General features: G+C 49.9%; 3 protein-coding genes across 3 annotated transcripts; 2 read left to right on the forward strand and 1 right to left on the reverse strand.

The window, feature by feature from the left end:
* Positions 1–6,174: 6,174 nt before the first annotated feature.
* Positions 6,175–26,434, forward strand: KEL (Kell metallo-endopeptidase (Kell blood group)). The gene is made up of 18 exons (XM_060155935.1): positions 6,175–6,222; positions 6,445–6,589; positions 6,883–7,059; positions 8,873–8,997; positions 9,297–9,443; positions 12,324–12,383; positions 12,477–12,665; positions 12,898–13,046; positions 14,671–14,800; positions 21,975–22,085; positions 23,200–23,298; positions 23,542–23,619; positions 24,060–24,160; positions 24,322–24,432; positions 24,566–24,633; positions 24,875–25,044; positions 25,398–25,493; positions 26,217–26,434. Exons 1-18 carry the CDS (start codon positions 6,175–6,177, stop codon positions 26,376–26,378), a joined length of 2,166 nt encoding a protein of 721 aa, XP_060011918.1. The 3' UTR covers positions 26,379–26,434.
* Positions 26,435–27,052: 618 nt separating this feature from the next.
* On the reverse strand, positions 27,053–27,913 carry LLCFC1 (LLLL and CFNLAS motif containing 1). Its single transcript, XM_060157555.1, has 2 exons — positions 27,772–27,913; positions 27,053–27,231 (listed from the first exon to the last, which is right to left on the reverse strand). The coding sequence occupies exons 1-2, from the start codon at positions 27,911–27,913 to the stop codon at positions 27,053–27,055; spliced, it is 321 nt and encodes a 106-aa protein (XP_060013538.1).
* A 4,157-nt stretch (positions 27,914–32,070) lies between these two features.
* On the forward strand, positions 32,071–59,118 carry TRPV5 (transient receptor potential cation channel subfamily V member 5). The gene is made up of 15 exons (XM_060155936.1): positions 32,071–32,198; positions 34,185–34,282; positions 34,423–34,545; positions 35,018–35,155; positions 35,444–35,542; positions 35,690–35,865; positions 36,249–36,395; positions 38,291–38,503; positions 50,011–50,097; positions 50,209–50,285; positions 50,534–50,699; positions 50,903–50,969; positions 52,723–52,991; positions 57,442–57,548; positions 58,322–59,118. Exons 1-15 carry the CDS (start codon positions 32,071–32,073, stop codon positions 58,620–58,622), a joined length of 2,196 nt encoding a protein of 731 aa, XP_060011919.1. The 3' UTR covers positions 58,623–59,118.
* The last annotated feature ends 10,641 nt before the right edge of the window (positions 59,119–69,759 follow it).

Below are 69,759 nucleotides of genomic sequence, written 5' to 3' on the forward strand. Positions count from 1 at the left end.
TTTCATGATGTATTTCAGTCAAATCATTACGCCGTACACCCTAAACTTGTATAGTGTTGTATGTCAGTTATATCTCAATAAAACTGGAAGAAAAACAAAAGAAAACAAAACTGAATCCGGGCATCAGGCCAGGCAAAGGTGATTCTTTGGACACCAAAGAGAACACACACAGCTAGCTGATTGCTATCTATGCAGATTTCCCCAGGCTCTGAAGTTAGATATTCTTTTGTGTTGTCCCAGCCTATCAATAAGTAATGTTGTGGTTGGACCAGCTCTTGTGGTTCTCATTATGATGTAATAATGTTTAGCATCTTTATTGCTAAAGATGGCCTTTAGCAATAGCCATCAGGAAGCTCTGAAAAACATAACGTTTTATTACTTACAAGACCTGGAAATTGCACGCACACCCAGGGCCACACAGCAAGGTCGAGGCTAGAGAGAGAGAACGCAAGGCCCTGGGGTTCTGCTTTTATTGGGGTTGAGGGTGAGGACCTAGGGTTTTGTGGCTCGCTCTTTGTTGGTGAATTTAAAACATAAGAGCAGGAATTTAAAGCACGGGAAGAGGAAAAAAACAAGTAGCCCAAATGGTGGGTTACTGAAATCAACCAGGATCTCTAATACAAAGCAGCCTCAGTGGGGGAGGCAGCCTGGCCCTTTATCTATGGCTGGCGATATTTGGCTTTGAAGTGGACGCCTCTTTGAAATGGACACCTAGGCAATCTAAGCTTAAGTCAGGCACCTGCATTACAAAAAAAGAAAAAGAAACCAAAACCCACCTGTCAGGGCTTACCTACGGATACTCTTTTCTGGAGCCTAGTTTCCTTGCCAACCCCTGGCGGCTTCATTCTATCTCTAGTTCTTGAACTCAACACATCTTACCAATGACTTAGCCTTGATTTTGGAGTTTTTCTATTCATGGTTTCCAAAAGACTTCCACCACCTGTAATCCCCATGTATGGTCCACCTGGGGTATTATCCAGCCAGTGTTGGAGATTGAGAATAAACTCTGTGGGGTGGAGCTGGATTATAGGACCTTTCCTGATTCTGCAGGGAATTGAAGTTCCGAGGCATGAGTGTAAGCCAGAATCCTCACAGTGTGTACAAACTTAAATCTGCGTAAAGAAGCTCAGGCGTCAGCTGTGAAGGATGTGTGCTAGGCCTAAAAGAGGGGACAGAGCCGAGAGTCAGCAGGAGAACCAGGAAGAAATTAAGTGGTCAAGTTCAATATTAAATTGATAAGAGTTTTGGAAAAAAATTTTTCTGCAAAAGTAGGGTGGTGTTATGACATTTGCATGAGTGGACAGGCTGGTGTAAAGGTTCATAGATGAGGGGATGCCACATTGCCACATGTCCTGAGATGCCCTGCGGCGCCTGAGGGCAGATGAAACAAAGGCCACCATTTGTGTGACGTAAAGATCTGTGGGGTTTCCTCACATAGAAGGCTGAACCATTTGGGTTCCTGCCATTTCTTTTCTGTGTAGATTTCTGCTGGTCTCACCTAGGGTGCTAATATGTCTGCTACAACACAGGTGAACCAAACCCCTCACACTAGCTGGAGAGTACGTAAGGTTTTCAGTGAAGTAGGTGCGATGGTTTGGATTCATTATTTAGCAAATAATCACTACTCTTCCCCTCCTATGAGGAAAGTATTCTTCTCCTGGTCCATTGATGTTGGCTTCGGCCGTGTGATTAACTTTGACCAATGGAACACTGGTAAACATGGTAAAAACTGAGTCTTAATTACTTGCATGGTTTGGCTTCAGTCTTGCACTCTGGTGATTCTTTATGGGAAAACATGACTTGCTTAGCTTCTGCCCCTTCAGCCTGGGCCCTGGAAGAAACACACATGCGACAGACCCGCAGGAACCTAATGCCTAGATCCAGGCCCACCCAGATGCAGCCCAAAGCACAAACGAACACAGCTTACATCAGTGGAACAGCTGGCGACACACAGATCTTTGATCATGAGAATAAATGCTTGTTTTTGCAACCACTGAGTTTTGAGTGATACGTGACAAGGCGTTACTATGGCATTATTTGACGAAGACAGTAGACTTAGCAAGAGCGTATGCAAATTCTTTTTGAGGACACATACATTGAATTGATACCTGTGTCCATTAGCGTCTCTTGCTTCCAGAGTATTGCCCTGGACACCTGTTGGATTGGGAAGAAGAGAGTGGTGGCTTGAAAAAAAATACTAAGAAAAGTAAAGGACAAGTATCCTCCTTTGGAGACGTGTTGATGTACACATTTGAAACTTCAGTCTTTGGGGCGTTACTTTCAAGTTTTTGCCATATTCAATACCAACCGAACTATTGCTGTTAAATATATTTTTGGTTGATTTACTAATTTATTTGAACAGGGATTGTGTATTTTAGTCTTATATCTATAAAAGAAAAAGTATATATGCAAATTAAAATATTAAGAGCATTCCATCACTTGCAGCTGAAACTGTTTCAAAAGTCATAAATTATTCTTTCTCAAGCGTGATCCCCACCTGTCAATATGGCTTCTTTTGAAAGAGCAGTTAGAATGCCCCCAGACTGACCCAGGAATCTCTTTCTTCCTCATCTTGTCAATCCCCAGCATTGCCTGTGACACCAAGGCCTCCTCTGGCTCATTCCGAACCAGGTTTATTGCCCTTAGGAGGTAGCTTCTTAGTTGTTCCCACCAAAATCAAGTGATCTTAGATGTATACACCTGAGAGTACCACCATCTGTAGATAAACGGCCCGTTCTTGATTTTGATACCTTAACCAGCTGTAGATGGTAGCTGATTGTGGACAGACAACAAAGGCCACATCTTCAAAAGGGGAAATTAGATGTTTGAGTGTTTGGAGAATAACAGCCCCCAAGGCAGTCACAGAACAAGGTCAAGCCATGAAAGATAGTTTAAAGAGTTTAGACAAAGGAAGACTAACTAGGAAGAGACTTCCAGAAACTGAATTTTAATGACCAAGAGGTCCAATCGGTAAGGCTGCGGTTCCATTCCAGCTCTGATCGATACTGACTTTATAACTTTGGGTAGGTTTACTGCACTTCCATGTAGCTCAGTTTTCTCCTCTGTAAACTGGGGAAAATAGATCTTATCTCCTTCATAGAATTACTGTGAAGACTGAATGGAAAAATATAGGTAAACGAAGCGTTTATTGTAGTCCCTGCACCACAGGAAGTAGTCAGTAAAAATGTTGTTGTAAATATTGCTCTTATTATTTGGACATCATTATGGTATCAGACAGAAGGTCCTGGGATTAGAATGGACTGGACAGAACAGTGAGAGCAACCAGGAGGCAGTGTCTGCGAAGATAAGTGTGTGTCTGCTCCCTGAGCCTGGGGTTGATTGTGAGCTGAGGCTGCCTCGGGGCTGCGTGGAGGTGCTTGGTGGGACTGGGAATGGCTGCGGTGGTGGAGATGACGCTGCAGACCAGGACGGGGGAGATAAGGGGCCTCCTACTCCAGAGGCAGCAGCCGGAACAGAGGTTACTCTGCCTTTAGGTGGCAGCAGGGAAGGGAGGGGTGGCCTGGTGGCTGTACCTCCACGGTTGGCTCAGAGCCTAAGCCCAGGCCGGGGGTGGGGGGGAGCTGTTTACAGCTAATGTCCCACAGTGCACTTGTGCCTCAACCTGCTCTTATCCAATCTGAATTGGCCCTGTTATCATTTTCCTAGAGAAACTTCAGCCCAGAGGACTTAGTTGGTGGAAAAGGAGTGGGGAAGGGGAGTGGGTGTGAAGGAAGCTAGAAGCCCATGGGTAGAGGGCTGGACTTTTGGAGAAGGGAATAGAGAAGGTACGATGGATTTGTATCCAAACAGACCAGAAACCTCTAAAATCCTGAATCATCATTTTGCTCTCAGCCCTTAACCAACTGGCATCACTATTCTCCTGGACATCCAGAAATAAACTCGGAAGCTCATTTGTGGCGGATATACACTATTATACACCACCCCCCTTCAATCGGTTTCCATGGTTTTATTTTCCTCTATAAGTGTTTTCTTTCCATATATTCCCCTCCCTCTGCCCTCACCCTGGGCCAGGCAGCACTTCACCACTCCTGTACCACCGAACCAGCACCGTTTCTCTTGTCTTTTATCTAATCAATCCAGGTCCCCAGGACCACACCAGCCTTTGGCAGATATTATTTTCATTATGTCACACTCTTCCTCAAATCCTTCAGTCCCTTTTTATTCTAACGTGTGAAGTTGCGCCGTTTCTTCACCGACTCTCATGATGCTTTACTATATGCCGCCCATCAGCATAGGAACTTTATTCCTCTTCTCCAGCCGCAGAGCCGTCCTTACCCCATCCTGGCAAGTGCACCATAGCACAGTGCTGATGGGGAAATACTGTCAAGGTATCATTAGTGTGACTATCCTAGTAAGTTCCATTTTGCCTGAGATGGGGAAACAAGGGACAGAGGTGAAATACTTTCTTTCAGAAATGTGCTAAGACCCCAGGTGAGGACTCAGTATGATGTGGAAAAGAGAATTTCTGGCTTAGAATGCAATTCATTCCTACAAATGTTTATGAAACATCTTAGGTGGGTGTGAAGGAAAAAGGGACATTGTCCCTGCTACCAGAGAGTTTGCAGTCAACAGGGAGATGAAGATACAAGCCATCTGAGCAATAGAACTAGAGGGTCAGTCATGCCTCTGTCGACTGAAAAAAAATGCACAACCTACAAGTTGAGAATTATGTTTTATTTAGTGGACTTAGTGAGGACTTAAGCCCGGGTTACAGCCTCTCAGCTCTCAGGGACTGTTCCAAAGAGGTAAGTGAGGAGCCAGGCTATATAGGAGTTTTACTGCTAATTAAAGAAAAACCAGACATCTCAAGTTAATGAGTTTAGTGCCTTTCTATGTACGGAAGATGCAAGAGTCTGGACTTATAGCAATTATTCGTTTCATATGCACTTTACTATCTAGGGCCAGGATCCTGGTTTTCCCCATCCTGAGTCCTCTCAGCGTGCACCATTGGGGCGGCTACAGTAGCTAATGGCTTTATGGCTGTAACATCCTTTGTTTACTAAGATGACAGGCAACATTCTTTGTCCACACTTTATTCTTTGTAGAAGGTATGAGACCGTGTGAGATATTCAAAGGCAAATTCCATCCTCATTTTCCAAACGACAAAACTTACCTGCCTGAGAGTTTAAGTGACTTGTTCATTGTCACAGGGCTAGTCATTAGCAGATCTCCTGGTTTGTTGGGCTTTTTCATGGACTGCTCTGCCTGCAAGCAGCAGGGCTCTGACACACCAGGGAAGATATCAGTCATGCTTGGGAGCAGGGGGAATGGGCATGGAGCAGGGAGACCTCCCAGGGAAGGTGGCATTTGACCTGAGAATTGAAGAACTCAAGAGGGTTCAATCATAGAAGAAAGGAGAGAAGAAAGAATATTTCAGAAATAAAGCAGCTCTGTGAGCAGAGGCACAGAGCAGGGCCAGAAGACTGCCTGGGGAGTGAAGCCTCCCTCCCTCCGTCTCCTCTGAGAGGCTGAGATAAAGGAGGAGGAGAGGCTGGGGTGTCTCCTGACTGATAAACAGGCTCCACCCAGAGGCCAATAGCTTGTGAGTGGGCACAGGGGCGCCAGGTGGCAGAAGCGCCCTTTCTCCAGGAAAAAGGAACTGGGGTGGGGTAGGAGGGAGGCCGTTTCCTGAATCCCCGTCCTCAGACTCAGCACCTAGAGCAGGACCAGGAAGGATTCTGGGAGCCAGAGAAAAGGCCAGACAGACGGCAAGTCCCCTGGAGAAGGCCATTCCCTTTTGCAGTCAGATGCCTCGGGTGGGAGGTGCGGCTGGATGGTGTGTGAGTGCCCGGCCTGCCCCTGGAGAGGAGGGATGTGCGGCTTGGAGGACAGGACCGGTGAAGGAGAGGGAGGTGACGGGCGAGGGAGGGAGGGAGGTTAGGGATACCTTTAGGGGAGAGGTTCCTTCTGAAGCACTTCTGGGAGCACTGCCCTGGCATGCAGATACACAAGTGTGTGTGTGTGTGTGTGTGTGTGTGTGTGTGTGTGTGTGTGTGCGCGCGCGCGTGCATGTATGGGGGAGTAGGTGGGCAGGGGGAGGTGTCAAAATGGCCTGATATAACTCTCTTTAATGTCCCCCCTTCCTGAACCAGCTTCTCTGTCCTCCCTGCTCCTCATTCAGTTCAGGAGGGTGGAGACGAGTTGGGGAGAGCCATGGGGTCTGAGCCAGCGAGCGGAGCGGGGACCCGCAGGAGACGGGAGGTAAGTGACCTCTGTGACCTGTGCGGGGCAGATTTATGACAACCCTGCTAGCTCCCAGGGGTCCAAAGAGGGCTGGGTTTGGGATAATGAGGGGTGTTATCTCCATACAAAGGGGCCCTAGCACTAACTGTCCCTTCTTTCTCCTCTCCCCTCCCTTTCCCCACCCCTCTCCCAATATCCTCTCTCCATCTTGTGGTTTTCACCTCCTGGCTCTCTGCGCAGAGATCTCCAGAAGAGGGGCTGCGCGCTGTACACAGTAGACAGTGGGCGATGGCCAGGCGAGCGCTAATGACAGTCCTGCTTTTCAGTCTAATCCTCGCTGGTTCTCTGCTGCTTTGGGGCTACGTTTTCCAGGGCTGTGGTCCTGGTAAGCGAGATCCTAGGTCTCCCACGACCCACTCAGCCCTCCCTCATTCTTGGACCCCATCCGTCTATCCATCATCCTGAGGCTCTGTGTCCATTAACTGACACTCATCCCGACCCTCTGGGGCCCCGGGTTCCCGACCTCTTCCCCCTTGAATCACGCTCCTGGCCGCCAGTCAGACCATTTCCTCCTCACCAGGGCCTCTGTCCCTTTCCCTCACCAGACATTCCTTTGCTTAGCCCCTTGGGGGAGCCCTCATCGCTTTCTCTTTCCCAGCTCTGAGCTTTTCCCCACAGCCCAGTGTGAGACGCCTGTGTGTCGGGACCTCCTGAGTCTTTACCTGGCCTCTGGAAACACCAGTGTGGCCCCCTGCACTGATTTCTTTAGCTTTGCCTGTGGAAACACCAACAGGACCACTAGTTCTTTTCAGGCTCTTGCAAAGGAGAACAAGCGCCGACTTCAGAGAATACTGGGTAAGGAAATCAGGGTGGAAGATTCTCTTGCCATGGGTGCCACTGAGCCTAGAATGATCACAACTGTTCCAAGCCTGTGTGCCTGTGGAACACCTGGCTTGCACCATCCTCCATTGGCTCTCAGGGAGGTTTGCTTCTCCATCACCGTACATTTCACCGCAGGTACCACCTCTCTTCCATCTCTTCTTGTCCCTCCCTTCATCTTTTCTTTACCTAATCCCTGTCCTCTCTCCTTTCCCATTTATCCACGATTGCTCCATTCTCTCCAAGTTCTCCCTTTCACCAAGTTCCATCTTCTGTGTTATCTCCCTTAAATTTTCAATTTCTACCTTATGCCAGGTGTCTTCCCACACTGGCATCTCCTCAACGCCTGTTGCACTTTAATCTTTCTCTCCATCACTCTCATTGTCCAGCCCTCAGACCCTTCTTGTCTCCTAACACGCCCTTGTCAGTGTTATCCTCTCCCTCCCATCGCTTCCCAGACCCCCCCTCTTTTCACCATTATCTCCTGTTCTCCCTGAAACCTTGGACCATGGTGTGCAAGTTGAACTGGGAGAAGCTGAACTGGGATGATAGAGATGACTGATTGGAGATGATGGTGGGAGGAAAGAAGTGGTGTAGTGGGTGAGAAGTGATGGACGGGTCCTTACTGGGTTGTGTGTAAGGGAATGAATATAGATGGGCACAAAAGAGATGCTGGAGGGAGAGGAGGACTAAGTTAAAAAGACTGAAGGTAAGAAGATTCCTGTAGATGGTGGCTGTGTTGAAAAGAACTGAGAGGAAAACTGTGAGGGAGGAACCAAGGCCACATAGGAAGTAGGAAGTTGGTCCCAGGAAGTTGGTGGATGGTGGCGAGGATTTGGGAGTAAGCATGTAACAAAAGGAATGCATTTCCTGCATATGGGAACCCAGAGAACCTGTTGACGGTATCAATTGGAATCTGGAAGAAATAAATGCATCCCTTTGCCCTCCTTCTTTTGATGGGAAAAAAAGTGGAGGTGGATATTCCCTGCATGGTAGAGGGGCACGCTTTCACTTACGGTATGGAGATGAAAAGAAAAAATACGCTTCGGACAAATTCTGCTGCCCATAATAGAATGAAAGGATGCCGGGGGGACTGAGGGAGAGGTGTTAGATATTAGAAGGTGGAGGATTCAAGTGGGTTTGTGTTTGGGTTATTGTCCTGTGTTTGTTTGTTTGTTTCCTGGGATCAAAGAGGGGGGAGAGTCCAGACTAGGGGAGCCTGCCCCTATTTTTTCTCTTTGCTAAACATTTCCTCATGCACTTTCCTCTCTCCGATCCCTCAGAAGTCCTCTGATTTCCCCAATATTTCTAATTCGTTCATTCATCTCCCTCCTGCCTCTCATTTCTACTTTCTCCTTTTTCCATACTCTACTTATTCCATTTCTTTTTTTCCTCCCCTGTCTTTTCGTCTTTATTTCCTTTCTCATCTTTCTTCCTTTTTTTTTTTGGCCGCGCTGCTCAGCTTGTGGGAGGTGGGATCTTAGTTCCCCAACCAGGGATGGAACCCGGGCCCTCGGCAGTGAGAGTGTGGAATCCTAACCACTGGCCCGCCAGGGAATTCCCTCACCTCTCCTTTATCCTCCTCGTTGTCTTGTCCGTGCTCCCGTTCCCAGCTCTTTTTCTTCCGTCAAGTTGATCCAGCTCATCCCATCTTCCCAGTTTTCCTCATCCCTCTCTTTCTCCCCTTCCCTCCTTATCCCTGGAAGTCTTCCCTTTCCTATAACCTTTCTGTCTCCCACCTTCCCGGCTGGTGCCCCACTCCTTTAATTCTCCCACACTTCCTTTCTAGAAGCTCCAGGTTCCTGGCGCCTGGACTCTGGGGAGGAGAAAGCCTTCCAGTTCTACAGCTCCTGCATGGACACAGGTGCCATTGAGGGTGCAGGGGCTGGTCCCCTCAGACAAGTTATTGAGGAGGTGAGACCCGGGGCATCCACCTTTCTGGATGCATGACACGCAAGACCAACATATGCTCAAGGCTGCCGTTTTTTCCCCCTAGAGGATGGGTCTCTTTCCTAGGGATTTGGGAGGGAGATGGAAATGGCAATGGCCTGTGGATGTATTAGGACCTTGGGTGAGGGTAGGGAAAGAGGGATAGAGGTGGAGCCCTAAAGGGGTTAAGGGACTCAGAGTAGAGGTCAGGAAGTAGCAATGGTGGTGGTGGGGTTGGTCTCGGAGACTGTCCCTGTGCTGAGCCCTCTCTCTCTCCTTCCCAGCTTGGAGGCTGGCCAATCTCCGGTGATTGGACTCCCTTAGACTTTAACCGAACTCTGAGCCTTCTGATGAGTCAGTATGGTCACTTCCCATTCTTCAGAGCCTATTTGCGACCTCTTCCCACCCCTCCGTACACGCCGGTCATCCAGGTGAGGGAGACACTGGCAAAAAATGTAGTAAAACCTGGGCCTGACCCACATTTCCTCGGAGAGGAAAAATGTGCGATCCAGGGAAGAGACTTATCTTTAGGGAAATTATTGATGTGAGAACCAGGGACTTCAGGTGAGATGAGGGAAAGGAGCAGCAGGGCAGTTCTGGGAAGACAGAAGTAGTCTTGGTCTTCCTTGTAGCGTCTCGGAATCACCCCCAGGGTCTCTCAACTAGTTCCCCTGTCTCTAGTATTGCCCTCCTACGATTTAGCTTTCATTTTCCCCAGAGGGACCTTTCTAAACCAAGAGCTAATTATGCTGTTGTCTCTGTTTAAATGCCTTAAATGGCTCACTAGGTCATCAGGATCTGGTTCTTAATCCTTAGCCAAGCCTTGCAAGTATGACCCTTACAAACTCCTGCAGCCTTATCTCCTCCTTATACCCCAAGCCATGCTCCCTCGCTTACAGCTCCAAGGACATTCTTCGGTTCTGTGCATACATGGCTTCCTTTGCCTGCAACGCTACGCCTCAGTTCGCACACTCAGCCTGGAAAACTCATACATATCTTTCAACTTTTGGCCTTGATTACTATCCCTTCCGGGAAATCTTCACTGAAACCCCGGCTGAGATGTGGGTGAACCCCTCTGTTCTCCCATTTCCTGTCATCTCAGCATTTAGCGCTGTGTTGAAGACTGAGCCTCTCGAGAACAGGCCCACGGTTTATTCAGCTCAGGTCCTCGGGACCTAGCACAGGGCCAGGCATCTAGAGGCCCACACCAGGTGTTTGCTGAGCGGGTAAAAAAAATTAAAGCCTTGGACGCATCGGTATTGTGGTAGGCCATGTGACCCTATATATTGGCCCCTACTCTGAAAAATGCCACGAAATTATATGAGGATGAATATACAAGAACTGACAGTGCACATGAGGCATTCTCAAGTTCAGTTCTAAAGGGTGTGCTGAGGAGTTTAACTGGTGTGGCCTTTGGAAATTGGTTAAGACCTGAAACGGTTAAGGAGAAGGTCAAAGGAGGGAGAGTGTGGGCTGAGTCCTGAAGCCTGGTTGATTCGTACAGCTGACGGTGAAGCTAAAGGGCCTTATAAGGGCTGCGGGGAAGTCCTGAGCTAAGGGAGGAGGCTGGAATGGTGTGACACCTCTGTGGGGTCAGCAAGGAGGCTGGTCTGTTGAACAGAGGATTTGCGGGTAGGGGTGGGGTGCAGTGGAAGGTAAAAGTAACGCTGAAGACATGAAGTTGAGACTGATTATTCCTGGCCTACAACACTGGACTGAGGTGATAACTTTTGACGTAATAGAAAAAAATGAGCTACAGAGGCCTTTCAAATATGATGATTGTACACAGAGGCCAAGTACAGTCAGCGGTTTTCAAGGTCAACCTAGACGTGCTGAGGCAGCTAGATGAGCCACGTGGATTCTGAACTAAGATGATTGTGGCAGAATGGAAAGTGAGGCCAGGCATGAGGATGTAGGCAGCTACCTACATCCTCATCCTAGTGGTGATGGATGGTCCATGGTGATTCGACTGGTGACTGACTGAATATCAATAAGAGAAATGGAGAAACTAGACAATGACCCGACAGTGTTGGTTTGGTGTGGATGGGAGGAGGGTGGTTCCCATCACCTTGAGACTGAATGGTCTCTGAGGGGAAATACAGGTAGAGAGAGTGAACTACAGAGGGAGCACCCCGATGAGGTGGTGCTGGAGAAGAGTAAGAACGGTCAGGAGGTGGGGGTCAGACCAGCTCAGCTGAGCCACAAAGGACAGGGGAGAGACCAGTTCAGGAGGGAGGGGTTATCTTTGATTCCAGAGACTTCTGAGCTTAGAAAATAAGGAATGAAAAGACACCATTGGAAACCTTCTAGACATAGCATCAAAGTGGTCATGGAGATGGACTCCGATTTTATGGCGTTAGGAGGAAGGTAAGGAAGTTGAAGCAAAGGCATAGATGACTTTTAGTTCTTTAAAGTTTGGACAGAAAATGTGACAAAGGAGTCAAGTGAAAGCTTTATTCAAGAGAGCAGAAAAGTATATAGCTCCAAGTGGGAGTAGGATATTGAAGTCGGAGAAGTAAAACAAAAAACGTGGGAGCAAAGATCTTCGGGATAGAAACAAGGACACACCGATGTCAGAAGTAGGGTGAAGTGCGTGAGGGTAGTGGGCTACTTGCCTGGGGCGCAGAATTTAAGAGGGTACCCAAACTCACTAATCAAGATAAATAGTATTTCAATAAATATTTTTTAAAATGTCAAAATCAATGCAAAAATCCATGATGAACAAACTGTCAAATCTTTGTTCATCGTGGATTTTCTTTTTTGAAAAAACAATGGATCAAAACTCTATTGCGGACTTTTGGGGAAACATCTACAATTCAAAAAAAATGATCAAAAATACGTTGTGGATTTTTGGGAAAAATACATGATGAGCAAAGTTTTGCTATTTTATTCTGCGGGGATTTTTAGCATTCATTTGGATTTTTAAAATTTCAATTAAGATATTATCGATCTTGATTACTGAGTTTTCAGTACCTCTCAGATTTTGCACTTGAGACGGTATCTCACTCCCTTTACCCTAGACCTGGCCCTGGCGCAGACAGTGATTCCCTACAGGACATGGGTTATTATGCTTCTCTCTTGCTGAGCACCCCCAAACTGGTTGAAGTACCTTCTTTGCACATTTGCACGTCTGTACTCTTCCCCCATGTCCCTCGCCCCCCAGTCCCTGGCTTTCTTTGCTCTCTGCCTCCTCCTCTGTGCCCCCTTTAGTCCATCTCCTGGGGCCATCTTCCTGGTAAATGCCCGTCTCCCCACACCTGTCCTCTCCTTCCTCCACATTCCCCGCTTCTCTCAGTCTCTCTTGTGTCCAGATAGACCAGCCAGAGTTTGATGTTCCCCTCAAGCAAAAGCAGGAGATGAACTATGCCCAGGTAAGATGGCACTGGGGGCCAAGGTCCTGACCTCTTGTGCTAGAGAGAGGCAGGGGCCGACGGTGGCTGTGACTGAGGTTGCCTCTCCCCCAGATCCTGCGGGAATACCTGACTTACCTGAATCGCCTGGGAACCTTGCTGGGAGGAGACCCAAACAAGGTGGGAGAACACGCCTCCTTTTCCATCTCCATTAACTCACAGCTGTACCAGTTTCTGAGGCCCCCGGAGCAGCAGCAGGCACAGGGAAAGCTCTTCCAGATGGTCACGATTGACCAGCTGCAGGTACCTTGAACCAGGGACTGGAGGAAGATGGGCCTGAGGGTCTCGCTCCCAAACTTCCTTGACCTTCTTGTCGTCTTTCTCCTTATTTCCTTAATTCCATTCCATCCCTAACTTTCCTGGCTCCATCCTTTCCCTCAACCCCCCACCTCCCCACTCCCTTTCCTACCTGATGGAGGGGATGCCCCCTCTCCTCCTTTCCTGTCCCCCCAAGCCTCCGTATCCCTCCTTTAAGGAAATGGCCCCTGCCATCGATTGGTTGTCCTGCTTGCAAGCGACATTCGCACCAATGTCCCTGAGCCCCTCTCATCCCGTCGCAGTCCATGACCTGGAGTATTTGAAAAACATGTCGCAACTGGTTGAAAAGCAGCTGTCGAAGCACAGGTTTGCCCCATGTGGGAGGGTGATGGAAAGAGGGTCCGAGGACCGGAGGTCTCAGGGACAAAGAAGACTGGAGAATGCAGGCTAGTAAGGGCCTCGCAGAAAGATGGGAGGGATCTGGGGCCATGTGGGGGCAGAGAGGGGGTGGGATGGACGGCCCAGGAGGACATGGTGGAAACAGGAAGAGGGGCTCGGGGGGCATGGGGTAGGGAAACACGCACGAAATGAGGGATCCAGGTATCTGACAAGACATGGGGTTTGCTGGGAGTAGCACCCAGCCTGTGAAGTAACTCTGAGCTGTGGGAGATGCTCGAAGGCCAGTTGCTGGGGACAGCTGGGCATTTGTCTTGTCAGCAGCTGAGGGGTGTGGGTGGGAGGAGAAGGTACGTGGGATGAGTAGATGGAGGAGGTGAAGGCTGGGAAGAACCTGGGGGAGAGGCTGTTTCTCATGTGTAGTGAGAGGATTCTGGGGCCCTTGTGGGAACGATCAGGGCGTCGAGGAAGGTGGGAGGAGGGAGGGTGAGGCTCTGCGTTGGGCTCACTGCTGTCCCTGATACTGTGTGGCCACCACTTGGAGGCAGTGGCTTCCTTCCAGGGCCTTGGGCTCAAAGCCCATCTTCATAGTAACTCAGTGGCAGCAACGTCTAGAAATTCTTTCAGGGAGAAGCAAACAGCCGTTCACGCAGGTGCGATTTGTATCCTATGTGAGGATACAAATCAAACCCGGTGAGAGAGTTGCCAGCCGGGCAGAGAAAGGTCCTGCATCCCAGCTTTGTTGCTCTTAGAAGATGCATCTTAAGATGAGCTGAGGTTTCTTGGTTGTGGAAGTAGCTGAATCTGTTTGGTTGAATCTAAGTCCAGCCTTCATCTAGCCCAGATCCTCCCCCCACCCCACCCCGCCCCCACCGCTGTGACTTGAGAGGTCCGCCTCTTCATCTGGTTCTTTCTTCTATCATTCTCCACCCCAGCCCAACCCACATCAAGAAAAGCTCTTCTTAAAACAGACAAAAGTTTTGAACAGTGGTTGCCAGGGGCTGAAGGGTGGGGAAATAGGGAGAGGTTGGTGAAAGGGTACCAACCTTCAGTTGGAAGGTGAAGAAAGTCTCAGGATCTATTGTACAACATGGTGACTATAGTTGATAACATTTAATTTTGCGTCGCTGTATTCTACTTTGTAGAGATTGTGGTTTTTTTACAAGTGAAAGGTTTGGGGCAACCCCGTGTCAAGCAAGTCTGTGGGCACCATTTTTCCAATAGCATTTGCTCACTTCATGTCTCTGGGTCATATCTGGGTGATTCTCGCAACATTTCACCCTTTTTCAGTATTATTTTAATTGTTAGAGTGATCTGTGATCAGTGAACTTTGATGATACTTTAATCGTTTTGGAATTTTTTAGCAAGAAAGTATTTTTAAACTAGGGTAAAAAAAAAAAGATAGAAAGAAAAGCCCTTCTTTTTTTTTTTTTTTGAAAAGCCCTTCTTGACATGTTCACGTGTGAAGCAGTTATTCTCTATTAATACAGAGAAGGGCTTCCCCGAGAGTATCAAGGTGACCTTTCCAAGGGGAAGCTTTTCTGGTGTTTTCCCCAGAGCCCGGGGGTATATTGTGGGTCTCTTTTCTCCACAGGGACTTCCTGCAGAGCCACATGATCTTGGGTCTGGTGGGGACCCTTTCTCCAGCCCTGGACAGTAAATTCCAAATGGCACGTAGATTGCTGAGCCAGAAACTGGGGGAGCTGACAGGACGGCCACCCACGGTGAGGAGGGGAGGGGAGGAAGTCTCCCGGATGGGGGGCTAAAGGAGCATCTGTCCTTTGGGGGGATGAACGTGGGCATAGCCCCCTCAGGGAGGGGCATGAAGATAGATGCCCCAGGGTCTGGGCTCTCGTGGAGGCACTCAAGGCTGACACTGAGAGCTGAGGCACCAGGGACCAGACCCTTAGGCACACGTCTGGCTACCTCGAGGGCCTTTTGCTGATTGTTAAAGTCTAGATATAAAGCTCTAAAGTGATCAAGGCCTGCTTTTCTTTTGTCATGACCCCTAGACTATTTGCCTGGTTATCCTGAGCGCTGTGATTTGAGGGGCCGGACATACAGCCTAGGGTTCACTGGAGTAAGAGGCAGGGACCTTCCCTTTGTCTCGGCGACTCCAGTGTTCCGTGTCCAAAGGTGCTTCTCGAGGAGCTCATCTCTGACATCCCGAGGGTTCTGTCGGCCACACCGTGGGCTTCGTGGTGCAGATCCCAACATATCAGAGGAGGGAGCTGTACCAAACGTGCTCTACTAACCAAAGTCTACTCTGTCCATACTCAGTTACTGAGAACTTTGAAATCCTAGGTCGACACATCCAATCCCAAGAGGAGGCGTCTAGAACATAAGATGTCCTCCATCCTCAGGCAAGGCCTCAGGGTAGTCTTGAAAATCACTGGGTTTCTTTTCTTAGTAATTTGTGGACCATTTCTCTGCCTTGGAGAAACTCATGGCTTTGGCAACCTGAAATATCTGTGGAATTCAGAGAAGGGAATTGTAAATGCAGGGACTGGAATGTAGTTATTGCCTATTGAGACTTTCAAACGTGCTGGATAGTTTTCTAAGCCCTTTAGATACATGAGCTGATTTGATCCTCACGACAATTCCATGAGATGGGCAGACCGTTCTGGCCCTGTTTTATTGATGGGTAAATTGAGACCCAAAGGTTAAGGGGCTTGCTCGGGGTAATATACCTAGTAAGTTGTGAGAGCTGGGATTCGAACTCTGGAAGTCTGGCTCCAGAGTCTGTGTGCTTAATCATTGTTAAAAAAAAAAAGAAAGAAGGAAAACCCAAAAAACTTTCTAGAATTTTCACTCAGGTAGGCTAGTCCCCAAGAACCTGTGGCTCAGCCTTTCCCTTGACTCAGATGAGACAGAGCCCCAACCCCTCTTAGTTAGGGTTGCTACAAAATCCCTGGCACCAGACAGCCTCCTGGAAATCCCAGAACCATGGCCTGGTGGTGCTTTTTGAAAGGTGTAAGGATGCCAACGTTGAAATTCACACTTAAAAAACTTAGAAGGCTTATGAATTGCTAAAGTCACCACCCTTTATACACATATATATCCTTTATATACATATTATAAACAGCCTTATATATCTAATAGGATATATAATTGTCCTTGGGCTTAAAAGCTGAATCAAACCCTACCAACAAATAGTTCTGTGACTTGGTGAAGCCCTTTCACCTGTCTGGAACAGTACCAGGTATGACACATATTAATAATAAAAGCTGACATACATGGAGTAGTTACTCTGTGTCAGGCATTGCTTATTTTATTTACTATTCCCGGAACCACTCTGAGGTCCTCAGAAAGGACATGTAAGGTTCCCAAGACCACACAGCTCCTAAGTGGAGGAACACACTCCAAAACAGGTCTGTCTGACCCGGGAGGCCATATTTTTAACCACAAACTGTGCAGGATTGAGAAATAGTGGGTGGTAACAAAAAATGCCTTGGCAAATTCTTTCTATAAAGGTCAAGATAGTAAATATTTTTGGCTTTGTGGTCTATGTGATCTGTGTTGCAACCACTCAACTCTGTCCTTGTAACACAAAAGCAGTCATATGCTAAGTAAATGAATGGGCGTCACTGGGTTCTGAGAAAACTCTGGTTTAGATACTCTTGGAATTCCTAAGAGGGAGAGATGAGGGTGGGTTTAAATGATCAGTGGGATATCTGAACGGGAGGTAGGACGGAAGCAGTGTCTAGGGAGAAGAACGGGTTTTCCGGCGGAGGCAGGGATATCGTTTCATTGCAACAAGGCACGGGGCAGGCTGGCTAAGGCTTGGTACAGTGTGACGGATCCTCCTGGTGGCTTTGGCTGAGCAAACGTGACGGGACTTGCAGGCAAGGCTGTCCTGCTGCTGCTGGAGCCTGGCCTGGGGGGTTTGAGAATCAGCCTGGGAGCCAGCACACCTGGAACAGAGAAAGCAAATAGGATAAGAGTAGGGAGGAAATCAGAGAGGGGAGGAGGGGATTATCCGGAACCTGGTAGGTCACCGTAAGGACCTGGGTTTCTCTCTGCATGTAACAGGGGCCTATAGAGGGATTTATCTGTTTTATGTTTTAAAAGATCATATTCTGAAGGTAAGCAGCAGTGTTTCCTGACGGATGTGTGGTGTGAGAGTGAAAGTGGAGTCAAAGATACCACCAAGGTTTTGGCCTTGATTTGATCAAAATTTGTATTTCTATCCGATGGTTGTTAATTACAGATGTCTAACCATATTCTTCTGAACGAATTCTAATGCCCTTATTCAGAAGGACTGTTAGGTCTCATTATCTGACCATATTTTGTTTGTGACTTTTGAATATATCGTCAATGAACCTGGCTGTTAAGCCAGGTCTTCCTCTTATTAAACGAGAAGCTGAGTTTGGGGAATTAAAAGCAGAACCTCACATTGTTGCCCATTAAATGTGAACTGTTTACACTCAGCCCAACATCCCAATTTATTCAGGTAATTTTAGCCTTTGTTTCAATGATCTGTTATTTCTGCCTTAGGTCATTCATGGTTTTATTTATTGCATCTTCATCTAGATTACTGGTAAAATTCTGCAGAGGGAAGAGTATTGGGTCAGCTTATTGAAGACCTAGCGTAGAGTCGTCAGTTCATTTATGCACCAAATGTTAATTGAGCCCCTATTATATGCCAGACACTTCTCTAGGCCCTTGGGAATCTTCATGACCAAAATAGACAAAAATCCCTCAAACACTTATATTCTAATGGAGGCAGAATGACAGTAAGCTGAATAAAACATATTGGATGGTATTAAGTGGCATGAAAAAATAAAACAGGAAAGGGAGAGAGGCATACTAGGTGAGGACGTGCTACAATATCCAGTGGGATGGTCGGGGAAGCTCGTACTAACTTGGAGTCAGTAATCACTGATGTTCCCTTGTGGACCAGTCAGTCAGAATCCACTCAAGTCACACTGTCATTTAACGTGGATTTCTCCATCGATTTCACAAAGATGTAAGTTTTGGTTTTACCAACTGCTATCTTGAAATCAAAATCATGCCAACAGAGTGGGGTAGAACTTTAGAATTTACAGAGCACGTTCCACCTAGTGTTTCCCCTGCTCTCCCAAGTAGCTTTGTGAGGAAAGCGGAACAGGAAGGCAGAACAGGCATTAGGCTCATTTTTATAGCTGGCGTAACTGAAGTATGAGGGTTTAAGTTAATAATCCACAGTTAGTAAATACTGAATTCTCTGTACAGAGGGAGCACTGCGGTGGTCCTTGAGGCTGAATCTGGCCCATGAGTGTGTGTTGTTGGCCTTTGAAGCTTTTTATAAACTGTCAGGTGATGGCACAGCAAGACTCAGAGTTCCAGCCTTTTTTGTTGTTGTCAGTGTGAAGCTCTGGCAACACGGAGCTAGCCGTCTCCAGGGGCGACAAATGACTGGGACTGAGTGATGCAGCCAGCAGGGCTGCGTCCCTCTCTCCGGTTTGCCGTACCCCTTCTTGTCCCGGGGTTCTGACGTTGGACTGCTGCTCTCACTTAGGTTACCTCATGGCCCCTGTTTGAGTTTGTGACTCCAGATCTGCTGTTTATCCTAATTTAATGATCCTTTAAAAGTGATGACATTTCAAAAGGATTGTGATATGATTCGTCCTCAGTGGTGCTATGCTGGCCCTCAGGAGTTACACATTATTTTCCAAGTGTCCAAAAATAGTCGGTTTAATGATTCATTCTAGAATTTTGTTTAGAAATTAACATTAAGGATTCCTGACTCACCTGTAATCTCTAAAATCTACCTTCCCCTTACTGAAAATTGTGCAAAAATTTGCTTCTCTCCAGACTCTTGGAATTTTTCCTGATTTTTATCAAGTCTATCATTACTCATGGTTCTAAGCTTGTATCTGCAACTTTTTTCTTTCTTTTTTAAAAGATTTTTTTCTTCAAGTATAGTTGATTTAGAGTGTTGTGTTAACTTCTGCTGTGCAGCAAAGCGATTCAGTTATACATATATATCCATTCTTTTTCATATCCTTTTCCATTATGGTTTATCACAGGGTTTGTTTTTTTTTTTTTTTAATTAATTAATTTATTTATTTATTTTTGGCTGTGTTGGGTCTTCGTTTCTGTGCGAGGGCTTTCTCTAGTTGCGGCGAGCGGGGACCACTCTTCATCGCGGTGTGCGGGCCTCTCACTATCGCGGCCTCTCCCGTTGCGGAGCACAGCCTCCAGAAGCGCAGGCTCAGTAGTTGTGGCTCACGGGCCCAGTTGCTCCGCGGCATGTGGGATCCTCCCAGACCAGGGCTCGAACCCGTGTCCCCTGCATTGGCAGGCAGATTCTCAACCACTGCGCCACCAGGGAAGCCCCTGTCACAGGGTTTTGAATATAGTTCCCTGCGCTCTACAGTAGGACCTTGTTGTTTATCCATCCTGTATATAATAGTTTGCATCTGCTAATCCCACACTCCCACTCCATCCCTCCCACATTCCCACTCCCGCAACATTTTTCTGTTCCTTAAAATTGATCTTTTGAGCCTCATTATCCTGGGTTTGAAGTATCTCTTCTATCCTTTATATTTTAGCAATGATTTTTTTTCTTTTTCTCTGTTTTCAATCAATGTGGTATACTCCATCACTCCACGTCTTGAGAGACAGCTCAGATACTCATAACCCCCAGCAGATGAATATACAACCTGCCAACCTCCACCCCCGAGACTTACGTTCATTTATAGATTCTGGAAGTTGTTTTCCCGCACATAGAACATATGACTCAGCACAAGTGTGACCAAAAGGATCCCAGAGTGGCATAGGGTGAGCAGTGGGTGGTCCGAGGTGGTGTCCACACTCTCCAGGAACCAGGTCAGGGCCTGCCGTGGCCTGGGCTATGGGCAACAGCATGGAACAGGCAAAGGATTTGGAGAGAAGGGCAGGCACCAGCCAAAGGGATCAGGAAACAACTCAAGAACCAGGAGGTATAGAAAGGGCAGGCAGGTCCACACTACCAAGCTCAAGGCTGATGTGTTTGCTCCTGTCCTGGGTGCAGCCCTCCACCCCCGGCAGCAGTCTGATGAAAGGCAGCCTCAGAGCCGAGCTTGTCATCGGGGGCCTGCAGCACCTGTACTGGACCCAGGCATTGCTATCAGACCGAGGTTGCCTTTCTATTTGTATTTCACATTTGTGAGTTTCAGAGCTCCAAGTAACACACTCTGGAAAGTGTCTGAGTCCCTTCTCCTCAACAGGAGGAGGTTCTTAAAAGGTCTCATGGTGAGGGGACAGACAAGAACGCACAGATGTGGGCAACCGGGTCTGGAGCAACCTCCAAAATGATGAACATTCTAATAGGCCCAGGGGTGTCTTCGATGACAGAAGTGCTGGCCTTCCTTTCTCTTTCCTCATTTGTCAGAAGCCCCATAAACTCTCTCCAGCCTTAGGACCGGAATGCGTGGTGGCAGCCTAACTGCCTGACCTGCCAGGACGTCTGGGGGAATAAATAAGTTACAGGAATGAAGTCTTATGACTTCAGCCCACTCAGCCCAAATTAGCATGTTAGCCGGTTTTTCCTAAGTCGCAGCTCAGCTTTCCCTTAGGCCAGCTTCCTGAATTTGTTTCTCACCTGCCCTGCGTCATCTCTGGGCCTACGCTTGGTCGTCTCTTCAAAGCCATCCACCCCAACATCTCTCTTTTATGTTTCTTAGTCTTCCCATCCTGCTGTTAACACATTATTTGACCAGGGGATTTTTGCAGAAACTAACGCTTGTGGCAGTCATATGTCTCTGGTCAAACGTGTTAAAAAACACCCCAGTTGCCAAGGCCCTCTTTGAGTTTTTATTTTTTTATTTTTTAATAAATTTATTTATTTATTTTTGGCCACGTGGGGTCTTCGTTGCTGCACGCGGGCTTTCTCTAGTTGCGGTGAGCGGGGGCTACTCTTCGTTGTGGTGTGCGGGCTTCTCGTCGCTGGGGCTTCTCTTGTTGCGGAGCACGGGCTCTAGGTGCGCGGGCTTCAGTAGTTGCGGCACGTGGACTCGGTAGTTGTGGCTCGCGGGCTCTAGAGCACAGGCTCAGTAGTTGTGGTGCACAGGCTTAGTTGCTCCGTGGCATGTGGGATCTTCCCGGACCAGGGCTCGAACCTGTGTCCCCTGCATTGGCAGGCGGATTCTTAACCACTGCGCCACCAGGGAAGTCCCCTCTTTTGATTTTTTGTCTAACCGTTTCTCTGCCTTTGAAGTTGAAGACGTCCATCCTCTCATCCTATATCCTTTTCCCTGACTTGGCAGAAAGTGTCTTAGTGCTCTGAATTCGTATATTTAGTCTTTTCTTTTTTCCTCTTCTCCCACCAAACAATATGGTATCTAAAACCCAATTTTACTCTGATAACTTCCTTCTTTATAAGACAAGGTCTTACCGTATGATCCTCAATAACCATTTGGAGAGCGGGGTAGGAAGGCAGGAGGCAGGGAGACTCTTCCTTCTTCAATTTCTCTTTTAAGTAAAGAAGCTTGGGAGGATGGGAGTCTCCGCCGGGCTCTGTGCGTGGTGGGTGGGGACAGGGTGGCAGGCGTGGTGGGCGGGGACAGGGTGGCAGGCAGACCTGCTAAAGTGAGAGGGTTGGCTCTAGTCCTGTCCTTCCCAGGAGCCTTTCAATCATCCAGAAGGATGCCTCCCAGTGGCCTGGCTTTCAAATTCAATAGGCAATAAACAAGGATAGTTTGCCCAACCCAGGCTCATGAGACTAATCCTGGAGGAGATGTGAGCCCCTCTTTGCTAAGCAGCATGACCCCATGTGTGTCACCAAAAGGGGTTATAGAGTAAAGGGAGACAAACCCAGAAAGTCCAGCAAAGAGAGCATGCTCTGGGGGTGAAGGTCTAGGTGAGACTGGCCTGGGAAAGTGGATGAGGAAGACGCCTTGGCGGGAGCCATTCATTCCAGCTTTGTCTCTGTAGCCCGCCCACCCTCGCTGGATGACGTGTGTGGAGAAGACGGCAGCCTTCTTCAAGCCTACGCTGGCAGCCTTGTTTGTCCGTGAGGCCTTCGGCCCCAGCACCCGAAGTGCTGTACGTGAGGGCCCTTCCCCAGCCCACGTCCTTCCGCCCCTTCCCCGCCAACCCATCCTCTCCTAGTTCTAGCGACTTTGCTCTTCTCGATGGTCTCTGTGGTCAGAGAACCAGCCAGTTAGAGAGAGAACCCAGAGAGGGACACGCTGCATCCCTAGGGTCTGCACAGTTTAGCTCTGAGACACAAAGTCCGCACAACACACACTGACCTGGACAGGTCACCCAGCTTTCCTGCTCATGTGTTTCTTCAACCATAAAATGAGAAAATTGAACTGCATGACCTCTAAGCCTACCCCTTGTTTACCTGTGATTTTTTTTTAACAACACGTGAAATGACATCAGAATGGAATGCTATCATCTTCAGAAGCGCTAATAAATAACTACTGAACACTTTTCAGTGCCTACCATGTGCCTGATACTCTTATAAGCACTTTGCACCAACTACTTTAATTCCTACTATTATTATAATTTTAAAGCAGAGAGAACTGAAGCACAGAGGGGTTAAGAAACTTGCCCAAGATCACACAGCTACCAAATAGCAGAGTTAGGATTTGAACTCAGGCTCCCAGTGTCGTCATCCATTTTCCTCCATCAAGAAAGGAAATGCACACGGTGGTAGATGGCCGAGAAGGCAGTCAGTACACAGTCGGGGTGTGAAGCTGGGCAGGCTTCAGCTCGTTGCGAAGCTGAGGAGCCCTGGAAGTTGGAGAGAGGAAATGCAGGCTGTAAGGAACAGGGTGTGAGGACGAGGGCCCTCGAGAGCAGAGAAGGGGATGGTGGTCCACCTCCTCCCGCCACTTTCTGAGAGGATTGCCCGGCCGAGAGAAAGGACAGTGTCACGGAAAGGAGCTGTCTACCCCGTCAAGGGTCAGGAGTGACCAGTTCCCACCTTCCCCTTCTGTGCTTGGTACCTCCTCCACATCCCCACAGCTCTCCGTACCCTGAGTTTTTGGTCACCTAGTAGGTAGCACTTTGCACTTTCTCTGTCTGAGACCGTCCTCCTTCTGGCAGCCCCTCAGGGTCGAGGCCCCTTCCTAGAGGCCCAGTGGGCAGGGCCCAGCACTGAGGCTGAGTTTGATCCTGTTTCTTTCTCCCTGCCCCGTCCTGCCCACAGGCCATGGAATTATTCACTGCGATCAAGGATGCCCTCATCGCTCGCTTCCAGATGCTTCCTTGGATGGATGAAGAGACCCGGGCAAAGGTCCAGGACAAGGTAAGGCCAGGAGAAGGAGACAGTGTGGGAACGTGTAGTAGGTGTGAACTGAGTGTTGGATCAAGAGATCACAGGGCCTGGAGGAGTGTGCTCAAGGCCAAGGGCACAAGTATAAACACCAGTATGCCGCACACACATCCTGGGGGCAGTACCAGAGGAAGGGACAGGGCAGTGAGCAGGAGAGATTCCTTCTGATAAGACTTGGGACAGCTAGGTTCCTTCCACCTTTGTGTCTCTTCCCAGGTCACCCAGCTGCAGGTGAAGATGGGGGCCCCGGAATGGGCCTTGAAGCCAGACCCAGCCAGACAAGAATACAACGATGTGGGTTCCTGCCCTCGCCATTTACTCTTTAACCCTCAACTTCTTCACCCACCCCGATCCACCAGAGTGGCAGACAGTCATTTCCCCTAGTTGATCCTGAGAAACCCTTCCCTGCCCTGGTGCTGCTGGGGCCTGATGGGCGGATAGCCACACTCTGGATCTTGCCAACAGAAGAGTAGAACCTTTGCAGGTCACGTTGAGCGTGTGTGCACACTCGCACCCATGCATTCGTGTGACTTGCCTGAGTATTTGTGTGCTGGTACGTGTGAAGCCCGTTTGTACCACGCAGGCACTGGTGTCATGGCGCTGGTTTTCCACGATTCCGGGGAGGTCCGCGCATCGGGGCTTATCTGTCTGGGTTCAGATGTCCGCGTCAGGGTATGTCAGTGTACATCTACATTTGTCTCCGTGTATTCGAGTTGCCTCCTGCCTCCTCCCAGATACGACTTGGACCCAGCTTCCTGCAGTCCTTCCTGAGCTGTGTCCGATCCCGCCGAGCTAGAATCATCCGGAGTTTCCTGCAGCCTTTCCCCAACCACAGGTACGAGGGCGAGGGAGACACAGACACCGCATCCCAAAGATAGCCGTCCAAAATGAGCAGGAAAGAAAGCCAGAGGCTCAGGGGAACAGGAATAGGGACAGTATGCGGGAACGACGGCACGTAAATGATAGAGCTGGTATTCATATGTACTCTTTCCACAGGTGGCAGGTGCTCCCCTGGGGCGTAAATGCCTACTATTCAATACCTGACCATGTGGTGGTCTTCCCAGCTGGACTCCTCCAACCCCCGTTTTTCCACCCTGGCTACCCCAGGTATGGGCCATTCTAAGTTTCCCAAGAGCAATGGACCCATGTTATGATGAATGATGGATGCGACTTATGGTTGGAGAATTGGGGCCAAAAACTTGGAAGGATTCTGAGGGTAAGACAAGCCCTTGCCCCCTAGAGCTGTGAACTTTGGCGCCGCCGGCAGCGTTATGGCCCATGAGCTGCTGCACATCTTCTACCAGCTCCGTGAGTAACAGCGGGCCATTGGGAGATGGGGCCATCGGGAGATGGGGCCATCGGGAACCCAGGTTGAAGGCCCCCAGGGCATCCTAGAGGGGGAGAAGGGAAGCTGTGCGAGGGCTCCGGGGTGGGGTCAGTTCTGAAGCCTTTGCAGTGCTCCTGGGAGCCAGCCCAGTTTGTGGTACCCCCGTGTCTTCACCCCTGCATCATGCCTCACCGTTTCATTCCCTTGCCCCATTTTCAACAGTATTCCCTGGGGGCTGCCCAGCCTGTGACACCCATGCCCTACAGGGGGCGCTAGTGTGCCTGGAGCGCCACTATGCTGCCTTTCCATTACCCAACGGGACCTTCTTCAATGGCTCCCGCACATTCCTGGAGGATGCTGCAGACACGGGGGGACTGGCCATTGCACTGCAGGTAACTCACATCCCAAGGGCTGCGATCTATTTTTACCAGCAGAATAGAGAGCCTGTCCCCAGTTTTTCCTTCCACCATCCCTCAGGCAAACATAGCAAAACGTTCTGCCCTTCACATCCCCACTGAACAGGTGGCAACTTGAGGACCCCCTCCGACTCCATAGAGCCCTCTTTTCTAGATCCATAGATCTCACGGCAAGTACCTTTTCTCCTGGCTCAGAGCAGTGTGTCAGTGCAGAACTTGGAAAGAAGGACCGTGAACTGGTGTTGGATATTGCGTGTAGGGCATCACATTTCCAGATGGCCACGGGTCTAGAGCCTAAGGGCGACTCTCCATCCCACTCCCATATCCAGGCATACAACAAGAGGCTATTATGGTACCGTGGGGAGACCACCCTGCCCAACCTGAACCTCAGCCCCTGGCAACTCTTCTTCCGAAGCTATGCCCAGGTAGGCAGCCGACACCTCCCACCAGGGCTTAGTCCATGTCAGATAAATGCCCTATCGTTAACACTCAGATATTATTAAGCATCTTCCCCCCAATGCCACCAAGCCTCTGCTGCACAAATCCCCAATGTCATCCTTTCACACGTGTCCCCTTGGGACCATCCCTTCATCCTGCTATAAATTCTTCTACCAAATTCAGCAGTGCCTTCAGAAAACGGAAAACGACTGTATTCCCAAATCCCTCCTTGAGATGAGCCCAACTTTTATCTTCTCTCATTTCTTCTGGAAACACAGATCCCTTCAAAAAGAGCCTTAACAGACTACCTATAGACCACATTCCTCCTCGGAGACCTCGCCACGCAGTGGGGTCCCCCCGTGACATAACCCCCGCACAGTGTTCTTACAGCAGATCCCTCAGCAGATAGTGCCCCCAATTCCTCAGGATACTTAGAGACCCGCACAGTGTTCTTACAGCAGACCCACCTCTAGGGCACTTGCAAATGGTATGATTGCACAGACCAGCCCTCCCCAGATACCCACTGCCCGATTAAATGACCCACATATGGCAAATACCTTCCTTCCTCCATGTGGCCCTCAGAGCATTGCTATCCCTGCTTTTATCTTTGCTGTCCCTAGTTACCACCTGGTCACCAGGTCTGCCGTGTCCTGCTGACCCTGATACCCTGCTTTTCTCCTTACCCTGTATGGACCTCTCTTTCTCCCCAGGTGATGTGTAGGGACCCCAGCACCCAGGATCCTCAGGACACTCACAGCCCTCCTACCCTTCGAATCCACGGGCCCCTAAGCAACAGCCCAGCCTTCGCCAGACACTTCCACTGTCCCCACGGCACCCTCATGCACCCCTCCAGCCGCTGCCAGCTCTGGTAACCCAGCTGGCTCCCAAAGAGACCTCAGTACAGGTGTATCAGCATCTCCCTGCCCCATCCCTGGAATCAGGACAATACCTCCTCTCCCCTTCTGTTCCAAAAATAAAAGCCGGCCCTTGGCTTCTGCCTGTCTCTTAAGAACACTTTCCTGCTATGTCCGATGCCTAGAAGTCAGAAAAAATCAGAGGAGAAACCGCCAAGCAGAGTTCCAAGGACGTGAGACAAGGAAAGAACCAGTGAATGAGCTAAAGGTCGGTGGAAACCGGTTAGAGACAAGATTAAGCTGCCCCCACTTGTTTCCAGGATTTGATTGTTATTACTCTCATTGTTGCTGCCTCCCTACCCCTAATCTGTTGTCCTGAGCAAAGCCAGGAGAGGCTGGGGGAGAGAGAAGGGCAGGGGTCCGGTGTCTCCGCTCTTGGAGATGGCCCTCAGAGGGTGGGGAGGAAGGTGGGCAGGGGCCATGGGCCGCTGAGAGGCCAGCACGGGGTCTCTCTGATGCTGCGTCCCGAGGGGGAGGGTCATGGGCAAGAGCCAGGAAGCCGCATGTACGTCACCCTCGGGAGGAGCGCTCCGGACCCCCACGGGGAGGCGGTCAGTAAGCTACCGTGAAGCGGAGGCAGATGTCCAGGTCCTCATCCAGGAATCAGGCCACCGCCTCCGCCTCCAGGTCCCTCATAGGAAAACCATGGTGCCGGCCAGGTTCAAGCAGAAGGCGAGGTGGAACAGGTGGCCACGGCTTGCCACCGCCTCTGACATCTGCTCGTCCTCTTGCTGGGTCATGTCGACTGCCTGCCACAGCTCGCCCACCGAGGAGGCCACAAAGTGCTCTGCAAACTGTTCTCCATCTTGGTCTGAAACAGGGGACGGGGGACAGCGTGAAAGGACTGTTTCTGATGCCCCCCCTGCCCCCCGCCCCTGGCCCGCCTTGGAAAGAGGAAGGCATTGGGGAACCTGGGAGCCCAACTGCCCACACCCTTGTTCTTGACCACAGAGGCGATGCTCCATCTGGGGGGTCTCTTCTGGTCTGTGTGCGGCCATAGCCCCAGCTCAAGGGCACACACTCCCCTCTGCCAATTCACACTGCCTCCTCCAAGGTGTTACCTCGTCTGGGGAGTAAGGGACCAACGTGGAGGAGGGTGAACTTCCAAGACCCTCTTCCCGTATTCACAGGGTCCCACGCACATCCGCTGGCCCCGGCACACCCTGAGTACGGCCCTGGTGAGGAACTGCGGCTCTAGGCCCTTTACAGGACACTCACACTGCAGTAGTAGGGCCTGGGGTGACCGCGCGTAACCCAAACCTATCTCAGCTTTCCCTCTGGCCTGACCAGTGATCTGACTCCAAAGAGATCTGGTCCCCGGCTTCAGGCATCGTCCCCCTACTTCACCTACCTGTAGAGGGTGTTTTCTCTTTCTGACTCCTCTCGTCCAGGCCTGGGCTCCCTTTCTGAGGCGTCACCCCCTTGACCCACAGCAGCAGCAGGATGGATGCCAGGAATGCTGCCCTGCAGAGCTGGGAGCCCAGGGAAGTCATGGGCCTTCCCTAGTCCCCAGTGCCCGGCAGGACCCTCTCCTCCCTCCCCTGTCCGTTGTCCCGGCGCTTACCCCTTCCCAGCACCGTTTTCTCCCCTTCCCTTCCATAGGACCTCTGATGTCATGAGCTCTGTGACATCACAGTCGTGGGCCTGACCCTCATCCCGTCCTCTTGGAGAGTTCCGTTGGCAGGCAAGAGCGTGGAGAGTGGCTAGCAGGGGGCAACTGAGGCTTCCAGGATGACCACGGTGGGCCATTCTGTGCAGAGCCACAGCAATGACTTAAGAGTTTGTGAAGTCCTTTCATGTCCATTATATCATTAGACCCACATAGTAACCAGGACTCAAAGTCACGGTATTGCCATACCCATTATACAGATGAGGAAACTGAGGTTCACAAAAGAAATGATTCGCCCACTGAAGATCACACAGATAATAAGGTGCAGAGCAGGGCTCTTGGCCGATTCTTTAGATTCTAAATATCACACCTTCCCACTCCTCTGTACAGCCTTTCTCAAAGGAAGGCGACTTGCATAAACTGAGACCCAGACCGGATGTTGAAATGGGGATCTTCAAGTCCTGGGCTGTGCATGAAACTCAGCTCCGTCAGAAATGAAGGAGGGGGAGGGCGTGGGTGGAGGAGGGGATGGGTACCTGCTCTGGGTGTGAGAGAGACAGAGAGCAGAGTGCCTTGGACCCAAGTGGAAACCTTTCTCTCACTCATCGTCCTCTCCCGGACTTCCCTCTATCCTAGCCATTGCCCTCTTGTACTGGTAGACTGAACACCGTCTTCCCTCATTCCACATCCTCCTGTACTCAGACACAGAGGAAAAGTTGTTAGAGACCCAGTGTCTAAACTCCATCTCTAAAGGGTGGGAGGAGTTACAGTCTTCAGAGAAAAATCAGTGTGGCAGACAGAGGCAAGGATCCCAAGTAACGGATCTCAAGAGACCTGCTTTCACGTCCCAGTGCCTGCCCCTGCCCATGACCCTGGTGAGCACAGACCTGTTGGTAATGGACTGCGGCTTACATCTGCTTCCTGGAGCAGAGAGATGGGGAGACAGGATGAAGCCCCACCCTGAAAAACCAGAGACATATTGGCCATGAGCGACAGGAGGGGGTGCCAGGACAGGTGGGAGGGGGGTCTCAGACACGCTGGAACTATCACCACCAGCTCACACCGCTCCTGGCGTCCACGTACCCCGCACCTGAAGGAACCGCCACGTGCAGGGGTGAGGATGTGCGCAGAAACACGTACCCTTCCTGAAAGAGGGGGTCGCAGAAATGGAAGGGCCCGTGGAGCTTCCCTCCCACGGATGCTGCCCACACCGTCAGACGGGCTTATCGGGAGACTGTCCCAGACAGCCGACACGGCCTGCTGTTTACTTCCTGGTGATCCAAGCCAGGTGACAGGGTGATTGGGGAGCGGTACAGGAGGTCACTTGATGATGGGAGAGGCAGGATTCAAGTAAGCAGGTGACCCTGTTCACCTGTCCCTTGCACTCATTGACCTGCAGGTTCAGGAAATGATGCTTGAATGGAAAAAAATCACTAACAACCTCCTGGCTATTTGGGGGAGGAGCCTCTTGGTTCAAGGCTAAATGAGAAGCCATCTCCGGCTCTGTGAGTTTGCCTGGGGAGGGTAGTTGGGCGTCGGGGTGTCTTACGAGGGCGGCTGGAGAGGAAAGAACCGGGTGGCACCACTACCACTGCCCCCATTCCCTCACCACCCGCCTGCCTGATGCCCTGTGCTGAGGAGATAAATCCTTGTAGGAAACCAGGGACCCCCTTCCCATTTTTTTCTTATTACAAAAGTATGTTAAAAAATTCTGAAAAACGAAAAAAGGCAAATAATTCCACCATCCAATGACAATTCCTCTTCATGTTTTAAAGGATGGTATTCAAATTCTTCCCCTACGTGGCTGTGGGCAGGTGGGGTGGGAGGGTATGACCTAAACATTGAATTCTGGGTTTATATGTTTTCCTCCTTCTCATCCCATCAGAAAAAGAGATCTGGCTCCCTTGGCACGAAGGGTCTCTGGGATAAGACAGGGAAGTCGGGGCCCTGGACCAGCTCTTACACACTCGTGCTAGACCCCGACGCATCATCTCTACCTGAGGGAGAGAGCTTGTAGGACTCCTTGTCTGCAGAAAGCTGCCGGAGAATGAGGACGGATGAGAGGAGAGAAGGGAGAAGAGGGTGGCGATGCAGGACGTGACAAAGGGTATGGGGGGACGGGGAGGGAAGCCAGAGGACAGAAGAGGAGAGAACTCCTTAAAGATGAGGAAGGCCATTTCTGAATCTCAATCCTACCAGGTAGGACAGGAGGAACGGCTTGGTCCCCTTCAGGCAGCTTGTTCCTGCCCCTCTCGTTGGAGAGGACAGTGCAGGCAAAGGAGCGCAAGTGGGAGGGGGAGACCCAGAGGTGGAGGCCCACGCATGGAGGGGGCCCCCCTTTCCTCCTCCGGGACCCGAGGACCATGCCCTTGGTGGCCAGCCCTGCACACCTGCTCTGTGCGGCTCTGACCAGGCCCTCCCGCCTCCACTCCCTCCAGGACTAGCATTAGGGCTTGAGTGTTTCCCGGGCAGGTGTTCCTTTCCTCTGCCGGCCTCTTATCAGCACATCTACACCCCCAGCTCACCCTTATCGCTCCCTCCATCTCCTTAGACTGCAAGTCCCAAGGCTTCAGAGGTCATTGCAATCCCACACTACTCCAACCCCCAGCAAAGCAGAAAATGTCCCACAAGGTGACCCCTCCCCCTTCCCAGCCGGCATCTCCCCCCTTCCTGAGGGAGAGCGTGCTTCCTCGTCTCGGGCACCTCATTTCTTATTTTCCTTTCAATTTTCATCCCTCTCCAAAGGTAATTTTGTCCATCCTTCAGTCTCTAGAGACGCGCTCTCTTTCTTACAGCAAAAGAAAGGAGAGGTCCCTGTTCCTGAAGACCTCCGAGGTGGAGGGTCCCCAGCCTGTCTCCACCCAAGCCTCTCATCTTGATAGGCAGAAGGCTCCCAAGAGGCCACGAGGTCTGACGGGTGATTTGGACCTAAGGTTCCACCTTGCACGCCAGCTCCAGCTTTGCCACCAGCCGTGGGTATCACACGCACATCTCCCTGCTCTGTCTTCTCACTTAGGAAACAGAGAACCTTCAGCCTGTTCCCAGGTACCTCGCAGATCTACTGAATGACTGCAATTCAGTAACGTGGATATACCTCTTGGGAAACAACAGGAAGAAAAGTGGAAACTGTCGTACCATAAAATAATTGAACACTGTCTTGTCTTTATACGCATACTCCTCCTGTTGACTTACTCCCGGAGAGAGTCCCAAGATTTCCTCCAAGTTCCTGCTGTTCCGCCTCTGCGGGGATGCAGGGCTCTCTGGGGTCTCCCCTGACTGGAAGGGAGGAGCTGGGAGGGAAGAGGGGTCACTGGGCTGAGCCAGGAAACCTCCTTTGAGGCAGGGCTGCAGGGCTGCAGGGTAGAGGGCGGAGGTGACCACAGCTCAGACAAGCAGGTCTGGGGGCTTTTGAGCTCATCTATGGAAGAAGAATCAACTGTCCTTGAGCTGTTATGATTGTGCTTTACAGACACTTCCATGAGAGCACGTAAGTGTTACCCGATTTTCCAGATTAGAAGGTTAGAAGACTGAGGCTCACCTAACTGCTTTGCAAGGACTCAGAGCCAGGATCCAAACCTGGACCTGCCTGATTGTGGGGCTGGAGGGCTTTGCTTCTGTACTCTCTTGCACCCAAGGTAATTGCTCACCTGGCTCGTGGGACCCACCTTTAGGCTCCCAGTCCAGATTCCTGGGCCACACCCCTCTCCTGTCCCGGTCTCAGCCGCCCTAGCCCACTGATAGGAACAAAGTCCTCCCCCCTCCCCTCCCAGCTCTGGGGCAGGCTCTGTGCCCCAGGGCTCTCTCTAGAAAGAGCTCCTCCCCTCCAGGTAAAGCCTCTCTCTCTCCCGGCAGGGCCCCCAGTCCCCTCAGTGCACGTGCACACGTCCCCACAGCCCACAGCGCACACAGGGCACCCTGGAGATACCCCCACTCTCCATCCCAGCCCCTGCCTGCTCGCCCCCACTCCAGCTGCTGCTGAGTCCTAGACCCGCTCCCTTGAACCACATCCCCGTAACTTGCCGGTGCCCGAAAGGAGAAAACATGGGGCCCCCTCCACCCAAGGCCAGGGGACTCTGGATCCAACTCCAGAAACTTCTGACCTCCTGGCTGGCGGGACAGCAAGACTGGGACCAGTATCTGGACGAGGCCTACATGCTGCAACAGAAGAGGTAGGCTGCCCCTCCTCTCCCTGAGCCTCAAACCCTCTGCCCACTTGGGTCTGTCTCCCCGCCAGGGCACTCCAGAGTTCAGTGCCAGGCACCGGGATGGGCCCAGCGCACCTGTCACCAAAGCCCGGCTCCTCTGTCAGTGCCGGCGGGGTGTGTGGCACTGGGCCACAGGCAGGAGGGGGCGGAATGATGCCAGGGCTCTCGCCTGGTGGAGAAGGGGAGCGGGGGACCTAGAGGGACCAGGCAGGAGAAACCAGGAGGTAGGCAGGTGGGTGCGGACTGGTGGGGAGCAGGCTGCTGGGGAAGCGCCGAGATCCTGTGGGTTTTAGGACACTTGTTGGTTGAAGAGAGAGTGCGGAATCACTGCTAACGGGAAGGAGAGGTGATGACATGCGAACAGGGGAGGAGAGCTCTGGTCTGTGTAACACCTGGAGCTGGCCAGCTACCGGGGAAACCCAGGTGACACTGGGGAGGCCCAGAGGGGACTCATAGAGTCCATCCATCTTTTACTGAGTCTCCTGGGTGCAGGGCTGTGCTAGGTCCCGTGGAGACAGATCGAATAAGGCCTGGGCCTGTTCCTAGAGCAGTTCAGGCAGGACTGGTGCCCCGAGGGCCAGAGCATTTCATGGCCAGCCCTGAGGTCCAGATTCTGGACGACCGGCCGGGGCAGGGACCCATCTTGAAGGCAGGCCTCTGCCACGGGGTGTTCGGGGGACTCGTCTCTCGTCGGAGAGTCACTGTTAGCAGATCTGGGGGCAGCCAGGGCTGGACTCACGGGCAGTGGCTTCTCCAGGCCAGAGGCCTGAGCACCAAGGCTGTGAGCAGAGCTCTCAGCACAGGGGTGGACTCTGCAGTCCTGGCCCTGGTCGCTCTGAGCTGGACGCGCTCACACAGAGGGTCTAGGTGAGATGGTGGAGGGAGCTGGCCCTCACTCTGCCGGATCCCCCTGGAGAGCGCTTCCCCGAGGGGCGGAGCTGAGCTCTACCTTGAAATCAAAACTTCTCCTTCCAATAAAAACCTTCTTTCCCCTGGCTCCTGGGACCATTGGAAGAGAGGAACTGGGGGCTGGGGGACATCACAGGAACCACCGGTCAGTCTGTTTTCCTGCCCTTCACCTCTCCCCGCCCGACCCTCTACCTACCATCCCGTGTTCACCTTCAGAGCCAACACGTACTGGCCCAGCAGGAATCACCTTCAGCTTTATCTCTTGTTTGGCTCACCCAGGTGGGGGAGAAACAGAGATTAACCGACAGAGGTACCGCAGGATGGATATCTCCACAGGCTCCTCCCACCCACCCCGAGATGCACATGCTCAGAGAAGCTCACAGCTGCGCCCGTCCTCGGTTACAAGCAGCGTGTTTAGATGCTTGAGTCTAAGGGTAACCATAGGAGGGATAGATCCTTCAGAGCCCACCTCAAAACTCTCCCTCCCCGCAGCAGGAGCGTGCATCCAAACAGCCCCCAGGAGAGTCAGAGCTTCGGCAGCTCCCAAGCCTCCTAGCTCTAAGAGCTGGCCTGTCTCTCAGCCCCCTTCTGGTCTCTCAAACTCCCCTTGGCTAAAGAGAGCTGCTCCAGCAGGCCTGGGAGCAGGGATGAAATCGGGCAGAAATTCCCTTTCCCCCACCTGCTCTAGATCCCCAAGTTCCCAAAACGTTTACTCAGCTTAGACGGACTTGGCCAGGCCCACCAGGACCACTCCTTCCGTGGCCCGAGCCCTCCTCCCTCAGGCATGCCACCCCTCTTTCAGCTGAGCCACGAGGCCCCCCACGTGGGAAGAAGTGGCACGATGTGACCACACGGGGACCCTGAGACAGGCTCTTGCCCCAGGCTGACCCTCAGCTAGAGTCCAGGAAGCAACGCTGCAATGGGTCACTGCACATGTTGTGGGACCCGTGTCTGTCCTAGGCACACACTGTCTCTGTTCCTCTCTGCCCTTGACCTCTCTGCCATTCTGTCTCTTCCTGACTCTTGTTCTTCCTCTCCCAGGATTCGAGAGTCTCCTCTGCTTCGGGCAGCCAAGGACAACGACCTGTGTGTCCTGAAGGAACTTCTGCTGGACCGAACCTGTGACTTTCGGCAACGAGGTGGGATGAGAGTTTGATGTGATGGCGATGGGGCAGAAGCCCCTGCCCCTCCCCTACCCAGGGCTCTGAGGGTTCCTGCAAAGGGGCCTTGGAGCGTGTCTCTGGGAAGTGTTTGATGCTCGTGTTTCCCTCCACTCTAGGAGCCCTGGGGGAGACGGCGCTGCACGTGGCGGCCCTCTATGACAACCTAGAGGCCGCCATGGTGCTGATGGAGGCCGCCCCGGAGCTGGTCAAGGAGCCCACCATCTGTGAGCCGTTTGTAGGTGAGGAGCCTGAATGGGTTTTCAAGGTGGACACAGGTAGGAGAAGGTCTGAAGTCATCTCTTAAAATGAGCCGCAGAGGTTACGTCGGGGAAGGAGAGTGATGGAGGTTCAGGAAGGTCTCCCTTGAGTTGGAAGGAGGGCAAAGGTCCTGGTCTTGGCTTTGGGTATCCGTGACCTTCTTGAGCCATTTATTATTTCCCTTCCTCTCCTTTCATGTTCCCTGAAGGACAGAACTCTCTTTCTTTCATAGCAGCACAGTGATTACCTTTATATGCCACCCCCAGTAGTCGAGGTGCGGACAGCTAAGTGAACTGCTGGAGGGATGACTTGTCCTCAGTCTCACACCACTCTGCTGAGTTGAGGGCAGAAATCCATGCAAGGATCTGTCAGGGATCTCCTGTAAGCCAGGTGGATGCTGTGTCTCTGAGAGAACCGGGAACAGACCCCGTGACCGAGGGCTCTCTTGTCCAGGTCAGACGGCACTGCACATAGCCGTCATGAACCAGAACGTGAACTTGGTGAAAGCCCTGCTCGCCCACGGGGCCAGCGTCTCTGCAAGGGCGGTAGGCTCAGCCTTCTGCCTCAGTCCCCACAACCTCCTCTACTTTGGTGAGAGCCAGGGCCAGGGCTGGGAGGGTGGGGAGGGGACCAAGAGCAAAGGGAGGGCAGGCTGCGGGGGCTCCATGCCGGGGGAAGCTGGGAGGGGTCCGCCCTCCTCAGGCTGAAGGCCAGAGCCAGCCCCCCGACGCAGGGCTCCCTGCACCGTCCCCGCCTCTGGTTCTGCTGACAAGCGTCCCCAGGCCCAGAGCTGAGACGTGGGGAGGGAGAGGCAGTCCCCTGGAGAGACTGCCCTTCCCAGCCTGCACCCTCCAGCCACGGGGCCCTCTGCACCCCCAGGGGAGCACCCTTTGTCCTTTGCGGCCTGCATGGGCAGCGAGGAGACCGTGAGGCTGCTCATTGAGCACGGCGCTGACATCCGGGCCCAGGACTCCCTGGGTGAGAGCCGGGCTGAAGGGGGAGCTGGGTTGCAGAGGAGGGGCCGGGACAGCCCTCAGGTCCACCCGGGCGGGGGTGGGGGCGGTCATGGGGAGCATCAGGGACTCTAGTCCCAGTGGCCACGTGACAGCCCGTGTCCTCCCCCAGGAAACACAGTGTTGCACATCCTCGTCCTGCAGCCCAGCAAAACCTTTGCCTGCCAGATGTACAGCCTGCTGCTGTCCTACGACGGGCGCGGGGACCACCTGCAGTCCCTGGACCTCGTGCCCAATCACCAGGGTCTCACCCCCTTCAAGCTGGCTGGAGTGGAGGGCAACACCATGGTGAGGGACCCGCCCCCAGTCCCCCTGTGTCCTTCTCATGACCCGTTTTCCAAAACTCTCCAGAGGGTGGTGGTCCCTCACCTCCCAACACCGTCATAAAATCCTCGGCCTCAGAAGTTCCTGACTCAGGAGGATTCGAGAATCTTACTTGAGAGGATCTGCTGCGGGAACCCAGAGTTCTCCTCCCCTCGCCTGTTCTCTTCTTTCAGATCTTCCTAGGGTTTGTGGGAAGGAAAGGGAGCCAAAAAGTTAAAAGGTTCATGTCAACAGAGCCTTGTCAGTTCTCACCTGTCCATCAGTCCCACGGAGTAAGCGACCATGCTGTTGCCCTCGACGTGCTCCTTATACGCTGACCCGCCCACCTCACCCCTCTGTCCACACAGATGTTCCAGCACCTGATGCAGAAGCGGAAGCACATCCAGTGGATGTGCGGGCCGCTGACCTCCACCCTCTACGACCTCACGGAGATCGACTCCTGGGGAGAGGACGTGTCATTTCTAGAGCTTGTGGTCTCCTCCAAGAAGCGAGAGGTATGGAGCTGTCGGGTGTCGGTGCAGAGCCTGTACGTTTGCTGAGATCCTGGGCTCCAGACGCTTCCCTGCCCTGTAATAGATGGAGATGAGGACGGACTCCTGGGACCTTTGGGGGGAAATGCCAATCGACACCCCTTTCCTAACTCCACTCTCCCTCTGCTTAGCTCTGGTTCCTTCCACTTACCTTTCTCTTACTAACGTCGCATATGAGGAACTCTCCAAATGGAAATTGCTTCCTACCATTCATTCATTCATTCATCCTTTCGGCATATTGAGCTTCTTGCTGTGTCCCAGCCACTGTACCAGGAATTAAGAATACAGAAATAAATAAAACACAGTTCCTTTCAATCAACTTTGTCAGTTGCCCATCCCCGTCCTCAGTCATTGTAATAGGGTACCACGTAGAGCATCATAAGGGTCTGTACTATGCACAGTAGCAGCAGAACGGAGGTTGGTTTATCTTGGCTTGGACAGACCAGAGAAGATGTCACAGAGGATGTGCTTGAGCTGGGGCTTCATGGAGGAGTTGGGAATCACCAGGAAGATGGAGAAAAAGAGAGCTTTCCAGAGAGGGAAAAACACGTAGGTCATGCAGACAGTACTGGATTGAGTGACAGGAGGGAAAGGAAAGTCTGTTGAGGACTCATGTGGGGGAGAAAATCGTTTGTGTTTTCTGGAACCTCCACGATGGTGGCAAAATGTAGTTCCCCTTGTGTATCTGCCGCCTGACAGCTTCCTAGGAACCCTTCTAGAGCCCAACTCAGGGGATCACTGGTACTACTGAGCAGAGGAAAAGGTGAGTGGCTGGTTGGTATGAACTTCCTCAGGGCAGGATTTCTTAGGAATTGGAACCCCAGTCCGTCTGGTGGGTTGTGTCACCACAAATCCTTGGTCTCTGATTCCAGCTGGTTCTCAATGTTCTGCTACAGGTTTTATTCTTGTCTTGGTCAGCTATTCTATTCCCTCAAAATTCCTTTCTAGCCCCTTCTGTATCCCTCACTGCCTTCACCTTCAATTCTATGAGGAGACCCAGATTCGTTCATTATGATGCAAATAGAGGCTCTCTGGCTGGAGCTTCTTCAGCTTCCTGCCTTGTCCTGCCCAACAGATCTGGAAACTGCCCACTGTCTCTCTCCTTCCCTCTAGGCTCCATGGAAAAGGTATTCTTCCTGCTAGTGAATACTCCCGCCAGCTACGCTCTGACTTTGCCTTCTCCTACTTTCTCAGATGTGTCGCGCTGTCCATCATCCTCTCTCAGAGCATCTGTAACATCTCACTGCCTACTTACGTCCGAGCACTAGCCCACCTGGCTGAGATTATGGCCACTCCCCACGCTTTGTGTCCTCTCTTGCTCCTCTCGGGTCCACAATACTTGTAGAGCAAATCTGACCGCCTCCTTGCTTGAACCTTGCAATTGCTTTCCGTTGCATTCAGAAAACAAAGTCCAACTCCTTACTTTGGCATTCACGAGGTACCGTGATCTGGCCCTTAGCTGCTTCACCCGTGATAACCCCTGCCCACCCCTCCGACAGGTTCTGCCATATCCCCAGCCACACCTCATCTGTCAATGTCTTCTCGCACCTTCCTGCCTTGGCACCTGCCGCTACTTTATGGAATGACCTTGCCTGACTGTCCCTTCACTCAACCATTTACGGCTCATCCTTCAGAGCCTCTGTGGTGCTATAGGTCCTGGTGTTTACTTCTGTCATGGTTTATCTCCAGCACTACCATGAGGCCTAGCATACAGTAGAAGCTGACTGGTTGTCCGTAAAAGAAATGACAGACGAACTGAATGCGTGGTCATGACCCTGCCCATCTGGGACCCAGTGGGAAACCCAGCGCTGCTTCTCGCTACGGTGGTCACCCCCAGCTGCACTCTTCTTCCATGGCAGGCTCGCCAGATCCTGGAACAGACCCCAGTGAAACAGCTGGTGAGCTTCAAGTGGAGGAAGTATGGGCGGCCATACTTCTGCATCGTGGGGGCCCTGTACGTGCTCTATATGATCTGTTTCACCATGTGCTGCATCCATCGCCCTCTCAAGCCCCGTAGTGGCAACCGCACAAACTCCCGAGACATCACCATCCTCCAGCAGAAGCTGCTCCAGGTGACTCTTCTCAAGAGGGGATGAAGGGAGCTGGTAGCGTGGGGTGATGGCGCTGGAAACCAGGAGCAGCTACCTGGGAAAGATACCACTCACCTGGCTGTGACGGGGGCAGGTTCCTGATCACCCAGGCAGAAATGAGGAGGGAGAGAAGGGGACCAGAGTGGGGGCTCGATGAGTCAGAGTGGGCTTGTCCAGGGAGCGATGGCTTTCTTGTGAACTTTGAAAGAATGCTTGGGACTAAAAGCGTCATACTTTTGTAAAATGCCTTGTCCTTTACAAAGAGGACCAGACGTTTGTAAATGTGACCTTCAGCAGAAACCGTGCTGTTGTAAAGGGAAGAAAACTGTGCTCCAGGTCCATGTCTGAGTCTGTTTCTGGTCTGTTAGGGCAACACAGGCATCCTTCTGGCCTGCATTCTCTTCTGACCACCGTCAGTAGGAGCACACTGGCAACGATGTTATCAGCTGTCTGGCCACCTGTCAGGTGTGCTGCAGAAGGATGCCTGGACTGGGTAGCAGGTGGAAGTACATAGTCTCTAAGGTCCCCTCTGCTCTTGTGGGCTTGCCATTCTGTGGGTCACCCTCAGAGACCTGGGGTGAGGATGACTGAGTAGAGGTTTGGAGTAGATGTCAGGCTCTGCTGTTGGAGAGCAAACCCCTTGGCATGATAGAAAGAGCAGGCTCTTGTGCATACTTCTGGGCATATACATTCAGCACTGGGTTCGTTTAACAGGTAGCCGAAATTCTTGTCCTAGTGACTGAAAATAGCTGAAAGGGAGTGAAGGCATGTGGGCAGAAAGCAAAAGACAGAGGAGGAAGAATTTTGCCAGGCGAGTAAGAGCTTGATGAGTGGAGACTTATGCCCAATGCAGGATGGGCCAGCCACCGGTATAGCTCAACCTGGACTTGGAAGAGGGGTAGTTTGGGATAGTTAAGGAGCAAAGAACCTGAGTCAAGTTAGACCAAAGAGAGTGGATGCACAGAGAGAGAACAGGGCGAAGAGCCTCACTGAATCCTCCAGTAGGTCGAGACACTCTATGCTTCTGCAATTTCCTCTCGGTAGGTATACAGTGTGCTGTGGTATCCAGAGCCTCTGTCTCTCACAAAGCAGGGTTTGCTGCCTGGAGAAGACAGGCCCGAGTCGGGTGGGGCTGCCTTGTTAGAGGCGGGCAGAGGCGTGCTCAGGGGAGGTTGTGTTCCATGCATCTCAAACTAGACATGAAGGTTGTCCCTGGTGTGGAGACCACACGACAGGAAATAAGGACATTTAGGAGGTGGCCAGCTGAGACAGGCGAGTGACTAGCAACGGAGGGGATGGGTAAACATGGGGGTGGCTGGACTTTTCCAGCCTTCTTGGTTCTATTTCCTCAGATGCATTCTTTTCCACCCTTCCTTTGTTTCAAACTTACTTGGGGGATTTTCTGGATCTAGAATGTAGATAGCCTTCTGGCCTAAGAGCTGGGTGACGCTGAGCAACTGATTACCACTGAGTCTTCTTCCTGTGTGTCTCTTTCTCTTTGGGGCAGGACTAATTATGTACAGACCTGTTCCTTTGACCCAGATAGTCTAAATTATTATTAGGACATCCCTCCCCTTGCCTCAGGACTAGGTGAAGCATAATTACAGCTAAGTGCACGAACTTTCCTTCTGTTTGCTCTCCTGTTCCTTCCTGGTCCCCTTTGGCATTTTTACCCTCTTGCCTTCCACTTCGATTAAAGCCACTTTGGCCCAAAGAGAAGACTCCTGACTTTCAAATATTCTTTTCTTGCTGGGGGAGTGGACTTAAGAATGCTGCCCTAAGAGGTTTGAATAGCAAGGAACATCAGTGAAGGTCTGTGTCTTTTGACGTTACCCCTTGAGCCTTGGTCCTGAGTTGATGGAACCCCTGAGCTTCTCTTATTCAGTCGGAAGTCAGTCGGGATGAGATCGGGGGCTCCCAGACACATCACCGCGACTTGAAAGATTCTGCTTTCGTGATGTACCACGTTTGTTAAATAATGGGAAATTCTTTTTTTCTACATTTTTATTACTTGAAAGTCTTAGAAAAATGAATATGTACCAATCCAGGGTCTTGGCTTGATGAATGCAATTGTCGCCACGTTAATTAGCCCATGAAGCTTTTTCTTAGTTAAATGAATACTTTTATATCCCATTATATTAATAAATCTGGACATATGGAACTCTCGGTCACTGTAGGATTTCCTCTTTGGGTCTCGTGAGATCTAGAAAAGTCGCCGGGCTCCATGAGAGTAGCCCAGAACACCATCTCAAGACAGTTGAAATGAAAGAAAATACTCCTTTATTTATATGAGGTGGCACGAGGTACACGAAAGCAGACATATATGAGGGTAAAGTCAGTTTATCTCTGTGCAGTTTTGGAGATAATCTCAGCGTCTTCATTCTAAGATGCCTCATTGTTCAGCCATAAGAGTTATGCTTTTCAGGGTTTCCCAAGAACTGTATAATTACTTAGAGTTCATTTTCTGTCTCCATTCAGCGTCTACTCGGTTTAGGCAGGACACCGTGCACTGTGGTCCTGGCTCTCTTAGGTTTCCAGGTGAGCAGAAAGTTCAAAGTCTGGGATTAAGCAGCGTAGGTTTGAGTCCTAACTCTGAAACCAAATAGCTGTGTGACCTTGGGCAGATCCTATCTCTTGCTAGATCAGTAGTTTTTAACCAAGGCTACACATTAGAAACATGGGAGGCTGGTAAAAGTACGGGTTGCTAAGCTGCCCCACACCTGACAGATTAGAAAGACTGAAGCTGAGGTCCAGGCAATGGTACTTTGAAGAAATTCTTTGAGTGATTCTCATTCTTAGCTCGGACTGAGAGCTTCTACTCAGCTTTCCAGTGTGAAGTCGATCCCTCTGAGCATTTAGAGCCCTGATTTGCTGTTCAGCAAGAGGGCGTTGATCTCCCATCATCAGATTTCCTTTTTGTGTCTTGAAGATTTCCTTTATCTCTCCGCTGCCCTTTTCCCAAAATCGCTTTGCTAATTCATTCACTACACAAGTAATCACCAAGAGCCTAGTGGGGCCTGAACATTGCTGTAGGTGTTGGAAATTCAACCTGGTCTGAGCAAAACGCAAGTAACCTCTGCCCTTTTGGAGCTTACAGACTGGTTGACATTAGTTAACTGAATAGATATTGCAACCTGTGATGGTTACAATGCACATGATTTTTTCCTATGATGAGAAAACAGACAGGGTGCTGAGAGAGCTTATAACAGGGGCCTGGGCACTCTGGGAGGTCAGAGAAGGCTCCCCTGAGGAAGGTAACTGAGCTGAGATGTGGGTATGAATTAAAGGTGGAAAGTGAGTTCTAGGCAGAGAGGATGCATATACAAAGGCCCTGAGGCAGGAAGACCCTTGCCAGTGTCTAGGAACTGACGGAAGATTGGCTAGGGTAGAGGGAGCTGGGGCAGGGGCCTCCAGATGAGGTGGTCCTGGCAGATCTTTCCCCAAACTTTCCCAAATCATACAGGACCTTGCGGGCCCTACTGAGGATTTTACTCTTTACCCTAAAGGTAGTGAAAGATTTTAAACAGGGGAGATGCTTGATAACACTTTTGTTTCAGAAGAATGTCTCTGTAGGGTGGAAGACAGGTTTGAGGGGGCCAGGGAAGATGTGGGGAGACCAGTTAAGAGACTATTACAGTTCAGCAAGCAAAGATAATGGTAGATTGGCCTCAGGATGTGATGGGGGGACGGAGAGAAGGGGTTGGCATCAGGGGACTTAACAAAGGTAAGATCATCACTACTGCACAGTGGATGGGATGTAGATGGGGAGAGGACGTGGCAGGAGTGACTCATGGGTTCCATTTATTTTAAATCCTCCTCTACCTGTCACGGTCAGTGGGTTTGCTTTTTCTACACATCACAATTCCTCATACGCTCTCGACAGTCCAAGGCACTACAGCTATTTGAAAACCCAGTTGATCTCCAACTCTCTACTGCTTTACTCAGGGGTCCTAACCAACTCACTCTGGAACAAGCACGGCAAATTAAAGACAAGACAGAGGTGAGGAGAAGCAGGGAGCCTGGTAGATAAAAATAACATCTACTGGGTGTTCGTTTTGCACACTTGATGTGCACTTCCCAGTGCCTCTGAGATCTTATTAAAATGCAGATTCTAAGAATAAGGCTGGCGTGGGCCCTGAGATTCTGCATTTCTGACTCACGGCTGGGTGATGCTGACATTGTGATTCTGTGGACCACATTTCAGAGGACAAAGCATTACACCATTTGATCCTCATAGATACCTTAGTAAGTAAATACAATTATTATTACAATTTTAAAGATGGGGACTCTGAGGTCAAGAGAGGTTTAGTACTTCGGTAAAGACACTCAGCTAGTAAGGGCAGCGCTGAGGTAGGGGTTCTGGTCTGCGTAACCTCAGAACCTTTAATACGAAGCCAGGCATTTCTCCCTCCAGAGCGATGTGCTCAGTTCCAGGCTTCTTCTTTGGAGGATTCACTGCGTGAGGAACTCATGTCTCCAGGCTTTGAGAGCTAGCCGGGGCCTGGCACACTCACCTGTACCTGGGCACACCTGATAGTTCCCTGCCAAGATAAGGAATGCTGACGAGCACGGGTGGGGATCCGGATCTGGGATTGTCTCCAACCTCTAGCTCCTGAGCTACTGTCTGGGCTCTAGTTCTGACACTAGGCCACGGTTTTGATGTGATTAACTTTTTGGTGGGTAGGGTGCGTCCTTCTTCTGTGGGAATGGGTAAAGACTCCTCAGGAACGAGCAGACCTTTCCCAAGTTCATCTTCCTGAGACAACACAGGGGCTAGGACATGGAATAAGCCCTTGGAAAGTAGACTTAGATGGAAACCAGGAGGTCTTGCTCTCTTTTGGGCCCAGTGGTTCTCAAGTGGGGGTATGTAGCCAGAAGCATTTACATCTAAAAAAGGAGATGCTGGGTCCCTGCTCCAAACGAATTGAATTAGAGTCCTCAGGGTTGGCATGGACACCTGTGTTGTAACAGAGCTTCCAGCTGATTCTGATGGGTGGCCTGGTTAGGAGCCCCTGCACGGTTTAGAGGATGAGAGTAACTCTTCATGAGGAACCAGCAGGTCTCTTTCTGGGAGCTTAATTCCTCTGTAAGAATCTTGGGGAAAAAAGAGGGTCCAGGATGGGGTTTGACAATTGTTTCCGGTGCGTTCCCCCTTCCTCGTGGTTACACTTGCTTCCCACCCTTCCCCACAGTGGTACCCAGGCTCAGCTAGGCCCACCCCTCTCTGGACATTTCCTTCAAGACAGTGAGCTGAGTCAGCTGGTAAGTGAAAACACTCTCTTTTGGCCAATTCTCAGCAAAGTAGGACCTGTCATCCTCCGCAGGGGATCTGGCTGTGGACAGCTCTTAAAATCCTGAGCCATGTAAAGAGGTAAAGGATTCCAGTCATTGTTGAATGACATTTATTTATTTATTTTTGCGGTACTCGGGCCTCTCACTGTTGTGGCCTCTCCCGTTGCGGAGCACAGGCTCCTGACGCGCAGGCTCAGCGGCCACGGCTCACGGGCCCAGCCGCTCTGCGGCATCTTCCCAGACCGGGGCACGAACCGGCGTCCCCTGCATCGGCAGGCAGACTCTCAACCACTGCGCCACCAGGGAAGCCCTGACATTTATTTTTTAAAGGGGCTGAGGGGAGTATTTTCTCAATGCATTATTAGCTGAGCCTGCTTAGGCAACCTTGAGCTAGGAATCTGGAAATTCCAGACAAGCCCACTTCATTGTCATCCTTTCCGCCATTTGCCTCCTGGCTCCCACCTCCTGATTCCCTTTTACCTCCCTTCTGCAACTCTTAGATCATGCTCAGCGTGCACCTGTCTGTTCACCTGCTCCCTCGTCTCCTTCTTTCTTTCCTTTCTTATGAATGCAGCATCTGCTGTGTGTGCATTGTGGACAAAAAAAGAAGTTAGAGGTCCCTGCTCTCAGGAAGCTCTAAGATTCCTGGTGAGACATGGAATGTCCAGACGACTGCAGTGTGCCGGGGAAGGGCTGTAACCAGAGACCGGCACCGTGATCCTGCAGGGGAGACACCTGACCTGGCCTTGGAGGGGCAGGAAAGGAGACCCAGGAGGAATGCTGTGACCTGGGTCTTGGGGTTGAGGGTGAACCAGAAAAATGTGGTGGAGGCAGGCATTCTAAGAAAAGGTCACAGTCCACACGAAGACCTGACTTAACAACAATAATTCAACGTGGCCAGAGCTCACACAGAGCACGGGGACCTAGGGCAGGAGCCAGACCAGCAAGGGTTCTGTACGTCATGCCCAGTAGTCTGAGTCTTATTTTTTGTTCTTATCTCACAATGCACACTTCTAAGTAAAAGAACACATGTGCAACCAGCAAGGGTTCTGTACATCACGCTTGGTAGTCTGAGTCTTATCTTTTATTCCTATCTCACTATGAGCACTTCGGAGTAAAAGAATACACGCCCCTGATTTAAAAATCAAACGGCAGGGCAGGTATAATGAGTATCAAGAGTGCGCTGGCTCGCCGGCCTCACCCGTGCCTTGCTTCCTCAAGGCAACCAGTGTTTACATCTTTTAAGTTCTCCACCCCTGTTGTCACCTCTGCACTGCTGAATAATGCACTTCTATCTCTATTCATTAATTACATTTAGACATCAGCTATCGAATTTCTACTCTGATAAGGATTTAGAGAATACCCATCACTCCCATCTCCCCCTCATGTTTATTCCAAAGACATGGTGGAACTAGGAAAGGCATTAAACAGAGAAGCCATGGGGTGATATTTGCATTTGAGAAAGGTTAGTCCAAAAGCAAGGTGAGGGGGGATTGGATGCAGGGCGCTATGAGTTTGCATTAAGGCAGTGGTGCGATGGATTGAGGACCAGGGCAGCATTTGAAAGAACTGGGAGGCTAAATGAACGGGACCTTGAAAATGAGTGTCTCTGTTCATTCACTTTGTTAAATATACCCTTGATCACGAAACCTTTTCATAAGAACCACAAATCTAGAAAGCTGCAGATCAGTCTCTCCCTGTAGACGGGAAATCTTGAATACAATCCCCAAAGAATAAACTTCTAAAAAATTCAAAGAAAAACTCATTACCGCTTTGAGTTTAGGGTTTAATTCTAGAGGGGCAAGGGTGGTTGATGAAGAGGGCATTCTTATTATCAGTTCAACAGACATTAGAAAGTCATTTGTTAAAATTCAATACCCCTGTCCATTTTAATTTTATTAATTTTATTTTTTTACTATTTTATTTATTTATTTGGCTGCATTGGGTCTTTGTTTCTGTGCACGGGCTTTCTCTAGTTGCGGCGAGCGGCGGCTACTCTTTGTTGCGGTGCATGGGCTTCTCATCACCGTGGCTTCTCGTTGCAGAGCACGGGCTCTAGGCGTGCGGGCTTCCGTAGTTGTAGCACTCTGGTTCAGTAGTTGTGGCTCGCAGGCTTTAGAGTGCAGGCTCAGTAGTTGTGGCGCACGGGCTTAGTTGCTCTGCGGCATGTGGGATCTTCCCGGACCAGGGCTCGAACCCATGTCCCCTGCATTGGCAGGCGGATTCTTAACCACTGCACCACCAGGGAAGCCTGCCCCTGTCCATTTTTAAAACACTAAACTCTTTCTCAACTTTGAAAAGAGTATCTATTCCAAATGAGAGCCAACCTTACATATGAGTGTGAACCGCTAGAATTCCCCTTGAAATCAAAGAAAAGAAAAATGTTTTAAAAGCCCACTACTATCATTATTTTTTCAGCTTTAATGAGGTGTAATTGACAAAAGAAATTGTAAGATGTTTAAAGCGTTCATCGCAGTGATTTGATACACGTATAAATTGTGGAGGGATTCCTATCTAGTTAATTAACACATCCATCACCTCACATATATACCTTTTTTGGTTTTGGTGAGAATAAGTTCTGCTCTCTTAGCAAATTTCAATTGTATAATACCGTGTAATTAACTATAGTCACCTTGTTTTACGATTAGCTCCTCAGACCTTAGTCGTCTTATAGGTGAAATTTTGTACCCTTTTACCAATCTCTCCTTATTTTGTCCATACCCCCATGCCCTGGCAACCACTTTTCTACCCTCTTTTTCTAGAGTTTTCCTTTTTTTTTTTTTTTTTTGATTCCACATGTAAGTGATACCATGAGGTATTTGTCTTAATCTGATGGGCTTATTTCACTTAGCATAATGCCCTCAAGCTCCATCCGTATTGTTACAAATGACAGGATTTCCTCTTTTCTCATGGCTGAATAATATTCCGTTTTATATATACGTGTGTGTGTGTGTGTGTGTATATATATGTATATCACATCTTCTTTATCCGTTATCCATTGATGAACACTTAGGTTGTTCCCATATCTTTGCTACTGTGACTAATGTTACAATTTACGTGGGAAATGCAGGTGTCTCTTCCAGATTCTGTTTTCATTTCCTTTGGCTGTATACCCAGAAGTGGAATTGCTGGATCATGTGGTAGTCCCATTTTTAATTTTTTGTGGAACCTCTATTCTGTTTTCTGTAGTGGGTGCACCAATTTACATTCCCACCAGTAGTGTACAGTGATTCCTTTTTCTCTACATCCTTGCCAACACTTGTTATTTCTTGTCTTTTTGATTATAGCCATCCTAATAGGTCTGAGATGATATCTCACTGTGGTTTTGATTTGCGTTTCCCTGATGATTAGTGACATTAAGTACCTTTTCCGTACCTGTCAGCCGTTTGTATGTCTTCTTTGGAAAAATGTCTATATTCAGGTCCTCTGCCCATTTTTGAATCGGATTGTTTGGGGGTTTTTGCTACTGAATTGTATGAACTACCATTATTTTCATTGCAACTTTTGCCCATGTATATTACCTTTTGTTTTCCAGAGAGCAATTAAAAAAAAAATAAAACCCTACTAAAGGGTCTGTGTCTTGGAGAGCAGCAGGGAAGGGGGCTCGCAAGAGACTGTGGCGCTCGGCATTCTGCTTTTAAATAGAGGACCTTTGGGGACAGAGTGGCAGAGGCAGCTAGCTACTCTAGGGCAGTCAGATCCCAGGTGGAGCAGAGGCAAAAGCCTGGGGTCTCTGGACACCTCTGTTACTCACTGGTGAACTTGAGCAGGGCAACTCCTACTCGCAAAGGAACACGTTGAACAAACAAAGGGGTGCTGGTGAGGGGCAGCCCCAGAAGGAGATTACGGTAACCAAAACTGTCCCCAGTATTCTCCATTAGGATTTTGCCTTTTCGCCTCCTCAGGGAGAAAGCTGATGCCACTCTCTCGCTTTCCTCTAGGGGGCACTGTGGTTCCCATAACTCTCCTGGCCAACTAGTGCAGTCCTTTTCTTCTTAGTTGAAACAAGGAAAAAGGTTGGTAGCAGTTTTCCAGACGTATGCAACCAAGGTCCAAAGCTTTTTTAAAGTTTAAAAATTTTGTACAGACACATATATGGCACAGATGCCGTTATTTTATTTCTATATTTAATGTTATTTTGTTCCTATAGTTAATGAACTTATTATTTATACTACTACCTGATTCTCAAAAGGAGTTGGCCTGTTTTACAATGAAAGACGATGCTCTAGGAACATTAAGATCACCAGACCCATGATCTGAATTTTAGGATGGAGGAGAGGGGATGCAAAGATAGTTGTTTGAGCTGGGGATAAAAAAAAAAAAAGAGAGAGAGAGAGAGAACACTGAGCTTCCTTGGAAGCAAGGCAAAAGGGAAACGTCCCACTATATGATAAAATAAAATGTGCCACTTTCTCAAGAGAGATAAACGTCAGAGAAGTTTACAGAACATCAGTTCTTTAAACAACAACAACAAAGGAATTGATATCTAGTCACAGGTTGTTAGATCATATTGTTTACTAGATACGTAGTCACCCACTCCTTTTCTGGTCTTCCCTGGTCCCATATGATCTACCTGAAACATTTCCACCACCTGTTGGTAAGTCTGGTCCTGTTCTTCCCTAAAGACTATATCCTTGGCTTCTTCTGAGCTGACACACACCCTCTGAGAGGCCACAGGATGCTTCGAGGGTGCCTTCTTTATACCATAGATCACCTCCCGCTACATAGCATCTCTTCCTGTTTCAAAAGCTATGCCTCTCACTGGACCAGGGTGTACACTGCTGAAGTAGCCTGCAGAAGGATGCCGAGAGGTTCCAGTTTATCGGCAGGACAGAGATGATTAGCATTTCTCGTGCTTAATGAGGGATCACGTCCTTCCCAGCTTAGATCATCCTCAGGGACTCTCAACTCCTGTCTTCGGTGCACAATTCAGAGAAGTGACCGTGGAGAATAGAGTTCCCAAAAGTCTAAGGGGTACTCGAATGGGTTGAAATTGTTCGTATAGTTTCACGTGAGAATTACGTATATATGAGCACAGTTTTCTGGAAAGAGGATCTGTGGTCTTTATGATATTCTCAGATGGGCTCATAACTTCAAAAAAGTTAAGGAGCATTATTGTAGAATTCTATTGCTGTTTCTGGGTAATATTGCAAGCCTTTTCCTGTGAAGTAACATGTGCAGAGGAGGGTGGTTTTTATTCCATCTTGACCTTAGGACTGTACCTTCTACTCCTACTGTCCCGGATAAGGCAGGGCCCTTCCTCAGAACTGAAATCCATATATTGTCTTTAGCCCTTTGCTATATTGCCCAATCATAATAAGACCACAATGAATATATCTATAGCGCTCTGTGGTTTATAAAATACATCCAAATACATCTCATTTGGTCTTCACGATAACCCTGGGAGGTAAGCATTATAGTTTCCATTTTACAGATGAGAAACCCCAAGCTCACTGAGTTTAGTGACTGATTCAAGGTTTCACTGGAGCTAACAGGTGCCGGGTCCATACGGGAACCTGAATTCTGTGATGTGTTTATATTCTACTTGCTGGCAACCGCAACGAGATTGGAAAAGCTGGCCTTTCAGCATAGCTGAAATCAGCCCAAACCACTAACACCTCTTCCTGTTGGTTTAGCCTTCTTAACTTGATGCTGTGAAATATGACCTCAGCCCCTCAGTACACACATCATCATAAATAACTGCTCACAACATACATATAAGAGGTGACTTCCTAGGCGGTTCCTCAAGTTGTTAGCATATGGAACATATGCATATGAAGCCTTGGTTACTTGATGCCCTGGTCACAGACTGAGCCGCAATGGCAGGGCGGGTGTTGATGGTGTTGGTAAGGGGAGCTTTTCTTCACCTTGGGTAGAGTTGAGCTGCGTTAGACCACTTACTCAAAAGGACTTGACTCTCAGACCATCAGAAAGCACTTCTTTTTTTTTTTTTTTTTTTTTTTTTTTTTGCGGTACGCGGGCCTCTCACTGTTATGGCCTCTCCCGTTGCGGAGCACAGGCTCCGGACGCGCAGGCTCAGCGGGCATGGCTCACGGGCCCAGCCGCTCCGCGGCATGTGGGATCTTCCCGGACCGGGGCACGAACCCGTGTCCCCTGAATCGGCAGGCGGACCCTCAACCACTGCGCCACCAGAGAAGCCCCAGAAAGCACTTCTTATCCTGAATTTCTCACCACAGGAGGCCTATGTGACTCAGCAGGATAAAATCCGGCTGGTGGGGGAGCTGATGACGGTCTTCGGGGCTGTGATCATCCTGTTCCTAGAGGTGAGGTGCAGCTGTGCTCAGGCGGAGGCCACCCACCTGAGGCCTCAGACTGAACTGAAGTCTATATCGATCGTTGTTTTGTTTTGTTTTGTCTTCCTGGCCTTTTCCCAGATCCCGGATATCTTCAGGGTTGGTTTCTCTCGCTATTTTGGACAGACTGTCCTCGGGGGGCCGTTCCATGTCATCACGTGAGTGTCCTTCCTTCCAGCCCCCTGCCTTCCCTTGCCAGAAATGTCCCAGGCCTCCCAGTCCCTCTCTGGGACCCTCACTTCCAGGGATTTTTCTCTAGCGGGCTTGTGTGTGTGATGGTGTGTGTGTTTAGGTATGAAGACTGAGCCTGAGTGTTTGGGTCCCATGTAAGTCAGTGCCATGCTGAAGGGGATCTAGCATATTTCCAGCCCTCCTCTCACTTCCCCCCTCTTTGCTCTCCCCCCAGCATCACCTATGCCTCGCTGGTGCTGGTGACCATGGTGATGCGGCTTTCCAACACCAACGGGGAGGTGGTGCCTATGTCGTTCGCCCTGGTGCTGGGCTGGTGCAGTGTTATGTACTTCGCTCGAGGATTCCAGATGCTGGGTCCCTTCACCATCATGATCCAGAAGGTCAGTGCTTTCCCCAGAGTTTCCTCTGGCTTCAGACATTGGACCTTTCCCAGACAGAGGGAGGGAGTGGGAGCAAAAAGGAAAATGCTGCTCGGAGTGGACCTGGTGGAACTCCGGTGACTTCCAGTCTATCAGCAGTAGCTGCAGAGAGGCAGGTGGAGAAAGGATCCCTCCACCCTCCCTCCCCTCTCTGTTTTCTGTAGATGATTTTCGGAGACCTGTTGCGTTTCTGCTGGCTGATGGCTGTGGTTATTGTGGGATTTGCCTCAGGTAAGAGCATCACTCTCTCCTCCATCAGATCATCGGATTCAGTTCTCCAGAAAGTTCTCTCTTACTCTTGCTCTCAGTTATTTCTCCTTTGCAATCCCTTTTGCTTTTCTTCCCCCTGGTGGAAGGTGAATCAAAAAACACACTTGCATTCTTAGGATCTGGGTCACTCAGGTTGGCCTGGAGAGTGGACTCATGGGCTCTGAATTTCTGGGCCAGTAACATTCATGTTGACTAACCGCCCTGCAAGATCTTTAAAGGAGAGACAGAAAAAGGGCTTTGGAGAGAGAAGAATATTAAACAAGAAAGACTGGCCAGTTGTGAAAGGTGCCGTAGGCAAAAAGTCTGGTATTTAACTCTACTATGTTTACACTTCAGAAGAAGAAACGAAAAGCATTCACTAACACGTACGGTGCCCTTTTTTCCCCTATGTGTGGTCAGAGTTGAAAGAAAAGAAAGGAATTTGAAAAAGGAGGTACAGAAAAAGGGTTTGGAGATTGTGAAGAATGAGAAAGGAAAGCAGAAGAGCTGTGAAGAGAGGCTGGGAGAAGAATGCCCAGTGGGGACCCAGTCACGGACCAAGACACAGGGGGAGGGTGCCAGAGAGAGGAGGAGAGGGAACATCCGGGACGGAGCAGACGGAGCAGACGGAGCAGACGGAGCAGACGGAGCAGAGCGAGAGCACAAACGGATGAGTGGAAGACAGTTCTTAGGGAAAGGAAGGAAGAGGAAGGAAGAACAAAAGGCAGCGAGGCTCACCCCGTCCTCCATGTCTGCAGCTGAACCTCCAGAAGGCAGGTGGATGCACCTGAGGACACGTGAAGACCTACAACCCTAAAGACAATGACTTTCAGTACAGAGGACGCCATGCCTGTCCTAGGCATTCCCCTGCTTCATGGGGGTTCCCACGAAACAGTACACCGAAAAGCTACACCAAGATCTGAACTCAGAGAGGGTCAGACTTTGATAGGCTGCCTGTTTGGAGGATTCCTCATGCACCCTTCCTCCCCACCCTCTACTCCACCTGCAGCTGCACTTATGCACAATGAGCAACTATAACAGAGTCGTTTTCTGTAGATCTCCTAAACCATCTCTTCTTCGTTGTTGCAAAGCCATGCTTTGTCATAGACCCTAGTTCTGCTCTTGGGGTCACCTTATTTATAGTTCCATTCCCCACACAGAGATGGGTCTTTTAGAGGTTCTAACGCTGTAGTGAGTTTCCAGGATGCCCAGTGCCATCCAGTAGGCTACACACTGAGCAGGGAAAACTTTTTTATGATGGTCCAAGCTCACCCAGGAAATCTCAGAGTAATGGAAGGTTATCTAGAGGATACTGAGATGTTTTTAAAGGTGCTTTTCTTTTAGCCCTTTCATGTGCTCAGTTCTTTAAAATTGTTGGAGATTCCATGCATTCTTGTAACAACTTGCCTTTTAAATATTTGGTTCTAAAATGTAAAACCCAGTTAGGTGACATATACTATACTGATAGATCGATCAAGAGATAGATATTTGCTAAATTCTGAGTATTACTGGTATGATAAACTTGGTCATAGGACATCTGAGGGTTAGCCAGGTCCACAGGGAAAATGGGACTTATATGTGTAATTCTACATTTATGTGCCTGTGTGCATATATGTGCTTGTGTGTAAATGTATGGAGATATATACTGGAGGTAGAATGAATGCTGACCAGGCCCGTGCTTATTATGATAACTCCCCATTTCCTGATCTCCATGCCCTCTTCGTGGGCGGAGCAGCGTTCTTTATCATTTTCCAGACAGAGGACCCATCCAACCTGGGGCAATTCTATGACTATCCCATGGCGCTGTTCAGCACCTTTGAGCTTTTCCTCACCATCATCGACGGGCCTGCCAACTACGATGTGAACTTGCCCTACATGTTCAGCATCGTCTACTTTGCCTTTGCCATCATCGCCACGCTGCTCATGCTCAACCTGTTCATTGCTATGATGGGCGACACACACTGGCGGGTGGCCCATGAACAGGACGAGCTCTGGAGGGCCCAGGTGAGTTCATTAGGGTTAGTCTTTTTTTTTTTTAATTTTATTGGAGTATAGTTGATTTACGATGTTGTATCAGCTTCAGGTGTACAGCATATTGAATCAGTTATACTTGTATATCCACTCTTTTTTAGATTCTTTTCCCATATAGGCCATTACAGAGTATCAAGTAGAGTTCCCTGTGCTATGCAGTAGGTCCTTATTAGTTATCTATTTTATATATATATTAGTGTATATATGTCAATCTCATACTTACAATTTATCCCTCCCCCCCTTGTCCCCTGGTAACCATAAGTTTGTTTTCTACATCTGTAACTCTATTTCTGTTTTGTAGATAAGTTCATGTGTACCCTTTTTTTAGATTCCACATATAAGTGATACCATATGATATTTGTCTTTCTCTGTCTGACTCATTTCCCTCAGTATGACAATCTCTAGGTCCATCCATGTTGCTGCAAGTGCCATTATTTTGTTCTTTTTATGCCTGAGTAATATTCCATTGTATATATGTACCACATCTTCTTTATCCATTCCTCTGTTGATGGACATTGAGGTTGCTTCCATGTCCTGGCTATTGTTATCAGTGTTAGTCTTTCTACGGGGCAGGGGATGGAGAGAAAAATCAAAGTGGAATATGCCACGGTAGATGACTCTTAGGAGAGTCACGGAACAACCCCGTGGGGCTGTCACCTCAACAGAGGTACTTTTGGATAGATGGAGGGGACTTTTAGCCAAAAGTCTTTTTCTATCTAAAAGAGTGTAGGATGGTAGGATAGGGTTAGGATCAACACCCAAGAGCACAGACGAAGGGTAGATTCAGGAGCCAACCTTGAATCCAGTGGGAACTAGAAACTGTTTTGTTCTTATATGTTCTAGTTTTTAACTTGGACCTTATCTTCTATTTGCTTCTATAACTGTTTCTCCATAATCTTTTCCTTATATCATCATAGGCTAATAAACTCTTAGAGTTGGAAGTGCCTTTAGTGGTCCCCTAGTTGAGCTCCTACCCAACATATACTCATTTATTGGTCAGAGGATCATTCAGTATCTTCTTTAATGCTGATGAGAATCTTATTATCATGTGGATTTGGGTAGAGGTTGGAAGGAGAGAGCTTTTTTATATTTCAAAAGTTTTTGTTATTAGAAAATTCCATATTGCATTGAGCTGAAACCTATCTTTCTGTAATTCCACTCTTTGGCCCAAGTTTTTTCTTCTTGTATAATGCAGAATACACTCTCCCATAGGAGCACCATTCAGATATTTGAAGACAGTCATCATGTGTGCCCTCAGACTTTCCATTCATTAGCAGTAATTATTTAGAGCCTGTTTTGTGTTGGAAAATGTCTAGGATCTGGGGAAACAGGCATGATGATGTAGTCTGTGCCCTCATGGAGCTTACCATCTGGCTGGGCAGACAAACATTAAATGAATGACGTCACAGAAAACTGTACAATTAGAATAGCAAACGTGTCATAGAGACGTGAAGATGCTAAAAACAGGAGGCAACAGAGGAGTTTGACTGGAAAGTTAGGAAATGCTTTCCTGATGGAGTGACATTTAAGATGAGCCCCTAAACATGGGTAATAATAAGTCAATTAAGAAGAATGAGGGGAAGGGATGGAGGTTAGGATTTGCATCCATTGGGACTCTTGGCTACGGGGACAGAAAACCAAACTCAAATAGACTTTACAAAAATTGGGCAGTGGGAAGAGGGTGTGTTGAGCCTCATAACTGGAAAGTTTAAGGAATTAAATCAGCTTTAGACATGGCTGGCCAGAGTCTGGATCTCCATTTTATACTTCAGTTTCTGTTCTCTCTTTTGTCCTCTTTTAAGTCAGTCTCTTGCATCATGTTGGTGAGATAGCTTAGAGAAGCTCTAAACTTACAAAGGAATGAGCAGGTGCACTGTGTTCCAAATTCCAAGGGCCCATTCTTATTGTATTCTGTGTGCCTACAGATAAAAGCTGTATCTGTAGCTTTTAAAAGAGCATCTCCTCCCCCTGCCGCCCGAACCCATCTCATTGCAACAAGTTTGATCATAGGCGCAGGTGGTGGTGGTGGTGGTGGTGGTGGTGGAGTTTGGGGGAGAATAGACTAATTAACCAGGGCTGTGTGAAGTCCGGTCTACTCTAACTGATGGACTCAGAGTAGAGAAGGAGTGATTCTCTAAATGAAAACTGGGTTCTCTTACCAGAAGGTGGCGGGGGGTGCTGAATGATGGCACAAGAAGAACAATAAATGTCCTTTTCAAGATAAAGAAAAAGCGCTGTGCAGGGAGAGGGAATAGAATGAAAATTCTGAGGTTGGGGACTTGCCTGGTGGCACAGTGGTTAGGAATCGTCCTGCCAATGCAGGGGACGCGGGTTCGAGCCCTGGTCCGAGAAGATCCCACATGCCATGGAGCAACTAAGCCCGTGCGCCACAGCTACTGAGCCTGTGCTTTAGAGCCCGCGAGCCACAACTACTGAGCCCGCGTGCCCAGAGCCCGTGCTCCGCAACAAGAGAAGCCACCGCAATGAGAAGCCCACGCACCGCAACAAAGAGTAGCCCCCGCTCGCCGCAACTAGAGAAAGCCCCCGTGCAGCAACGAAGACCCAATGCAGCCAAAAATAAATAAATAAATAAAATAAATTCCTATATTAAAAATAAAGAAGTCATAGCTTTAAAAAAGAAAAGAAAAGAAAAGAGAAAATCCTGAGGTTGGAGGGAACTCAGCGCAGCTAAGAAACAGAGAGAAGGCCAAGAGAAGTGTGGAGTACCGAGAAAGACGGGGCGGAAGAAGACAAAGTGGAGAATTGAGCTACTTTAAGGATTCCTAGTTCTTTCAATTAATCAAGTTTCCTGAGCCCAATCCGTCCTGACTGACCCTCTGTTCAGACCTACTATATCCTGGGCCTTTCAAAGCTAGAATGGTCCTGATATGATTGGAGGAATGCAGCATGAAGAGGGGTCATGCCTGTCCTTGCTTTGGACACTATACTATAAATAGCACCTAAAATGGCGGCAGGTCTTTTAGAAAATATGCAATGGGTTCTTACTAGGCTTATGGTCAACTAGAACCCCCGCATCTTTGTTACATGACTGACTTAGCTAAGTTCCTTTATCGTTTTTCCTGTACTTACCACAGACATTTTAGTCTTTTTTTAAAAATTTTTATTGGAGTATAGTTGATTTACAATGTTGTCAGCTTCAGATGTACAGCAAAGTGAATCAGCTATGCATATACATATATCCGTCCTTTTTCTTTTTAGATTCTTTTCCCATATAGGCCATTACAGAGCATTGAGTAGAGTTCCCTGTGCTATACGGCAGGTTCTTATTAGTTATCTATTTTTATACATAGTAGTGTGTATATGTCAATCCCAATCTCCCTCCCTGCCTTATCCGCTTATCCCCACAAGTTTGTTTTCTACATCCATGACTCTACTTCTGTTATGTAAATAAGTTCATTTGTACCCCTTTTTTTAGATTCCACATATGAGCAATATCATGTGATATTTGTCTTTCTCTGTCTGACTTACTTCACTTAGTATGACAATCTCTTGGTCCGTCCATGTTGCTGCAGATGGCGTTATTTTGTTCTTTTTTATGCCTGAGTAATATTCCATTGTATATATGTACCACATCTTCTTTATCCATTCCTCTGTTGACGGGCATTTAGGTTGCTTCCATGTCCTGGCTTTTGTAAATAGTGCTGCAATGAACATCGGGGTGCATGTGTCTTTTCGAATGATACTTTAGTCTTATACATAAATGTAGGACCTTACATTTGATTTACTTAAATTTCATGTTAGTGGTCTTTGACCAGCATTCCAGTCTGGTGAGATCATTTTTATATTGCTTTGTCATCTTGTATATTACGTATCCCTCCCAGTTTTGTGTCTCAGACATATTTGATAAGCTTGTCTTCTATGTTTCACCTAGGTAATTAATGAGGGCTGGGCAAAGGACAGAACATGTGACATGCCACTAGAATTTTCCCTGCCCAGTTTGGAGTCATTCACGTACCCTTTTCCTTCTTAGCATGTGGGTATTTATTGAATTTGCTGCAAATTCCCTGAACATCAGCAGCAGCATTTCATCCCCAAGATCATAGAGATTCTGTTTAATCATATTATTTAAATCAAGATAATTGGTTTATGGCTTTCATATGAAAAAGGAAATGAGATTAGTTTGGAGTGACTGATTTTCCAAGAATCTGAATAGTAAAGCAGGGGTCACTGTTTTATTCAAAGCACTCATAAAATATCCTCTGCTTTGATAGCGGGTGATGTGTAAGGCAGGTAGCGTGGTACCTCCCACAGGCTAGGGGATGGGCAGGTGGCTGTCACCTCCACTGATCTCTGGTGTCCTCATCCCACAGGTTCCTTTTGGTTCCCTCTGTCAGTAGCCTCAGGGTTCTCTGAACCTCGTGGCTCTTTCTGAGTTCTTCCTCTGTCTCTTGGTTCCTCCTAGGTCGTGGCCACCACGGTGATGCTGGAGAGGAAGATGCCTCGCACCCTGTGGCCTCGCTCTGGCGTCTGTGGGTACAAGTACGGGCTGGGGGACCGCTGGTTCCTGCGGTGAGTGACAATGTAGACGTGTGAACTGTCAACCAGTGTGAGGCCGTGGGAACAAGGGTGACCGGTTCCACATTTATGACCCTCCTCTCCATTCTTGAGATCCCAAATTGGACCCAAAGGAGGTGTCATCACTCCGTAAAGCGAGACTGCGTTAGCCTGTTTGGGGGAGGCGGGTGGAGCTGAAGTGGAGGGGTGCAAAGAATGCTGGGAGCTGATGCCAGGCTATGAGTACATAAGGGCAGTAATGTGAATGGCTAAGAATATGAGTCCGTGCTCGAATGTGGGCATGGGTTACCCAACTTGGTCTAGTCTTGCTTCCACCTGACGCCCACTTCTAGTACCTTCTTGAAGCTTCCAGTCTAGCCTTGAAACTAACCTGCTCCTTCGTACTCTACCTTCATCTCCTGACCTGGCTCTCCTCTCTCATTTATTTCCTGAATGGCATCTTCTCATCCTGACGACACGCTTATCTTTTAATTGGCTCTTTCTCTTTCATACTCACCCACATTCCCCCCACCATCACATGCCCGCACAAGCCCTACTACCCTCCAGATCCTGAATGCACAGCCTTTCGGGTCTCTCTCCTAGTTATCCTCCATCTCCCTCTGCTTCCCTTCATTTGATCCTAGAGGGTCTTCTGGCTTCAACGCTGCTAACTTCCTCCCCCTTTCCTCTCACTCCTGTTTCCCGGCTGTGCCCCGCTCACTTCTGCTTCTCCCCATGGCCCATCTCTCCCCAGCTCAGCTGAGTCCTCTCCCCTTTCCCCTCCTCAGAGTGGAGACCAACCAAGACCAGAATGCTTTGCGAGTACGTCGCTATGTGGAAGCCTTCAAGGGCTCAGACAAGGAGGAAGAACATGAGCATCTTTCTGAGAAACAGCCCTCTGTGGCTGAAAGTGGGATTCTCGCCAGGGCCTCCCTGGCCCTCCCGACTCCCTCCCTGTCCCGGACCACATCTCGAAGCAGCAGCAGTCACCGGGGCTGGGAGATCATTCGTCGCAACACCCTGGGACACTTGAATCTGGGACTGGACCTTGGGGAGGGGGATGGAGAGGAAAGTGTCTATCACATATGATTAGGACCCCTGTTACTCTCCTCCCGACTCCAGGTAGGCCTGGGGTGGGGGGCGGGCAGAGAGAGAGACACTGCCTATGCAAGCGTCTGACTGACCTTCATGCCCATTAATCCTGGGAGGGTGGACAGAATAATTCTTAAAGGCCATCCATGCCTTGCCCTTCACATCAGCATCTAGGGATGAGCAAAGGGCCCCACATATCTTCTGTCTTCTTGGAAGTCCCACATCTTGGGAAAAGGGGGTATCTTTTCAAGCAGAGTTAGACTTGGCAACTGAAGACATGAGGTAGGGGCGCTAGGCCAATGACTGGGTCATCTTCCTTTCCACCCCATGAGGCCCTAGATTGTAAGCTGTGAATCCTCCCTGGTTCCACAGGGCTTCATGTGGGAAGAGCCAGGCATGGCATTGAGGTTGTAGCCTCTCGCCTCTTCTCGTACCCCGTAGGACTCTCTCCCCACCTACCAACCAAACCCCAACGAGAAAACTGCAAGAAAAAAGGCTCTTTATCCTTCCTTTATTTTAAAAAAATGCACTGTGATATACATAACATAAAATTTACTATTTTAACTATTTTTAGGTGTACCATTCAGTGGCATTAAGTACATTCACATTGTTGGGCAACCATCACCACTGTTCATCCAGGGAGTTTTTTAAACTGAAACTCTTGTACCCATTAAACATTAACACCCCATTATCCCCTCCCCATGGTGCCTGATAACCAATATTCTACTTTCTGTCTATGAAGTTAACTACTCTAGTTACCTTATATATAAGTGGAATCCTCCAATATTCGTCCTACTGTACCTGGCTTATTTGATGTAGCATAATGTTTTCAAGATTCATCCATGCTGTAGCGTGAGTCAGAATTTCATTCCTTTTAAAGGTCAAATAACATTTCATTGTATGTATATTCCACGTTGTGTTTGTCCATTCATCCACTGATGGACGATTGGGTTGCTTCCACCTTTGGCTGTTGTAATGCTGCTATGAACATTGGTATACAATTATCTGTTCAAGTTCCTGCTTTCAGTTTCTTTGGGTATATGACTAGAAGCAGATGGCCAGATCTTATGGCAAGTCTACGTTTAAGTTTTTTGAGGAGCTGCCATACTGTTTCCCACAGCAGTTGTACTGTTGTATGTTTCCTCAGGCAAGGCACAGGGTTCCGGTTTCTCCACATCTTCACCAACACGTTACTTTCTGTTTCTTTGATAATAACCATCCTTTTGGTTAGGAAGCGGTATCTCATTGTGGTTTTAATTTGCATTTCCCTGGCGACTAACAACATTGAACATCTTTTCATGTGCCTATTGGCCATTTGCGTATCTTCTTTCTTGGAGAAATGTCTATTGTCCTTTGCCCATTTTTGAATTGTTTTGGGGGTTTTTTGGTTGTTATTTTTGGGTTGTCTTATCCTTGTTTTTTGAGACTTGGAGTCTGAAGTGTTTGTATCTCATTTGCATCCTGGTATGTTTTTAAATATGTGAGGTGAATTATTCCTTTCCATGCTTGGATGGCCCCATCATTTGTTTTATGAGACCATCCCTGGCCTGTGCCTCTGGTTGTCTGTCAGCAGCTGTTCATCCTTGCCTCTGGAGGTAACAGGCTCCCAACCATGTTTCCTGCAACAGCCATCCTCCACCCCCATCTCGTTTGTCCCTGTGCTGACCTGTGGGGTAGACAGCAATAATAGAGCCCGGGCCAACGCGTTCCAGGAAGGAAATTGGAAACTAGGTGTCCAGGGTATCCATTACAGCCTCGCTTTGGCCTCCAGCCCTTCTTGTCCCAGCCCTGTCATCACCCTGACCACAATGCCGTAACGACTCTTAAGAGGACTGCGGTCTGGAACAGCAAAAAGGTAAGTGGGATTTGCAACACCACAGACAGGTTCATCCAGACACTCACGCAAGGCACAAATGAGTGCAGAACGGTGAGGGATCACACACACACAGGCACACACACGCATGCACACACACGCACGCACACACTCAACACACGCACACGCGCGCGCGCGCACACGCGCACACACATACACGCGCACACATACACGCGCACACAGACGCACACATACATGCGCACACGCATGCACACACATACGCGCACACACATACACACACACACATACGCACACACACAGGTTGTATGGTTTCTAAGCGTGCTCAGCATGACTCCTCTGATCTTCTTTCACAGTGGAAATTCTCCTTCTCCTGTATAAAGCTAAACTCCCATCTGTGCTCCAGACGCAGTTTTCTTTCTGCTCCTCAGGCAGCTCTGTCTGTCACTGTGTCCTGTAACTCCTCTCATTCTCGTGTCTTCAGCCTCTCTCTCGCTCCCCTAGCGATGCTAGTCAGCAAATAACCATGCTCTGCTCTTTCCCACCTGCAAAGACATTGTAATCGCCCTCCCTCAACTCCCGTTTCTCGTTTCAGGTCCTGCCCTATCTTTTTACTCCCTCTTCGGGGCCAAACTTCTTAAGAGAAGAGTCTATTGTCTGCTGACCTCACACTGAGTCCTCACCGCATTGTGATCTGACCTTGCCTCTCCGGCTAGCGATCTCATCAAGGTAATCTACCTGTTGCTAACCCCACTGGCAATCCGAGTCTTGCGCAAACTCTGTAGCGTTCAGATGCTAGTGGACCACTCACCCCTTCCCAGCACATGCCTAGTGCCACGTACGCCTCCTACTTTGCCTGCTTCTCTCCTATCCATCCCTTAAATATTTTTGGTCCACAAGGCTCTCTGTTTTCCTCACCACCTGGGAAGTTCCAGCTGCCTCCGTAGATGGTATTGACACACACACATTCATGATTCCTGACTTCATACCTTCACTTTAGATCTGTCTCCTGAGCTCCAGGCATGAACGGCTTGGATGCCGATCTATTAGACAACTCTACCTGGATAGTTTACAGACACCTGGAACTCAGCATGTCCCAAACTGAGCAGCTTTTCTTCCTCACCAAACCCACTCCTCCACCAGTGTTTCCAACCAAATAAGTGGGCAAGATTGCCTGAGCTCAAATCTTAGCTGTCATCCTCAACACACCTGTCTCAACTCTCATATGCAGTTAATCTCAAGTCTCATAGATTCTATAAAACATCTCCCTTGAAAAAGAATAACTTTTGAGCGGATGATACACCACATGGTACAAAATTCAAAGAGCACACAAGATACACAGAGAAAAAAGCATTCGTACCTCTGTTCCAGCCCCTCATGTACTCTCGCCAGGGACTCTCACAAACAGAAGTTTGTTATCTATTCTTCTAAAAATACTCTATGCATATCTGAGCATACCTATGTATATATTCCTCTAAAAACACATATAATATAGTACAATGTATTAGAAAAACACTTCTTGCTTTTTTCATTTAATACGCTTTGAAGACTGTTTCATTTGTCTCTATCTCTCCAGACCCTATCGCTATTCTTCCAGAACAAGCACCCATCATGTCCCACCTTAAGTCCAGGAGTGGGTTCCTCTCTGTGCTGTCTGCATGCAGTCTTGGTTTTCTCCAATCTATCAGTCACACTAGAGCCACATTGATCTTTGTAAGATGCAACTCCTGCCTCAACCTGTGATCGACTGGAAGCCCTTCCATGAGCTGACATCTGGCAACCTCTCCTGGCCTTCTGTTTCACCAAGATGAATTTTTCATTCCTCCTCTATTTTCCTTCCTTTTGGCCTTCACAGTTTCTGGACCTTTCTACCTCTCTGCACCATCCTCCCTTCCATCTTTGTAACTTCTATTCATCCTGTTAGTCTCAGCTTAACAATCGTATGTCGTGTTTGTGTGTGTTTTGGGGGGTGGGGGGCCCTGACCCATAGGCTAGGTTGGAGTCTGCCTCTTCTGTTTCCAGGCCACCCATAATTTCTTCTTCTTATACACCCTGCACTTTATTGTACTTACTTGTTTAAATGTCTGTTTTCCTTAACAGACTGTAAGCTCCACAAAGGAGAATGTAATGCCCATCTTATTCATCTTTGTGTTCCCAGTGCTTGGCGTGATTCCTGGTACAATGCAGTGGGTAATAAATATTCATTAACCGAATCTAGGAATGATTGACCTGTTTTTATTCTAATTCTCCTACTGGACATAGTTCAGATTGTTTTCCCTTTGTCAAAGGTGGTTAAAAAAAATTACCAGCCTTTGTGTAGGGTTGTAATAATTACAGACATAATAGGGGTGGAAACACATTGCAAAGGATAAAAAACAATGCAAACATCAGTAATCGTTGGGAAATGTTCTCAGCTTACATATACTCTGTGTGTGCAAGAGACAGAGAAAAAGAGAAAGCGAATAGGGGGAAAGGAGAGCTTGTGGAATATTATGAAGAAGGAAAAAAAGAGGGAAGGATCCCAGCAGCAGAGCTCACGAAACCGGCCGGCACGTGGTACCCGCTGAAAGATGCACTCAAGGCAACCTACAAGATTCTACATCTGCCCACAGGAGCCCAAGTGAGAAATGAAAGAAAGACACCCAGGCATCGCTGTGCGGCACGACAGATGCAGTAAGTGAACTGGGCGCTGAAGTGTTAAGCTGATAGATGTTTTTGTCCCAGTGACTACAGGGTGGCTGCCACGCTCATTGGATGGGGCTGCAGAGACTGGGACACGCAAACAGAGTAACAGAAATACTGCGGTTCCTGCGCCTGGAAGTCTTCAGGTACCCCCAACGCTTACCATTCTCCCCTGTCTGCCCCTTCCCTGGTTTCTTCAGAATAGAGAAGCAGAACATTCTGGTTCCCATGCACCTCACCAGCCAGAGGCAAGGAGCTGACGAGAGGTTGTGTTCTTACAGGTATCTCTGGACTTTAAAAATGGGTCGCCTCCCAGCTACTTGCAAAGTGTTTGACGGACAAGGTTCTGAGTTCTGGTGACAGTGGTGGTACAGCCTCTGGAGAAAACTCTGCCTGCAGCCAAGGGAAGGAAGGGCAGGGCCAGTGTCGTCCCCCCACCCCCACCCCCCCAACCCCCCTCCCCCGGTGCTGGCTGGAGAAAGGCCAGCTGAGGTCTGGGGCGCTGCAGCTGAGGGAGGGAGAGAGGCTAAGTGGAGGCCGGGAGCCTCTGTGGGCCCCGAGAGCACAGACGGGGCGGCACATGGGGGCTGGCAAGGCCCCTCCAGCAGCCGAGATCACTCGATGAAAACAGAGAAAGTGCCCTGACTTTGACATAGGAGCCAGGATCACTGACTTCTCTGGGTTGGGCCCACCTGTTTCTTAAGGCTAATGAGGAAAAAATGAGAAATATGCCAGGAGAGAAACTACTCTGACACACAGAGTGGTGTCACACCGACAGGGAGGTTGGATCAAAGGGCCCCTCTCTCCGCCCTGGGAGGGCAGCCAGGCGGGAGCCACCTGGGTGGGACTGGACACACCTGTTTCCCATCGCCTGCATTGCTTCTTTGTCGGTCGTGGCATTGAGGAGGTGGCAGTTACGGCCACGGGGCCGGAGCGGGGACTGTGCCAGGCCAGGCTGCGACCAGGGGGTCCCCACTCACCTGTGCGGTAGCAGGCGTCTGTGGGAGGGGTCCGCCGTGTGAGCACAGGTGCCAGTGGTTTGCTTTGCTTCCTCCGGCGGGTTGCTTGCCGGACTCCTTCCCGATAAAGCTGTGGGGTCGACTGAGGGGGGCTGGCAGAGTTTCCCGCGGACACCATCGCTGCCACCCTCCCCACTGCCACCACCTCCGAATTCATTGGCCAGGGGCTGCCTTGGGTGCTGGGCTAACGTGAGGGCCACTCCGCTGCCCTCTGCCAACTTCTTCATCCCCAGGAGCAGCTCCACTGGACAGCCAGGGCCCTTCGGGGGTGATGGGTACAGGTCAAAACCCAGCGTCCGCTTCCTGCTCTGCGACGGGATTAGCTGACGACTTCTGACTTGTCTACCTGCTGTGATCGTGATCATCAAACGGCAGCACACACAGGAAAGCACGCGAGCTGCCAGCATTTCAGTGACGGAAAGACGTGTCACTGCAATACCTTTGCCTTCTCCTACTTTTCCCCTTTCAGGCCTTCGCCACTCATCTCTCTCCGGGCCAGGCCTTCAGATCCAGAGATAAGAAGGTAAGGGAGACAGACAGATAGATCAGATTCTGGCTCCATGAAGGTCACTGACCTCTGACCCAGGCCTTGGAGACTGTCTCCTGCCCCTGGGTCAGAGCATGTTACCCCACATGGCTGGCTAGTCTCTCCTCCCAGGGGTCCTCAGGCCCCAGCCCGCCCCAGCCTCACGGGTCTAGAGGAAACATCTGCCAATTCTTCCTCCTTTTTCCGGAAGCCTCCACTTCTCATCTCCTCTCTCCCTCTGCGAGTAGCCTGGTAGGCAAGAAGGGGACGGCTCTCAGGCCCCATGGCTTCGGGCTTCCGTCAGTGATCACGCCCCACCCCACCCCGGAGTCCCAGGCCAGCCAGGAGTGGGGGCTCAGGACCAGCAGCTGGGATGGAGAGAGTGACTGCAGGCACGGGTCCTCTGCTGCACGCAGGCCGCACCCTCCCTCCATCCCAACTGCTGGTCCCTGCCCGCCTTCCGCAGGCCCATTCCCCTTTCAGGGGCAGAAGCCATTCTCTCTGTGTGTGGCTGGGGATTGAGGTACACCGCCCCCGTACACGTGATCCCCTGCCACCTTCCCTAGTTCCTGTGTCACCTCTGGGCCCCTCCCTTAGCCTTTGGGGCCTAGGAAAGGACAGGCACCCACCAAATATTGGGTTGGCCAAAGAGTTCGTTTGGGTGTCCTGTAAGGTGTTATGGAAGAACCCGAACGAACTTTTTGGCCAGACCAGTAGCTTGCAATTTCCTCGGTACAGATGGCTCTCTATAAAACACAGTTCACCGTATGCTCTGTGCCAGGTTCTCAGACGGGGAGAGAGAAGAACACGGTGTGATTTGGCTTCTTCCTCTGAGGCTCTGCAAGTAAGAGGCGGAAGACAGCCAGGTCAAGGGACAGCGTTAATGTGGTGCAGCATAGAGGCTATTACTGTGCGTTTGCCACGGGCCAGGCGCCTGCCACACCTGCCTCATCTGAGTCCCGTAACAGGCCCGCACGTTAGCTACAGACAGTTACTAAAGCCCAGAGAGGGTGAGTTCCTTGCCGAAGGTCAGGTGTGTACGACTGCTCATTTCGTAGATGGGAAACTGAGGCTCAGAGCGGGGGACCTTAACTGTGCAAGATCGCTCAGCTAGTAACTAGCAGAGTTTGAATCCAGAGGTATCAGGTACCACGAGATTCAGGGCCCAGAGACAAGACGGCTCTGACATCTGAAAGTTACTTCCTGGATGTGTTCAATTTCAAACACTCCCGCCCAAGCAAAGATGGCAAAGCAAATGACTCTCAGTCATTCATAAGACGCTGTTCGGTATAGAGAATGTTTAATGTTCTTTATCTTCTTTAATCCTAACAAGAGCCCTACAGAATAAATCCTGCAGCAGGATTATTATCTGCGTTTTACAGGCAAGCAGGCTGATTCTCAGAGAGGTTCTGTGATTGAGGTCGCAGAGCTCACCACGGCAGAGCAGGACACCAACCCATGGCTTCTGGGCTCCTGGAGAGACCTAGCCCCATGATGGTTCCCTCGCCCATCTGTATGGACAGATGGAAAATCTAGACCTGGTGGGTAGAGGGCTACCCTCTGCACCAAGTCTGCAGCAAGAAGAACTGCAGGGACATCTTAGCTCGATATTACAGGCACTCAGGTACCTCTGACAGTAAACATTTTAGTCCATCCATCTGCCACCTTCGATGATGGGCACAACCTTGGCCGCAGAATCACACACCGGCACCTCCAACGTACACTCCAGCGGACAGCCGAGGGTTCTGAGGTTTCCTGCATTCTGGTCCATGCACAAAGATTTTAGGCCTAGCCCCAACCGCATACCGGTTTCTGGACTTCCCTGTAGCTTGGGGACACATCAAAGTCAGCTCTTGGAGTTGGGAGTCAGCATGTCCTGGAGAAGGGGGAGGGGTCAGGGAAGGGAGCCAGTGGCCTGAGAACTGCCCCTAGGGCAGAGCCTGTGGATGCTGGACTGATCCCTCCTGGCCTCTGAGCCAATCTTATCAGGAGCTCACTGCATACCCCGCCAGGGCCCCCATGCAGGTCCCAGCGCACCTGTGCAGAAGCAGAGCCCGCGGCCACACCCCAGGTGCACGGGGGTCTTACACCCGGGAGGGCACTGGGTCCCGGAAGCCTAGGCAGTGGGGCAGGGGAGTGAGAGAAGCTGCAGAATGGCTAAGGTCGCTTTCTCTGTTTCCTTGTGCTTGCCGTTGCCGTGGCTGACCGGGGACCTGCCTACGTGGGGCCGGAACTGATCAGGACCCAGCTATCTGGAGAACGTAGCGTTTGGCTTCTGTCCCTCCGTTGTTCCCAGCCCGGACGCCACCTCACGGCCCCCTGGTCTGGCCTCTCGCCCCTCGTCTCAGCCTCCCACCAACGCCGTCCCCCTCAGGTATCTGCCTTAGAATCTGCCCAGCCCCTCGAGCCCCAGCCTGGCACTGCCCCGCAGTCCAAGGGGAGACCCACCCCCTCTGCCGGCTGCCTCCCCATCGAGGGCTGAGGAGAAGGCAGAGAGCTCCCCTCAGGTCAGGTCTGCCTCTTGGGGGGGGTCTTCAGGCAGTGGCCCCCAGCGCACCCCCCACCCCTGGGCCGCTCTGACCCCGCTCCCCGACGCTCAGACCCAGCGCGCCTGCCTGCTCCCACTGTCCCTCCCCACCTTCAGCTCCTGCCACTGCTTGTATAACAAGTCTGGCACTTCGCTTGGTTTATGACAGACGTGGTGGAGTGTTTGGGTGAGCGCCTGGGCTAAATAAATAGAATCTGAGTATTCTTATCATCACCCCGTTTGCTGTTTCACTGAGATTGTTTGCGGGGGGGAGAGAAAGAGACTAAAAAGTACAGGTGGGGACAAACTGGGGGGAGATTGCCAATAAAACCTGCCACTGCAGGGCTGCTAGAAAGGCTGCGGTTTGCACACCTGCTTTTGGAAAGGGGTTTTCCTTTGGGCTTGGGGTTTTTAGTTGTTGTTGTTTTGTCTTGTTTTTGAATTTTTGTTGGAGTAGAGCTGATTTACACTGTTGTGTTAGTTTCTGCTGTACAGCAAAGTGCGTCAGTTATACATATACATATATCCACTCTTGTTTAGATTCTTTTCCCATATAGGTCATTACAGAGTGTTGAGTGGACTTCCCTGTGCTATACAGTAAGTCCTTATTAGTTATCTATTTCGTGTATAGTACTGTGTATATGTCAGTGCCAATCTCCCATGGGCTTGGATTTTTAATAGCAGTGATCCGATTCGAGATAATGGCTAGATCCTGTCTCTTGAACACCAAACCGTGGGTGTTTCCCTGAGGCTTAGTGGCCTCAAGACCCCCTCCCCACACGCCCCAAGCCCAGTGTCCAGGGACATTGCCCAGAGCGGAGTGGAGTCGAGGGGAGAGCCAGCCACACTTGCCTGGTCCCCAGCTCTGGCTGGCTGTCCGGAGCCCTGGGGGTCCCCATAGCGGGGGAGCTTCACCCTCTCCCCGCTCAGGACCTGCCACGTCTAAGGCTAGAGGATGATTAGAAGCCATGTGTGCCCGTGTTCTCCCTCCCTCCCCTCTCTCCTCTCTGCTGGGTGGAGCATCTGCCCCTGTGATTCAGAGTCAGACAGATCTCACCTGAGGGATAAGAGCCCTTTCTGATAAGGGGTCCCTTCGGCCCTCCATCCTCTCTGCATGTGGAAGCTGAGGGGGGCCGCCTGGGGGAGCAGAGAGTGTTGAAAGGAACAGGAAATCTTAAAACTTAAGCGTCCTTATTTTTGCAGATCAGGACACTAAAAGGTGATGGGGCCGAGGTCCCACCGTGATTTCTGGCGAAGATGGAGCTGGAACGCAGCTGTTCTGATTACGCATCAGTTGCTCCCTCTATGCCTCTTCCAGAAGCCAGGCTCCCTTGGGCACATTTGGAAATTCCTTTGGGAGCTGTGCACGCTTCAGCAACTGCATTCCTGGTTGACTTCCGCGTCTGCAAGCAGAGCGCCTCTGATCAGGTAAGGTGGGTAAACGCCCATCGAGGGAGACGGCAGAGCAGAGGGGTCTGGCTGTGGAAGGGAGAGGCCTTGGGGTCTGACCAGGAAGAGAGGGAGGAAAAAGGCTCTAGGAAGCCTGGCCAGCAGGACCAGAGGCTCTGCCCTGGGAAGGCTCTGGACACCCTTCTGCGCCCTGCCGTGTCTCCAGAGGGGCTACGCTGGGACTACGAGTCCTGACCCCAGCCTGCAGAGACCTGGAGAGAGAGTTAGGGTCGGGTCAGAGCTCCGCGGGGCTCCCTCTAAAGCGTCCAGCCTCTCACAAACCAGGGGAGCCAGTACCTGCTTCTCCCCAAACCAGCACCCACCCCCTTCCCTGTCACCTCCTGGATGGCTGATTTAGGAAACAAGATGTTCATAATCATTGAGGGGTGGGGGGAGGTTGGAAACCAAGTGAGAGCTCTCAAGGCTGATCAGTCTTTCTGCAGAGGTGGGGAGGGAGGGGGAGAACTGACCGGCGGTGGAGAGAAATAGACCGGGGGGAGCGGGGGATGCTCACATCGATATGGCCATCTGTGCCCTTTTGGCACCTTGTGCAACGGGGTAGAGGTCTAGGAGGGCCAATGCCTGTGAATTTTAAAATCTACAGACAATTACAAGGATGCTAGGAAACAGACACATGCAAACACAACCAACCCTTCTAAAACATTGCTGTGACATATTGATTCAGTTGACATAAAACATGCCCCGCGGAAACATGTGTCAGGTAACGTGCACGTACGTATCTGGGGAGGCAGGAGTAGCTGCAAGGCCTTCCCCAGCTCTCTTCAAGAAAGCGGAGAGTCAGCAGCTGCTACACAACGTCCCCCATGGTGCGAGCGGCTCAAGGATGAGGATGGAGAGGTTGTAAGAAAGGGGGGCAAAGGGATGGAGCTACAGTTAGCAATTGGAATGAAAAGAGGGGATCGGGGACGAAGGTCACGTAGCGGGGAAAAGTGCACGAGGCCTCTGCCACAATTCAGACCTCCGGACTGTGCAGGCCCAGGTGACCGTGTGTACACGTGCAACCCCACGTGACTCATGTTTCTTCAGAATCACAGGATGTTTGAGTTGAAAAGGACCTTGGAGGGTTTTTAGCACAAACT

The sequence above is a fragment of the Lagenorhynchus albirostris genome, chromosome 8, assembly GCF_949774975.1.
Source record: "Lagenorhynchus albirostris chromosome 8, mLagAlb1.1, whole genome shotgun sequence".
NCBI classification, from domain to species: Eukaryota; Metazoa; Chordata; class Mammalia; order Artiodactyla; family Delphinidae; genus Lagenorhynchus; species Lagenorhynchus albirostris.

Bases quoted from the DNA above. Each gene is read 5' to 3' on its own strand.
- KEL (XM_060155935.1), top strand. From the start codon at position 6,175: ATGGGGTCTGAGCCAGCGAGCGGAGCGGGGACCCGCAGGAGACGGGAG. The intron at 6,223-6,444 runs GTAAGTGACCTC...CTCTCTGCGCAG, and splicing joins GGACCCGCAGGAGACGGGAG to AGATCTCCAGAAGAGGGGCT. The intron at 24,161-24,321 runs GTACGAGGGCGA...CTCTTTCCACAG, and splicing joins CAGCCTTTCCCCAACCACAG to GTGGCAGGTGCTCCCCTGGG.
- LLCFC1 (XM_060157555.1), bottom strand. From the start codon at position 27,913: ATGACTTCCCTGGGCTCCCAGCTCTGCAGGGCAGCATTCCTGGCATCC. The intron at 27,232-27,771 runs GTAGGTGAAGTA...CCCCTGTTTCAG, and splicing joins AGAGAAAACACCCTCTACAG to ACCAAGATGGAGAACAGTTT.
- TRPV5 (XM_060155936.1), top strand. From the start codon at position 32,071: ATGGGGCCCCCTCCACCCAAGGCCAGGGGACTCTGGATCCAACTCCAG. The intron at 35,156-35,443 runs GTGAGAGCCAGG...CTGCACCCCCAG, and splicing joins CCACAACCTCCTCTACTTTG to GGGAGCACCCTTTGTCCTTT. The intron at 50,286-50,533 runs GTGAGTGTCCTT...CTCTCCCCCCAG, and splicing joins GGGCCGTTCCATGTCATCAC to CATCACCTATGCCTCGCTGG.